Raw genomic sequence first — 50991 nt, forward strand, 5'->3', positions numbered from 1 at the left:
CCTTTCTAGAAAAATGATGATGAGCGAAAACTAAAGTTTACGGATACCGGCAAGTGTACTGGATCATTCAAGTAATACCACGGGGAGTGGATATCGTTTTCACGAGGATTAAAGGATTGAACACACAAATATCGAGTTAAATTTCTAATTAGATCAAATAAAACCTGGATTGATTAATGCTGAAACCATAGAATGCTTGAATGTTGAATGCTAGAAAGAGGACATTATTGAAGTTGATTGAAAGAAAATAATAATGGAGAGGGTCAAGGGCTTCGGAGATGTTTAAGTCTTTAGGAAAATCAAACCTTATTTATCTATTTTGAAGCATGCAAAGGATCTTTTCACGACGAATCTTAATTAACTGATTTTCAATATCTTGGCTCCTCGATTTCTCTTCAATTAACCAACTGCTAATGTCTTGGTCAATCAATTAATTGAAGAGGTTAAGTACAAATCCGATTTAATTTCTCATAAGATTCAAACGTAGTCCTTAGTTCGGATTATATGTCACATATCCAAACTAGTCCTGTATGAGCGAATCTTATGAGAAAACACAATTTTCAAAAATTATTCTAATCCAAATTATATATCACGCATTCAAAACTAGAGTGATTGAAAATCATGTATTGTCGCATGCTAATTGAAACACTATGTCTAGTCAAATTCAAAAAGTCATGTGAAAGAGTTTTCAAGCATAATTCTGATATTAGTTCTTTCTAAGCAATAAACAAATTCAAAACGGGATTAGCATACCTTTCAATACTACTAATCTTTTAAAGAATGAAGAACGAATAACTCAATCATGAAACAGATCAATGTAATACTTCAAAATAAAATAAAACTTAGATTAATAATCTATAAAAAAAATATAAATAGAGCTCCTAACCCTTTGGCATAGGGATTAGTTACTCATAGAGAATTGAAAATAAAACAAAAGAAAAGAAGAAGAAGACATGGAATCGGATTCGAAGATCCTCTTTTGGATGCCCCTTCTAGTGAGCAATGTCCACTTATTTATATCCTAGGTTTACTTAAAATTCAAATTCAAAAACTAAATCTTTATTTTATCTTTTAAAAAGAATAAGATAACTAATAACAATAATTCAAATCCTAAACTAAAATAGAATCAAATCAAATTTAAATCCTAACAGAATCTTCATTAATCTTCAATTGGAATTGTATTTCTGGAAGTAGGCTTTGCTGAGATATCTTGTTGGCGTTGCACTTGGACTAGTGGCATGTAACTTGGGCTTAGAATTGAGCTTGGGAATTTAGTATTAGAATATCATAATTAGGGAACAAAATCAGGAAAATATCAAAGAGGATTAGAAAAAAATCAATGTAATTTATTAGGATATTATTCCATAACGAGTGTACTCTTAGCGTACTCTTGATCTATATATTGGTAAGAACTTTGTAATCACAAAATGAGAAATATGAATAACAAAATAATACTTTTCTAAATAATTCTTCGTTTCTTTCATAAACTCTTTGTACCATGGTAATATGGTATCAGAGCAGAGTTAGGTTCTAGGGACTCAAAATCAACCATTTTTTTACAAATTGCAAATATGTTACGCAATAGTTTTGGAATGCGATCATCACAAACCAATTCCAATAATTTGTCAATTGGTTTCAAACTAAACGGATATGATTATCCATTATGGGCAACTCTGATGAAAAAAGCAATTGGTGTAAGAAGAAAGAAGAAACACACCAAAGAAAACTGCTTTAATATTGTGGGTTACTCAGATTGGTGGAAAAATAATCACAAGTCATCAAGAAATCAGAATAAGGGAGCCGTGAGCATCCCAGAGGTTACCAGCAGCGGTGGCGAGGCCAGAAGAGAGGAAGCAAGTCACTATGGCAAGGCAGCGGCGGTAAGGGCAAGGACTACTGAACTCCATGCCTGCTCAGCCCAAACCGCGACTCAATATTAAGGGGATACCCAAAATCAGAATCCAATTAAAAAGATAAATGATTGGATTTTCGATTGTGGGGCTACCGATACTATGACTCATGACCTCCATGATTTTAATAGCTTGACTATACCCTCAAAAGCTCATATTGAAACAGCTAGTGGAGAATTAATTGATGTTAAAGGAGGAGGTTCCATTAATTTTTCAGAAAAATTGAAATTAAAAATTGCCTCTATGTCCCTGAACTATCATCAAAATTATTGTCTGTTAGCCAAGTAACAAAGGAACTAAATTGTGTGGTACTCATGTACTCTACCTTTTGTCTTTTACAAGACATTCTTACGAAGGAGATCATTGGGCGTGGTACTGAGCGAGAAGGCCTTTACTACGTTGATGAAGTAGCACACCAGGGTCATGCCATGCTTGCTCACGGAACGGTTACTAGGCAACTTTGGTTATGGCATAGGCGTCTCGGACATCCTTCATTTGGGTACCTCAAGTTACTATTTTCTAGTCTTTTTACAAGTAGTATTGAACCCCTCAAATGTGAAACTTGTATTCGTGCAAAAAATCACAGAGTTTCTTTTCCTCCAACCAACACTAGAGTCAATTCTATTTTTTCTCTAATACACTCAGATGTGTGGGGTCCAGCTCCTATTTTCCATAATAATTTTCAATATTTTGTGTTATTTGTGGATGATTTCTCTCGCATGACTTGGGTATATTTTTTAAAACACAAATCTGAAGTGCCTGATAAGTTCTTTGCTTTCTACCAAATGATTCAAACTCAATTCAACAAGAAAATCCAAGTACTTCGCTCAGATAATGGTGGAGAATTTATAAATCAGTCAATGCACGATTTTTTTTATGAAAAATGGTCTTATTCATCAAACTTCCTGCCCAAATATACCCCAACAAAATGGTGTGGCTGAGCGGCGAAATTGTAAGTTACTTGAGATTACCCGAGCCATGCTTTTTGATGCACAAGTACCAAAATTTTTTTGGCCTGAAGCTATAGCGACCTCTGCCTACTTACTAAATCGCCTACCTACCCAAGTTCTCCACCACAAAACACCCTTACAAGTCTTGGCTACTCAAACTGCAATCCCGCCTATTCTAACCTTACCACCTCGAGTATTTGGATGTTCCGTCTTTATCCATATTCCCAAAGCCAATAGAACCAAACTTGATCCTTGTGCAGAAAAATGTGTTTTCGTTGGGTATGCTACACACCAAAAGGGGTATAGGTGCTACAATCCAATCACTCGTCGTATTCATGTGACCATGGATTGTGATTTTTTAGAATCCGAATTTTATTTTAGCCGCCAACATGGCATTCAGGGGGAGAACAATAAAGAATCACTAAGTTGGCTAAATAACCTTTGTTGCCCAGAAACTGTTCAAACAGAGCAAGTAGATGGAGCCACCGAGCATACTTCACTCAACGTAGAAAACAACTCGGTACATACAACCAGTGAGAGTCCTTTTGAGAATGTCAGACAAGAGGTAAGTAATTGTCAATCTGATAATTTACTCCCTGTTTTTAATGAGGCCACTAACAATAACAGTATAGCACCGGAACATGAAGAACCAGAGCCCAATACCTTTATTCTTCCTCCAAGAAGAAACAGAGGGATTCCTCCTGATCGGTACTCACCAGAACATGTTCCCCGTAACTCAAGATACCCAATAAGAGTGGATAGAGAAGGAATGGCAGATGTTGCAAAGGCTTTTTCCGCCAGACTCTTAACAGAAGACATTCCAAGAACTGTCCGAGAAGCCAATACGAAAGCTGAATGGCGAAAAGCCATGAATACAGAAATGGAAGCTCTAGAGAAGAATGGAACTTGGAAAAAGTGTATCCTACCGACAGGAAAAAAGCCAGTCGGGTGCAAATGGGTTTTCACCATTAAACACAAGGCAGATGGCACTATTGAACGGTACAAGGCAAGGTTGGTGGCCAAAGGTTATACACATACCTATGGTATCGACTACACTGATGCTTTTTCACCGGTTGCAAAGATTAATACTATCAGGGTGTTGTTTTCAATAGCAGCAAATGAAGACTGGCCACTCCATCAATTTGACGTCAAGAATGCTTTCTTGCATGGAGAGTTGAAAGAAGAAGTGTACATGGAAGTTCCTCCAGGTTTCTCAACGGGATTTGGAAAACATGAAGTTTGCCGATTAAAGAAGGCTCTTTATGGGCTTAAACAATCTCCACGTGCCTGGTTTGGAAGATTTACAGTTGCCATGAAAAGGTATGGGTACAAGCAAAGCAACTCTGATCATACCCTTTTTTTGAAAAAACGGGGAGATTTAATCACTTGCCTAATAATCTATGTGGATGATATGATCCTAACGGGCAGTGATGCTGAAGAAATTGCAAAATTGAGAAGGAACCTATTTACAGACTTCGAAATGAAGGATTTGGGAGGACTCAAATATTTCTTAGGAATAGAGGTTCTACGATCCAGTAAAGGAATCTTTATCTCCCAAAGAAAGTACATTTTGGACCTTCTGGCAGAAACAGGAATGGTAGATTGCAAACCAATAGATACGCCCATGCAAGTTAATCACAAGTTGAAGATGGTAGAAGGTGCCACCCTAGCAGATAAGGAAAGGTACCAGCGACTGGTTGGAAAACTAATTTACTTATCACATACTCGGCCTGACATAGCTTATGCTGTGGGAATAGTAAGTCAGTTTATGCATAAGCCACAAGAAGATCATATGGAAGCTGTTATGCGGATAGTTCGATATTTGAAGGGAGCTCCAGGAAGTGGAATCATTTTCAAAAGGAATGACCATTTGAAGGTTGAGGCATACACTGACGCAGATTGGGCGGGCAACCCAAATGATAGAAGATCAACAGCGGGTTACTTTACACTTGTTGGAGGCAACCTGGTAACTTGGAAAAGCAAGAAGCAGAAAGTTGTAGCTCTTTCAAGTGCTGAGGCAGAATTTCGAGGGATCGTTAAAGGCATAACTGAAGTATTGTGGATAAGATAATTGATGACTGAGATTGGGTTTCCACCACAATCGCCAAGCCAGTTGAAATGTGACAACAAAGCCGCAATCAGCATTTCAGAGAATCCTGTACAACATGATAGAACAAAACATGTTGTTGAGGTGGATCGACACTTTATCAAAGAAAAAATTGAGAATGAAATTATTGAGCTTCCATTTGTGAGATCAGAAGACCAGTTGGCTGATATTCTTACTAAAGCAGTTTCAAGACAAGCCTTTGCTAAAGTTCTAACCAAGCTGAGTATTGGTGATCCCACTACTCACCTTGAGGGGGAGTATTAGAATATCATAATTAGGGAACAAAATCAGGAAAATATCAAAGAGGATTAGAAAAAAATCAATGTAATTTATTAGGATATTATTCCATAACGAGTGTACTCTTAGCGTACTCTTGATCTATATATTGGTAAGAACTTTGTAATCACAAAATAAGAAATATGAATAACAAAATAATACTTTTCTAAATAATTCTTCGTTTCTTTCCTAAACTCTTTGTACCATGGTAATATTTAGCGCTAAGTGGTGGCATTAAATGTCACTTTGTTGAAGCCTCAGAGGCATTACACGCCCTCAGTGGCGTTAAACGCCACTTCCATTTGCTCTCAGGACGTTACATGCCCTTAAATGGCGTTAAATGCCAAGTCCCTTTGCTCCCAGGGTACTTGAGTGCTTGGCATTTAAAATTGAAGCCAGCCCTTGGGATTTTAACTTGAGAGCTTGGTGTTAAACGCCACTTTTGGGCATTTTAAGGGCGTCTAAGTTACTATTTTTCACGAGCTGAAAGGTGAGGATCCTACATGACTCAAATTAAATGTCCACTATAGACATATGCATATTGTTTCGAAGTTCTGGATGTTAGCTTTTCAAAGCCACTAGAACTGCTTCATTTAAACCTCTATACTTCAAGTTATGATCACTTAAGTATAAAGAGGTCAGAATTAACAGCTTTTGCAAATTCTGCATTGGCGTTGCACACCACTCCTCTTTCTTTCTTGGGCGTTACACGCGAGCTCCATGCTGTCCTTGGGGCGTTACACGCCCTGCCTTGTTTTCTTGGTGGCGTTACACGCCGTTGTTGAAGCAATGAAGGGCGTTGCACGCCCAGTGTATGGTGTTAAAAACCATTAATGCTGCATGGTTGCATGGTTTTGGACGCTACGTACTTGGCTCTACTACATGCAACTCCATATGATCGCCCCTTTGAATATGCTTCTTTTACTACTTGATTTTTCTCTTTTTTACCTAGATTTTTTAAAAGCACTTAAAAAAACACCTTAGTAGCAGATGATACTTAAAAGTGATTAAATTAGAGGAAGAAATTGTGACTAATCCAAAAAAAGCAAGAAAATAATATAAGAAAAATCACTAAAAATACAGACGCATCAACGAACAGTTTTTTCACGCCTTTATTAGTTTTGTGTTTAAACACAGGCAACATACTTCTGAGATGTAATCTCTTTTCTAAGGTAGGTAGTTTATTTCTTAGGTAGTCAAGTATATATAATCTCGTTTTTAAGGTAGTTATTCAGTTTATCTTCTGAATTTGTTTTCATGTGAATTTCAACTTTCTTAAATTCAAATAATACTTATTTTGCTTATATTACTCAAAAGGTATTTTTTTTTTAACATATTGACACATTTTGCAAATATTAATAACACATATATAAAATTGTTAAAATATATTTTTATTTTTTTAATCATCAAAATTCAATTTGAGATATCTTAAAGTTAACAATACATTCAAGTCAAGGAAACATTGTTGGATTGAAATAAAATATTGTTCATTTACTTCTAAATGCTCTTTATTTCTTTTTTTTTTTTTCGTTTTACTCTCTTTATACCTTAGATATAAAATTTAAGTTATTTATAATCTATGCCTTATTTGTTTTAACACATTTTAAATTTACAAATAGAATCTGGGTTAGTTTCTACCTATGATGCACCGATACTGACACGGACACGGGAGATGATACGATACGGGACACGCCGACACGCGAATTTTAAAATCTTACATGACACGGGGACACGCATATATATAAAATATAAAGTATTTTTTAGATAAATTATAATTATATTTTGATATTTTATTGATATTAAAATATAAATTAAAATTTTTAATTATTTTTAATGTCTTATTTTAATTATATCAAGTATTTAAAATATTTTTTGTTTTAATAAATAATAATATATACTATATCTAAATTTATTTTAAGAATATATGTTAAGAATAAGACTGGACACGTGGACACGTGATGGTATTTAGGTGTGTGCAGACGTGTTTGGAGAAGAATTTTTTATTTTTTATTAAGACACGGTTGGACAGAGCAGACACGCGTGTCGGACGAGTATCAGTGAGTGTTGTGTCCGAAATGTGTCCGACACGCGAACACGATAACTCAACAAAGTGTCCGTACTTCATAGATTTCTACACAACTGATATATATATATATATATTATATATATATATATATATATATATATATATATATATATATATATATATATATATGTTCTTTTCGACATGAATAACATCAAAAACCTTATAGGACAATCAAACAAAACATTTTTCCACCATGTTTAAGATCGAAAATCTTCGTATGTTTGACCCACACATGATAAGATATTATGTCATCCGACCAAATAACATTGTACAGAAAAAAAAAAAAAATAATTTATGGTCCATATTAAAGCGACCCTTAACATGAGATGGGTCGAAAATTGCTTTTTCATCTTAAGTATTTGTTTGAATATTATTAAATTAATAAAAAAATAATAATTTTTTAATATTTTTTAGTGTGTTTGACAAATTTTAAATAGTAAAAGTATTAAAAAAATAAAATTCTTTTTGAGAAGTTATAATTTATATATTTTTTTAAAAGTTCTGTTTAAAAAAAAAAAGATGTTTTTCACTTAATAAATGAATATAAAAAATATTTTTATCTTATTTTATTCAAACATAATTGAAAAATGAAAAAAATATTTTTATATGAGATATCTAAACACAATATCACTTTTAGTTTTGTAAAAAATCTTTTAAAAAATATTATTTAAAAAAATATTTTTTAAAAATAGCGCTCAAACAAATCTTAAGTATTATTGGCTCCAATATGCACTAACTTTATCGACAATAAAACTTGCTCTTAAAAAACTTTAAAAAAATATAGATAAATAATTTTTAATCAGTCAACTTTAAATAACTGTAATTAATAATTATTAATTTTATATTTTTAAAAAAATAAAATTTGACATCTATGAAGTGGTCAGTGTATCCAATGAGTACATGAAACTTGGGCACGAATTCGGTACGCTGGCCTTCTTTTGGGCACCGAAATGCCAAAATTGGTTTATTGGTGTGTTTTTTTATTGAGAAGTCATTAGATCTTTTATATTTTTTAATCCAACGGTCAAGATCATTCTAAATATAATTTGATGCGATTGGCTAGCTATAACTTTTTGCAGCTTTTATGTCAGTGGAATTATTTTAAAAATATTATTTTTTATGGTTATTGTTGTTATATCAAAAATATATGTGAGTTTATATCAAAAGATTAGAAATATGTTAGTTTAAATTAATTAGAATTAAATATCTTCTGTGATGTTAATGTCACCTTCAACTCCTTCAAGAAATTACCTGAAATGGTAGTGTCCAAAACCATGGTTAATCCCCCATTTGAACTCCCCAACATACTTGCTCCCATCATCACAAGTATGAACTCCACAACCATGGCTCTGCCCACTCAACCACTCCCCGGCATAAACATCCACTACAACATTTCTTAGTTATTGCAACATATATTACAAATAACACTCAAAACCCAATTTCTTGCGGCCTGCTCCCCAATGTAGAATCTATAAACTCCGAAACCGTGCCTCAATCCCATCTTAAACTGCCCTTTATACCTGCTCCCTCTTGCCCATGTCTCCACCCCAAAACCCTCATACTTCCCATCCACCCAATTCCCTTCATACCTTCCACTCATACTATAATAATAAACCCCACTCCCCCAACACTTCCCCTTCCTTATCTCCCCCTGGTAAACGTCGCCGTTCGAGAATACCTACTCCCGAAAATCCGTGGATTCATTGTAGAAGGAGTCCTGCTATTTCTGTTTCTTCCTCCCCACGGCCCAGAAGACCGGCAACAGCGGCCGCCGCCTGAATCGAACGTGCCAGATAAGACGTTGCCGAAGCCACCATGATTGAGTGGGGGAAAGGAGTTGGCAGCGCGACGACAGAGCGAGTAGGAAAGGCAGTGGGAAGATTTCAGTCGTTGTCGGCAAACGGAGAAATAATGGAAGGGGCGGTGCTTCCGACGACAAAAAAAGGGAGGAAGAGAACTTGAAAGAAGAGAGAAGCGATAGTAATAGTTAATTAAATACTGAGTATAACTAACTTTATTAATTAAGTTAAATATATTCACTTAAAAAATTAAAAAACTGACCCCTTTATTTTATAAAGAATTGCCAAAAAAATTCAAAAAAAACAAATATTTTTATTTGACATTTTATGGCTGACCGATGTGCCAAACAAATTTTTGGCGTTTTGGTACACAAACGTCTCCTGCATACCGAATCTGTGCCCATGAAATTTTAGTCAAATCTAGGAGTTATTGTAGGTGCCGTAACAATGTGTGGTTTATCGGAGGGGCATTTGAGGGATTTCGACATAAAAAATATGAATTTCATATGGGCCAGGGTGTCGGTAATCCAAAAATGATTGGATGTCAAAAAAGTGCATGGACAAAAGATGAAACTCTTTTGGATTGAAAAAAAAAGGGTATGTGGAACCAAGAGGTGATCAGCAAAAAAGTAAACAACTTAATTAATTTATAATTATATTTAATTAATTTTATTTGTTTTTAATTTATAATATTTGATATTAATTGCTTCTCACTTCAAATTAAAATTCTGAATAATACATTGAAGAATTAGGGGCGGGGATCACGGAACTCTGCTTCCAACAATCCCAATTTTTAGTATATAAAAAAACTTATAAAATATATAAAAGAACATCTATTTAGTATGAAAAAGAAACATCCTGATACTTAGTAGAAGAAACATCCTAATGTATAGCATAAACACCATTCACGTAGAGATTTTAAATTCACCCAGAGGCATTTGGCTGGTTTTTAGCTGATACCCTCTTGGTTTCCTAGTATTCTTGAAAATAAAATTACTGGACAACATAATGAAATTTGATTTTAAATTTTAAATTTAATTTTGATGCACGGTGTAAATCATTTTATACAATCATACAATTATATCTATATTTTTAGATGACTATTCACACGGTCAATATAATAATTATTTTTACTAATATAATATTATGCGATTGGATACACATATAAAACAGTTTTACATTGAAAAAATAGAGTAAATGAATGTCTCAGTTTCCTGAAACCCCACTTTTCACCCACAATGCTTCCAGTAATGAATGTCTCATATCCACCGTATTCCTTATTCCATTACATTTGTGCTACACAATCGCTGTTATCGATTTTTTGCTATTACTCTTGTGTGTACTCTTATATCTATTATGTGTACTGTTATTGAAAAAGTAAAAAAGATCTAGTTTTGTTTCAATCAATTATTTGAAAGATACAGAATCAAAAAGAGTTGGTAAAAAAAAATTTGTAGGGTGATTGATTATAGAGATTATTTTAATGTTGAACATTATAACTGTTTTAAATTTTTAGTTGTATTTATTTTTTTTTAGAAATTTACTATGTATGTGCAATTTGTTTGGAACAAAACTAATATATTATATATATGCCTTAACAAAACTGATTGATACAAAATCATCTCAGCAAATTTAGAACAACTGCATATATTTATTTGATTTAGAACAAAAAAAATCACTAAAATTAGAACATACAAAAAGGAGGAATAGGAATAATAGTTCACAAATAAGAACAACAGCAACACATAAGAAGAGAGACGAAAAGGAACACTAGGAGAGGCAGAGAGCCAGCACCAGATGCTAGGATTCAGAGTTTCCAGCCTTGAGAGAGATACACAGAGGGGGAGGGAAGGAGACAGAGGAGAGGCGATAATAGAGCAAAGCCTAGGGTTCCGCTCTTCTCTTCGTATCGCCAGCGAATATGCTAATTCTGCTCTTCCGAATCGCTTGACTCCGGTAATAGGTAGATTCTGATGTTGCGGTCAGGTGAAGTCGCCTTCACCAACAACTCTATCTTTCTCCTAAACCTTCCTCAATAAATCCACTTCCAGAAGCAGGCGTCGAAGATGCCTTCGCCCCACCTCCCGCAACTGATCGCCAAACTTTAGATTGAACCCTAATTTCCCCAAGTGCGTTGCATGTTTGTTCATTCAGCTCATAGATTTGAAAAATTTTTTCACTATGGATAAACTTTTTCATAATATATATATTTTTTCACTATGGATAAACCTCGATCAAAGACCTTGAACTCATCAAAATTGGAATTATCTTGTAATTACTGAAACCAGAAGAGAAAAATAGCTTGGCCCATTCTTTCTCAGTTCTCTCCTTTCCAGTGACAAAGGCCATCATCGCCATATCATAATAAAGTTGTGTCTCCAGTGATCCATTATCTCCATTCTCATTCCCTACCACCATGTCTATTATTATCACTTTTCCTTTTTTGCCCTTCTTCATTGTTGCCTCCTTGCATTTCTTCAGGAGTTTTACACAATCCTCATCACTCCAGTTGTGTAATATGCACTGCATATTGTTCAGCGTAATTAATAATAATAATAATGATGATGAGAATGTAATAGAAAAAGATTAGATGTTAATTTGCTACATATAATATTATAATGTCATAATTTTGGTCATAATAATATTGCCACATGCCCACGTGGCCACGTACATCCCATACATATTATTTTTAATAATAAAAAATATTAGGTGACTAACATTTTCTTTTCGCATTTATCTTTCATTCGAACTAATACTAATTATTAATTAACTTATATTTATTAATTAACTTATATTTTTTATAAGTAGAGAACTTTTGAAATACATCATTTGTCCATACCACTACTGTTGGATAGACTTGGTTTTATAAAATTTTTATTTTTCAAAAATAATTTATAAAGATTAATTTAAAAAAAATAATTTTTAAAAATAATAGTATTTATATTTAGTAAATCAAATTAAAAATTATTTTTAATAATCACAAACAGCAATAAAAATATTTAGTAAAATAATTTTTAAAATTTAAAAATATTGTAATAAATATAAATATAATAGTTAAATTTAAAATTAATTAATATACGAGATTATATTAAAATATTTTATTTTAATAAGTATAAGTCAATTTTAAAAAGGTATATTTTATGTGCTTACAAAAACATTTTTATTTTTTAAAAACTGTAAATATAAGTACATAATTTTTTTTATTTACCAAACACAAAGTAAGAAACTTCTACTCTTAAAAAATATAAGCACATTTTCAAAAAGATTTACCAAATCAAATCTAATTATAATGTAGAATTTTATTTGCATTTTTTCTTTCAAAATAAAATTGCTAAACTTTGTAATGGAACTCTTAATTTAAAATTTTTTAACCTAACGATAATTATTATTAATAGAAAAAATTTCACTCCTGTTCTTTGAGAGATGCTAAAATAATACTTTTTTTCTCTATATTTGTAAAATATATACTTCCTTCCTTTATAACTTTTAAAAAACTCCTCTTTAATTCATTTTAAATTTTTTGTGTTAACTAATGTTAACTTATTCATTTTAAAAAAAAATTATTTTTTATAAAAATATCCTTTAACAAAAATTTTAAAAAGATATATATGGAAATACCTAGCTATTTTAGAAAGGTATTTTAGAAATAAAATATACTCTACCTATTTCCATATATATATATATGATGATATTATGACAGTAATAATACTTGTAATCCAGTATGTATACTATGTAAAATAAAAAGTACACTTAATTATATCATGAATTTATATGATGATACTACTTACCTTCAACAAAACAGAATCTGCAGAAGGAATTGCCTCAAACATGTCCCCTCCAACATATTTGATGTTCTTGTCACTACTTCCTTGAAAGCCAGCAACAACATGTGGAAGATCAAACACAATGCACTCCACATTTGGGAATGATTTAGCTATGGCCTTAGCCATAGTTCCATTGCCCCCACCAACATCAACCAAAGATTCCAACCCTTCAAAAGTATCCTTACACTTCTCAATCACCACACTAGCAATCAATCTAGAGTCGCTTGTCATGGCCTCATGGAAACTATTACTAAGCTTTTGGTCATGACTAGCAAATTCCCAAAATGCCCTCCCATGTTCCATTTCTAATGGTGACTTGTTAGTGTCACATTTCTTGAACCAATTAGAGAGTTGGTACCATGGTTTTACCAAATTTGGATCAAGAAGTACATCCAGGAATGGTGTCATGCAAAAGGGGTGATCCTTTAGCAATAGTCTAGATGAATTAGTTAGAACATACCTCTCTTCTTGTTGATCATCATCATTTTGATTCGAGAAGAAGCCGGAAAGTGTCAAGATTCGCATCAAGCGGGGGACGAAGGCGGCTTTTGACGGTTGGATTGGTAATGAAGCAATGAGTTCTGAGAGTGGCATGGGTTGGCCATAATTGTGAACAACATCAAGTATGTTCAGTTCAATTGCACATTTAAGGGACATAGAATTTATGAAGCTAAAAAAGTGATTCCATATGTGGGTTTGAGCTAAAAGCAATTTTTGAGAATGATCCTCACCATCATTGGATTCCATTTAGTATTTTTTTGGTTGCATGAACTATGTATTTGCTAGTCTTTTTTCTGGTGTGGAGTCTCTGCAATATACTTGGTTTCATTTATAATGTGAGCAGGTATGCAATCAATTTAAATTATTAAAAATATTATTTATACATTAAAATTAATTATTAAAATAATTACTAATATATTTATGTATAAATATATATATAATTTAATTTTTTAATATATATTTATATTCTAATATATATTTTATATTACAAAAATAATTTTAGTGTATATATAACATGGTCTTTAAATTATTGATGAAAAATAGATGGAGAAGATCTATGATAAGGCTCTAAATGTAATAATTGAGCACTAGTACCAATAATAAAAGTTCTAATGGTGGGTCAGACACGTTGCAAATGTGTAATTCAAGGGTTGTTGGCAACATGTTTTCAATGTAACAATAATGGGTTATTAGTTTATCTTGTAATTATTGTATGACAATTATACTGCGTTTATTTATAAGCAAAGACAGTGATATATATATATATAAGCTTAAAATTGTATTTGACAAAGGATTTGTTTGGTTGAAGAAAAGTTTTTTTTTTTTTTGAGTTATATTTTTTAAAAGATCTTATAAAAAAATAAAAATAATTTTATATTTGGGTATTTTATATAAAAAAAATTTTTTATCTATTAATTATGTTTGGATATAATAATATAAAAATATTATTTATTTATTTATTATATGAAAAATATTTTTTTTAAAGAAAAAAAATCTTTTAAAAAAATATAAATTATAACTTCTCAAAAAAGATTTTTTTTATTTTTTAGTGTTTTTATTTTTACAATTATAAATTTACCAAACACATTAAAAAATAAAAAAAATCATTAAAAAAAATCTTTTTTTTATTAAGATAATGATGTCCAAACAAACACAAAACAAATATGAAAAAATATTGTATATTTTTTGTTAGAAAAAGTATAAAGATATTGAACGAAATTACAATTTATTTTTTTCTTTTATTATCACTAATAATTTTAATAATTGTATTTGTTATTATTTAATTTTATTTTATTTTTTAACAATTTTATAAAAAAAATAAAAATAAATTAAATTTTTATTATTTATTTTATTTTATATTTAATTTATTATCACACAAATTAAAATATAAAAATATTAACTTTTATAACTCTATTTTTTGTATTTTATTCTCATTTATCTTATCTTGTTTGATTGTTTAAAATACTATAAGAATTCTGGGTAGTTCTAGTTGCAATAACTGTCGTTATAATGTAATTTGTTTGATGATGCTATTATTTTCATGGCTTATTTGGATTAGTCCTTTTATTTTAAAAAATAAAAATTGTCTTACATTTAGATGTAAGTTTATCTCTTTTAAAGATAAAGTATTTTTTATATGAATGTCACTTAGATAAAGACCTAATTATTTTTTTATATGGGTGTCACTCAGTATTTAGACTAGTCCAATTTAAAATTTAATTCATTATTTTTTTGGTTAAATTAATTTGTCTGACCTAATTATAACAGAAATAATATTGTTTAATTAATTATATATATTAAATTTTAATTATTAAAAAATATTTAAAAAAATATTTTAAGTGTCTTTATATGAATGACTCCTTTTTTATATATCTCTAACGGTGCTACAATATTTCAAAAATAAAAAGATAAACAATTACATCTAATTAAAGTTTGATTTGATTTAATTTTCGACATTTTTACTCTCTTTATGTGTGTGTTTACTTGCCATCTGCTCTTTACCTCATCACTCTCGCCTTTCTCCTTTTGTGTGATTGCATCCGCCTGTCTCCCTTTTCTCTTGTTCATCCATTTATCATTAATCGAGTTAAATATTTAGCAACTACTCTAATTAAAATGCCAAAAATATTTTTTTATAATAATCTTTATTTAAAAAATATAATTTATTTGTTTGACCACATTTTAAATAAAAGTGATATTTTTATAACATATGAAAATCAAATTTTATAACTTATCATCTAATGATTAAAGTAAATATTTTCACATGATGATAATAATAAAATCTTTATTAGAATAGTCATCTAAATATTTTTATATGTTTAATACACAAAAATATAATAAAAAATGATAAAATTACAGAAAGTACAGATATCATGATAAAGAATGATGGACAAAGCAAAAACAATCGATCAAAAAGATAAAATGCATAACAAATAGTCAAATACAATGGAGCAGGTACCACCTAATTCTATCAAAAGAAAAAAAAAATAAATGACAATTAAGCTGAATAATATTTACATGCAGTAATGCATTTTTTCTTTTGTTCCTCAATAAATAGGAGAGAATATAAAAAGCAAGTGACACTGAGAAGAGAATTCTGAAAAACAAAATTAAATACTGTAAAAATTTTAGAGAGAGGATCATCACAAATTTTTTTGAAATACAAATTAAAAGACAAAATGAACATATTTCACATTAGCCACTTTTTTATGTCAAATGTAACTTTTTTATGGTGTAATATTCATGAATTCTAATAAGAAAATCTCAGTTTACTCATACATAAATATATCTTCATATATAAACACTAATTTACATGAAATGGTTTGATTTTTTATATATTAATTCGTTGATAAAGAAAGATAAAGTATAATTAAAAAAACTTAAAAAGAAAAAAAATATAAGAGAATGGAAATTACCCCTGCAAGCCATGAAAATCCATGTTCAATCTTTTCTCTTTATCATATGTTAATGGATTACTTAGCTTTTTGTTCTCCTCAGTCTATCATCATTGTTAATACTTAATATCAGTATATCACAATACTAACATTTCATTTATAGTTTTTGGTCTTTTTCTTAAACTATTGAAAAGAAAAATCTTCCAATTCATATGTGCTCTATGCCAAAGATAGAACTGTATGTATGTGTCTGTGTTTGTATTTATTATGAGCCTATAATTTTATAATTAAGAAGAAGAATGTGTGAAATTTAGAACTTGAACTGAAAAAAAAGGAATATATGAAAGAATGGAACTGAATGTTGTCGTGCTCTTTGATGGCAATAAATAGTGTGTGTCATAAGATTGGTATTTGTTGGGCCAACCGTGGAGAGCTCTCGACAACTGGGGAGAATTCGGAGAGGAATAAAGTGAGAGAACATAAGATGAGAAGACACCACATCCAACTCAAAACCTTAAGGTGTCAAGTTAATGGGTCTCTCATCTTATAAACTCCTCATTCTTCCATGCTTTTTTTGATGTGGGACTAACTTCAACACTCCTCACACTTGCAACACTAACAGTATTATGGAAATGTAGTGAAATATATATATGAAAAGAAGTGGCAAGCATTGTTATTATTCAATTTGGATAGTTGAGTAATAATTATCTGTGCATAATGGTAGTGCATGCATTCCACTTGTTTTTATTCCTATCTTTATAATATTTTAAACAAAATAATAAAAAAGTGGTGAAACTTGAGCTCTGAAAAGTAAGAAAAAATGAACTTAGAAATGTGTGAGCATGAGTTTGGGTGTATAGTGGGTGTTTTATTCTGTAGATTTTTATTAAGTCGTAGATCGGAGTGGGTGTTCTCATCAGGTGGTCTTGTGTGCATGTGTCGTCTCTTGGTTTTTTCGATTTTTTTATATACATAAGGGTTTTTTTGTTAAAAAAAAATTGTTTAGTGTTTCTTATCGTTTGATTTAAGTTATAATGTTCTGAAGTATTAACCGTTGCTTATATTATTATAACGATGAATTTTTTTTTTATATTTTGTATAAAATAATTAAAGAGTAGATATCCTTTTCGATTCCTGTCCTTTTTGAAAATTGACAAGCTGCTCCTTAATCTTTAAAAAATGATAAATTGGCTCCTGTTTATTTCTTTTATTAGACACATCGATTCTTCTGTGGCTAATAGACAGGAATCGATATATCTAACGAAAGAAATAGATAAAAGTCAATTTGTCTAACGAAAAAGTTGATGTATCTAATGAAAGAAATAGACCGAGACCGATTTGTCATTTTTAAATATTAGGAGGCGACTTATCAATTTTAAAAAAAAAGACAGAGACCAAAAAATGTACTTACTCATAATTAAAATTGAGGTAAACGAATAAAAGGGCTTTGATCTTGATGTACTTTTTTTTTCCGAATTTTTTTTTAAATAGAAGATACAAAATTATTTGTTTTTATGTTATAGTCAAAAGTTAACCAGTACATATTTTTAAGAATTATATGTGACTAATTTTTTTTATTTATTTTTTGCATTAGAAGATAAATAAAAATGTTTATCAAATAAAAATTAAGTTTTAAAGATAATATAAATATCATCACTCTTTAATTAAATAATTATATATTATCATTATTTTTTTTTAAATTAGTCTATGAGAGCAGTTAGAAGAAGATTAGAGTACCAATTAAATTAATTCTTTTTAAGATTTTTTAGGATTTTATTCTAAGTTTAATATGAGCGCTTAAATTTGATTTTTATAATAAAATATTAATAATATAAAATAAATGTCTATTTCATAAGACTATCAAAATATAATATATTATTTTTTATCAATTGCATTGACAAAATTTAATTATTAAAATACTAAAATAAATAAAAAATATATATCTCAAAAAAATCAATAAAATCAAATTTACAAATAACTATGGAACAAAAAGTAACCGTTTAAAAAAAGGTGGAAACTCAGTATAATCGACTTTACGTAAAGTTGATAACTAAGAGCCGTTAGATAATTTGACTGATTTGACTAAATTTTCATCTAATGACTCTCAACTATCAACTTTACGTAAAGTCAACTTCGAGTTTTTACCTTAAAAAAAATAAATGGTATAAAAAACTAATATAATTAACTCTCAAACTTAAATTTTAATATCACAGATATTTTTATCTTTGGCATTCAATCAGATATTTCGTTTTTTATGAAAAAAATAGTTGGTAACAACTCTAAATCTCATAATAAAATTTCTCTTAAAAAATAATGGATAATCTTCCTTCATCCTTTCGGTTATCTCTGGGTTGTGTTCCCCTGCGTAGGACGTTGCGACACCTCTCTCACGCCTCTGCCTAATCTCCTGCCGCTAAGATTAGGAAAGATGTACTAATGATATGGTGAAGAGCAATATCCATAGTGGTGAGGGTGAACAGTACACAGTGGACTAGGGGACAAGAGGTAATGGTGTTAAAGCTGATGAGGGTGAGGGACTGAAAAGGTGAAGGCAAAGGTGATAATGTATTGAGGGGTGAGTGTTGTAAGTTGTAACACCCCTTTTTAGAATAGAAATTTATCGTATAAGATTATAATGAGATATAATATTTGATTATAATTGATTATTAAATTAAATACAAAATATTTAGTTTTTGGCCATAAATATAACATATTTTTGTAAAAGTAATTATATAACAATTTATAAGTTATTGATACACGATGTTGTAGAATATATTTTTAAAATAATTTATCTTTCACAAGTTTTTATTGAATTTGATCTAAAATTACACACATGTATATAGATATAGTAAGAATTTAAAATTTTCAGTAGATATAATAATTTTTCATTTCTATTGTGTCGTTTGTCATGAAAAATATCGTGGCTATTATAGTCATATAAAAATAATTGTATTAATGCAATGCAAATATATTTTATATGATATCTTTATTTTTTTTTCATTTTTTTCCATTTATTTGTCTCACACATAAAATATTATTTTAAAAAATTTTACTTTTTTAGTGTGTTTCGTAATATCATGACAACAAAACAGGAATTACGGCGTACCAATCAAAAAGCATCTTACCTTCTTAATAGTTGGCAGCCCGTTTTACATAATAATAATAATAATAATAATAATAATAATAATAATAATAATAATAATAATGTAACGATATTAATAATAATTAATGAAAAAACATAATACCAAAAAGTAATTAATAATAATAATATATAATAGTTTAGCAATATTGATATTAATAAATAATTGTAAAGTATTAATAAAGTAAATAAATGATAAACAACATAAAGATAAATAAATAAAGACATTGAAATGGTAGTAATGTCCACTGGATCGAAAAGAGATAATATTAATAATAGTAATAATATTAATATTTATCATCAAGTAAATGGAATTGTGATAATCTGTACTGGATTGAAAAAATAAAGAACAAATAATAAATCCCATATAATATATCTACTTTAAAATTTTAGTATTACTAGTTCCTCTTTCTTTTTTTTCTCTCTTTCTTCTTTCTCTCTCCCCTCTCTTTTCTGGTCTTTCTTCATCACTTATTTTTCCTCTTTTATTTTTTTCTCTCTTCTCACCCTCTTAATTTCTCCGCATTTTCTACTCTCCCATCATATATATTCGTATATATAAAATGAAGAAGAAAAAGACATAAGCAACACTGTGTTATTATCGATTTATTGTTTTTTTTTTCTATTTTTTGAAACTTTATTTATATTAAAACTCATTACATGAATTATTTTTTAAGCAATGGAAGAAAGATATAATGGATGTTAAGAGAGTGAAAAATCGGATTATATTTATCAAATTTGTGGTGGAAGGAGGTACTTCACATGATTAACGCCGCTTGTGTACCGCAAATGGGTTCGGACGAACAACATAAAATAAGATTTTGGGAGGATCTAGAGAGTTTGATCTAAGACATATCTTCGGGAGATAAGATTTTTTTAAGAGGAGATTTAAATGGCCATGTTGGAAGAGAAGTGACAAGGTGTGAAAGTATTCACGGAGACCATGGTTTCAGGGTGGTCAATACCAAGGATAAAATTATTTTGGACTTTTCCTTAACTTTTGACCTTTTCATTGCAAATATATGTTTTAAAAAGAGAGACGAACATCTTATAGCCATAGGAGTGGCATAACAAATTCTCAAATTGACTTCTTCTTGTTGAGGAGAGTCGACCAGAAATTTTACATTAATTGTAAAATTATTCTTGAAGAAAGTTTAACAACACAACATAGTATGCTCGTTATGAATTTTCGCATTGAGTAAAAGTTGAGAAAAAAAACATCATACAAAGAATCCAAGGATGAGGTGGTGGCGGATGAAAGGTGAGGAATAAGGAAGTTTCCTAAAACAGGTAGGAGAAGAGGCCAAGTGGGAAAGGGATGGAAGCGCGGAGAAGATGTGGAGGGAGATGTCAGAAGTTATTAGAAGAACAACAAAAGAAAGTTTTGGTGAATCTAGAAGGATAGGACCAAGAGACAAGGAATTTTGATGGTGGAACGCTAGTGTATAAAAAAAGATAAAGGCAAAAAGAGAGTGCTTTAAAAAGTGGTCTTTGTGCCGCAATGCAGATAATTGGAAAAATATAAGACGGCTAAAAGAGAGACAAAAGTGGCTGTAAGTGAAGCAAGAATAAGAGCATATGAGGGTCTCTATCAGTCTTTATACACAATGGAAGGAGAAATATATATAATTGCAAAGAGCCGTGAAAGAAGAACGAGAGACTTGGATCAGGTTAAGTGCATAAAGGATAAAGACGGAGAGGTTTTGGCTCAAGATGAGAAGATTAATGAAAGGTGGAAGCACTACTTCTACGAGTTATTTATTGAAGGATAGAAGACTCTTCCGAGTCTTGGTTAGTTATGCACGAGGGAAAAAGATCAAAATTTCGACTACTATCAAAGGATTCGAGACTTCGAGGTAAAAGAGACTCTAAAGTGGATGAAAAATGGCAGGGCAGTAGGACCCGATAATATTCTGATTGAAGTTTGGAAAAGTCTTGGAGAGAAAGACATCAGTTAGTTAACCAAGCTTTTTAATGAGATTTTAAGGTCAAATAAGATACTGAATGAGTGGAAAAAAAGCACATTGGTACCTATCTACAAGAATAAGAGGGATATATAGAATTGCGAAAACTATAGAGAGATTAAACTCATAAGCCATACCATGAAGTTATGAGAAAGGGTGATAAAATGGAGGTTAAGACAAGAGACACAAGTAACAGAGAACCAATTTGATTTTATTCCAAAAAGATCCACCACTGAAGCTACATACCTGTTAGGAAGGATGATAGAGAGGTATCATAGTAATAAAAGGGATCTATATATGGTGTTTATTGATTTAGAAAAAGCGTATGATAGGGTGTCAATGGAGGTCTTATGGAAGGTTTTGGAAAGAAAGAGAGTAAAGATCACATATATTCATGCAATTATAGACATATATGATGGGGCTACAACTAGTGTAAAGACTCAAGGTGGTGTGACAGAGGAATTTTCTATTGGTATAGAATTACACCAGGGATCATCCTTAAGTCCATACCTTTTCACATTAGTTTTAAAAGTACTCATATAGCATATCCAAGACCCTGCGCTATGATGCATGCTTTTTGCCAATGATATCGTCCTTCTGGAAGAGTCAAGGAAAGACCTAAATAAGAAGTTAGATTTATAGAGAGAAGCTCTAGAAGTGTATGGTCTGCGCATAAGCTGTAGCAAGATAGAATATATGAAATGTAAGTTCGGCCACCAAAGAAAAAACCCTAATATAGAGGTGAAGATTAGAGAAAATATCATACAAAAAGTTAAAAATTTTAAGTATCTTAGGTGCATCATACAAGATAATGGAGAGAATGAACAGGATGTAAATTATAGGATCGAAGCAGGTTGGTCAAAATGGCGGAGTGCATCTGGTTTTATATGTGACAAAAAAGTGTCTTTAAAACTTAAAGGTAAATTCTATCGCACTGCTTTCAGACTGGCTATGTTTTATGGTACAGAGTGTTGGGCGGCCAAAGAGAAGCACGAACATAAGTTAAGTGTGGCAGAGATGAAGATATTGAGATGGATGAGTAGTCATACACGATTGGATAGAATAAAGATCAAAGATATAAGAGAGAGAGTTGGAGTAGCACCTATTGTAAAAAAGATGGTAGAATCGCGTCTCAAGTGGTTTGGACATATGAGAAGAAGACCGACAGAGCACCCAGTTAGAAGGGTGGATGAAATGGAAGATGGATAAGGGGTGAAAGACAGAGGAAGACCTAAAAAGATCATCCATGAAGTAGTCAAATGAGATCTACATGTAAAGGTCTTTCTGTAGACATGATACATGATAAAGTTCAATAACGTTATTTGATCCATGTATCCGACTCCACCTAATGGACAAAGCTTTGTTGCTATTGTATAGTTGCTAAAAATAATTACAACTGTATATTATAATTAGTAAAAATTAATATCTATATTATTATCTTATTTTTATATAAAAAGAGAATAAAATTAAATATATTATGTTAAATATTTATTGAAAAAAGAGGTTACATTTCTCTCCATCTTTTATGAATTTTGTCTTTAAAATTTACTGACTTGTTTGATAAAATTTTTTTATCTCATCTTCTAATTTTTATGTTTCTTCTTCTTTTATTAACTCTTTTCATACCACTTTTAACAGAATTTTTTTCTCTTAAATTTTTAACAAATCTATCAATAATTTCTATCAGTATAGTTTCACATGTCAAAGCATTTTTTATTTGCATTGTATCATATTTTATGACATGTGATTGATCAAAACAATACTTTCTGACTTAGAAAATATGAAAGACATTGTGAAAGTTTAAAAGATTTGGAGAAAGTGCAATTTGCTAAGCAACGAGTCAAATCCTCTTAAGAATTTAAAATGGACCAATGAACTTGGGATTTAATTTTTTAGATTTTAGGATTCTACCAATACTAGTAGTAGGAGTGACTTTTAAAAAAAAACATTATCTCTTTCTTTAAACTTTAAAAGCCTTCTTCTTTTATTAGTATAACTTTTTTGTCTACTTTGAGTTGCGAGTATCTTCTTTTTTATTAACCTAATCTTTTGTAGTTTGTTGTACAATATTAGGTTCTAACAAATTTTTTTCACCAACCTCAACCAACACAAAGGTGATCGACACTTTTTACTATATAGAGATTCAAAGGAAGTTATTCCAATGCTAAAATGATAGCTTTGTTGTAGACAAACTCTATCAAAGGAAGATGAGTATCTCAACTTCTTTGTAACTAAAGTATACAAGTACTAAACATGTTTTCTAGAATTTAGATTGTCCTCTCAGTCTGACCATTTGTGTATGGGTAATAAGCTGTATTAAAATGAAATTTAGTACCTAAGACATCTTGTAATCCAAAACTTAAATGTCAATCTAGGATCTTTGTCAAACACAATATTCATTGGTACTCTATGTAACCTTACAATCTCTTGGATATAAAATTGAACCAATCTATACGGTGTCCACCTTATTAGTAGAATATGTGTAGATTTGGTCAACCTATCTTTTATTACCCATGTAACATTGTAGCCTAAAGATGTTTAAGGTAATCCTATAACAAAGTCTATGATATATTATCCCATTTCTATTTTGAAATCTCTAAAAGTGAAGTAATCTTACATATTTTTGGTGTTCTATCTTAATCCTTTAAAAGGTGAGACACTTAAACACAAACCCAACTATGTTTTTTAATTTTCATTCCTTTATTATAATGTCTACAATAAGAATTATAATGTTCTACAATAGCAATATCATATTGTTAAATACTATTACTTGTGTTGTTCTCCTTCTCATTCTCCTACAAATTTTCAAACCACATCAATTGGAGAAATCAATACAAAAACAAAGAATAACAACAAATAAACTAAATATTCATAATCATAAATGATATAAACCAAGAGTTATTATTATTATCCACTTACATTGAAAATTTCACCAACTTTGAAACCAGAAACTTTGACAAACCCAATACAAAAGGACTTGCTTGGAATTTTCAATGCAAAAAAATTTGAAACACCCTTTTCAGCATACTTCAAAGTTCAAAGAAGTGTATAAATTTGAATAAAAAATATATATAAAAGAAATATAATTTGTGCTACTGAAAGATGAGAAAGGATGAAAAATAATTTTACCATACCACCATCAACAATTCAAAATCAGAAAAAATCAGCAACCAAAATTAACAACTCAAAATCAGAAAAACCAACATAAACAACTCAGAATCAGAAAAATTAACGGTCAGCAACTCAAAAATCAAAATAAATAAAATTAACAAAATAACCAAAAATAAATTGAGGCAGTAGTGCTTACTGGCAGTGAGGGAGGAAGGAAGGTGATTGCGCGGCGAATACTCCACAACCGATCAGAGAGAGACGTCGCAATAAGAGACATAGAGAGAGAGAGAGAGAGAGAGAGAGAGATGGGCACCAACAGATCAAGTAGAGACGACGGAGAAGCCTTTCGCAGCGGCGTCGCCAACAGTTCCGAGCAAGCACTTGACGTTGAGGAGGAGAGGATCGAGAAGCGAGCAGACTTTCCAAGAGCGATGACGGCACTTAAGTCTTCTCTGCCGGCGTGACAACACCGTCTATCGGAAGAGAAGAGCTCGGCGATGGGATGGGGCTGGGTTCCTACCATCGTTAGGGTTTGGGTTTTTTGAGAGAGAGAGAGAGAGAGAGAGAGAGAGAGAGAGAGAGAGAGAGAGAGAGAGAGAGAGAGGATGGGTAAGGGGTTCTGAACTTCTAAAAGAGAGAGAGGATGGGTAAGGGGTTCTGAACTTCTAAAAGAGAGAGAGAGAGGATGGGGTGAATTTTTTTAACACATATATATATACACCACTAAACTGGAAAAAATCAAACGGTTCTAATGGTTCACCGGTTAACTGCGGTTTGACCGGTTTTTAAGCCAATTTTTTGCTGGATGATTCTTCACATCAACCGAATCGAACAGATGATCGATTTTCAGTTAATTCGGTCGAACCGACAGATCCGATTCGATTTTCAGAATAATGGCTGCACCCACTTTTTGAATGGGAATTACAAAAAGCCATACATGTTTCAAAGGGGGAGGCCATAAATTTTTTAAGGGGGAGCCACTCTTTTATTTTTTATTATTTTTGTAAATTTTTTTTTGAGGGCCACTGCCTCCCCTCCATAGTAGGTAGCTTCGCCCCTGCACTTATTTATAGATATTATAGAATTAATTTTTTGTTGAATTGTGAACTATTAAGATGTTAATTTCAAATGTGAAACAGTTTAATTTGAAATGTAGAAATCAGATTCTCTGATTTTTTAAAAATACAAAAATCAAATCTTTTAATTTCTGTGATATAAAAATTAGACTCTCTAATGTTTAAAATTAAATCCTTCAATTTCTGTTTAAAAAGTTAAAAAATTTTGAGATACACATACGAGATCCTTCTATTTTTTGATATCTCTTACAATTTTAAAAAAATATAAAAAATTACAAGATTGAGATATATCACCTATCTCACTTTCATGAAAAAAAATTAGACACTACTCTAAGGCTCATTTTTTTTATTATAGAGAATATGTTGGTGTTTGAATGAAAATGGACGTTTTTGATATATATGTATGTTAGTGGACGTATCAGATGTGCAATATCAACACGTGGAGGATGTGCTGACACAACACGTGGAGGGCATGTTGCTGATGTGGCAATGTGTGATTCGAAATGCCCACCCCGTGTTGCTGCAGGCTCTTCGAAAACACACAGAAACCTGCAATGCTTCCTGGATTCGGAGGCAACACGCCCACCGTGTGTTTGCAGGGCACTGCCACGCGTCTGAGCTAGGGCTGACAATGAGTAGGGTAGGGTAGGGTTTGGACTCTGCCCTAACCCTACTCGCGGTTTGAAAATTTCATTAAAACTCTACCCTACCCGCACCCTAAAGTTTTAAACCCTACTCTATCCTACCCTAACCAGTTTTCTCCAGTTCTTATCAGTTCACACCAGTTTTGTTCCTTGTACAGTTCAAAGAATAAACCGAACCGATTTAGGATTTGGTTCACCGATCTTTCGATCGAACCGGCCGGTCCGGTTCGATTTTTATAACTATGCTACCCGCAGAAACATCAATTTTTTTAAGCAAATATAAAATTAAATCATTCCAAATTTCATACATATTAATAAAATAAAAAGAAACTAATGCAAGTCATTACATGAGGGAGGTTGTGAGTTTAACTAAGTAATTTAGTGGTTGCTCGCTTATTGTAAGTCATTACATGAGGGAGGTTGTGAGTTTAACTCTCACCTCCTTCATTATATACCTAATTTTTATAAAATATGTGTTATATATGGGGTGCGGGTCGGGTAGGGTACACCCTAAATCCGTACCTTACTCTATCCGCAGACATATCCGGACCGATTTCTTTCCTACCTGCAGCGGGTTGGGTACCCGCAGGTAGGTTATGTATTGCCAGCCCTAATCTGAACTCGCCACATCACCATGCTCCTTACGTGTTGCCGGGAACTGCCACGCCGCTGATGCACTCTATCACCATGTCTTCCACATGTTGAACCTACATCCACAAACCGGCAAAACACCTTCATTTCTGTACGGTAGGTCGGGTACCGGACGGTTCGGGTTGGTACTTGAATTGATGAGAGGGGGAATCGCCTGGTTCCGAGTGCTGGATTGGAGGAGGGGTAACCGACTTCCCGAGCTCTTCGTGTAGAGAGGGGGGTGTCACCTGCAAAGATACTCCGACGCTCTAGTCAGTCAAGTGTGCAGGCGAAAAGTGAGAGAATGGTATGTGACATACCTTGGGGGAGGGGTAGTTACCCTTCCCCATATATACCGTGTCAGAGGCGGGTCCCACAAAGACAGAACCCACCTTCCTCAAAGCTTTCCCATACAACTATAGTAGAGAGCTGTCTAGGACGCGTGTCCGGATCAGTACTTGAACGCCTTGCACCCGACCGTTCGAGTCGGGTGGTTTGTGGGTCGGTCGACCCATGTGATGTTTAGGCCAGGCTGTAACGATTCCCAATATTGATAAAAAACATCCATGGCTATTCCAAATGAAAAATAAATTCTAGAACTAAAAAATAATAAAATAATAAAATAAAAAGAAGAAGGAAAAAAGTCGCATAAAAAAAGAAGTCTTTTGCGGAACGCACCGTTGTCCATTCCATGTTCTTGTTGTGCAAGAAAAGATACGAAGATGCTTCCCTCATTACCCACACAATTGCTTCAATCTTCCCATTACCATAACTCACTCTTCATATTCCCAGCTTCTGTTGTTGAAATTAATTAATGTTATTTTCATTAATTATAATTACTACTATTACTTTGGGGTTAGTTTTGAATTCAGTGTATTCCGAAAAAGGAAAGAATCAAGGTGAGTGAGTGAGTGAGAGAGAGAGAGTCATGGTGGTGCTGCCAGTGGTGAAGCTCGGAACTCTTCTTTTGAAAACAGCGTGCAAACCCATTGCCACCAGGCTCAAGAAAGAAGCTAGCTACCACCCTCGGTTCCGTAACCTCATCATCAACGTTGCCCAGGTCATCATCGTTCTCTTCCTTTCCCCATTTTCGCATCACTCACTTTGATGTGGCCGTGTTCCAGTGAATTCGGCGTTAGAACGCATTATTAGTATGATATACTATTGATGATTGTGTTTTCTGTGTATTATTTCAGGTGAATCATAGGTTTACGACAACAGTGCAGAGGCGCATTTATGGTCATTCAACTGATGTTGCGATCCGGCCACTGGATGAGGAGAAAGCCGTGCAAGCCGCAGCCGATCTTCTTGGCGAGATCTTCGTCTTCTCTGTAATTGGATCTTTACTTTTTCTTTGTTCATTGAAATGCCCACTACCTGTTTGTGTTTTTTACTCTGTTGATTTTGTGCTATTTGGTGCAAGTTTTGATTTATGGTTGTGATTGTTGTAGTTCATGTTCAGTTCCTTTTAGAATCATTGCATGGTCCAGGAATGTTATCTATGTATCAATGAGGGTTGAGGGATTGAGGATTTGAGGGTTTTCCGTCTTTTTCTTTTTGTCAGATACAAAAGTCAACCCTATGCTAGCTGAATTTTTCGGTTATGATGTTTGTTTAAAAGACACACTTATCTCCTCTCAAGTCTTGTTTGACTCTGCTGAAAAGTCACCACTCATTAATCTCTTATTATTTTCTTTCTTTTCTTTTCTTAGAATTGACATTCACCTTTTTGTGATCGTTAGCTTTGATTGATTTTGTAGGGACTAGAAAGAGGGATACTGTGAGGCATTAGCTATATTATAGACCATTTATAGCCAGGTTCCTGTCAAAGTATGGATGGTTAATTTGTTAACATTTATCTGAACACTTGTTGCAGAGGGAACCATAATGATAAGTTCTTTTGCGCATGGACACAGAGTAGTAAAAGTGTAAAACCGGGAGGGGTTAGTTGACTGAACCAGTACTGAGAGTAAGCTTAATGATTCTGAGATGAGAATGTTTTAATGAGTGGACACATAAGATAGGATTAGCAAAGAAATTTGGGTAGCATTAGTTGTGGAAAGGATGGTCAAATAATTATTAATTCGTTTGGACACGTGGTTAGAAGTGAATAGAGATCATGAAAAATTATAGACTAAACTATTAAAAAGGATCTAGATTCAAAGTGTCTTGTACTCTTGTCTATATATGTGGTTTAAGAAGATTTAAGCATTATCAATAACTGGGAATATGTCTCTTCCTTATATAACTCTTCTATCCATGATTTTATGTTCTGTGGGATTCCACTTTTGGGACACTTTTTGTAACCTAATTGGTAGAATTCTCTGAAGTAGTGATTCTTCTACATCTCTTTGATAATGTTCTTTTGTCCTTTAACCTGATAAAAGGTTGCAGTCTCTTATTCCTTTGATATGTTTAGTTGCAAATCTTACTTTTTTTAGTTCCAAACTTATTCCTCAAATCTAAATCTTTTCACCTAGATAAACACATATGGCCATATCTGGAAAGTCCAAAGCTCCCTTTAAACTCAAATATTTTATTTGGACCAACATCCTTAATAGAAAGTAATATCAATGACATTTACAAGTTTGAGGGACATATAAGGCTATTTCCTGTGATGTATGTGTTATGTGTGGGGTAAACTTGGAGTTAGTATCATATTTGTTTTTACATTGTCTTGTGGCTAACCTCTATAGAATGCTTTCTTTGGTATCTTTTGGCAAGTGTTGGGTGTGCCTTGCAGCCTTAGATTAGTTCTTGTTGACTAGATTAGTTGTTTTGGGAGATGGAAGGAGGCTGAACCTGTGTGGCAATGTGCTATCTGGTTGGACCATGATTTCCACACTTAGATTTTTGACAAGCGAGTTTTATGAGATAGGGTTAGATGGGTGCATCTACACCAAAGCTAATGATCTTTTTAAAGGGATTTTCTCTCTCCAATAAGTGAAGAGATTGGAAATCTACACTTTATTGACAGTTTTTCTATTGTTTGCTTCTGCTCTTATAAGGAGCATCTCTGGTCCTCCCGTCTAGGAAAAAGGAAGAGAAAATAATGTAAAGCACAGCATAAGACTTTTGTACAAGTTCAGGTTGAAAGGAAGTTTTATTTCAACCGAAGTTGTGGGGATTCAAGAAATTATGTGTAGGCTTTATAATTTATGAACCTGGAGTTATCTGCTTGGGGTAACATTATGCTTAGCATGTCTCTCTGTTTTGATGACATATCTGAACTTGATTGGGTGCTTAATCCGATTCTACGATTTTATTATTATAAACAGTTTCTTCTTATTAATGGGAAGAAGTGCTTCCTATAATTTTTAGAATTGCTTGGTCTTCTCTCTGTTTCTTTGCACCCCATGTTTTCTGCCTAGTTTAATGGTTTTCCATGTAGAGTTATTGCACATCATGCATTTTAATTCTCTTCTATTTAGGTTGCTGGAGCTGCTGTAATCTTTGAGGTGCAAAGAAGCTCTAGATCAGAAGCCAGAAAGGAAGAATTACGTAGACAGGAGATAGAGGTTGTCTTTTAAACTTTCCTCTCACTTGTAATTTATCCATTCAAAGAAGCAATAAAAAGCTGGTTTCTTGCAATCCATTTATTTTTGGGTAAATTACACTGGGCTATGAGATTCAATGTAATTACATTCAATCCCTTCTCTTCTTTTTAATTTTTTTTATCTCCCTGGTGATTGTCTAAAGTAAGGATTTCACTTTAGAGGAAGAAGTGAAGGGTTTTACCCATGGATCCATAAAATGAAAATGATTTCCATTTTTAATTTTAGTAACCCAGTGGTAAAATCCCTTACTTTTTTACATTCTAAAGTAAAATCTTCAAAAGATTCAGATTTGACGAGTAAAAAGGGTGAGTATAATTACACTGACACTTAGGAGAGGTCAATGACCGATGTTGTGAATTAATCTGGATGCATCTTCACCCAGTTTGGTAGATGCAGTTGTAGGGGCCAGAAATATTTTAATCTCAGAGGTTGTGCTCTGGTTTTGTTACTTTCAGGCAATAAAAACAAAGAATGAAGAGTTGGCTAGAGAAGTTGAACAACTTGGACACAAGCTTGAAGAGCTAGAACATCTTGCTAGAGGACGAGGTCTTTCTGGCATTCTGCACTTCAGGAACACTCAATCCGGTGCCAGTGCAGACAAAAAACCAAAATCCGATTGATTGTTGCTAATTTGCAAAATGCCAATAGATCTTGATGAAGTATTACTTGAATTCATTAGAGCCATTGCTCTTGAAAATTGTGTAGTTGATCTTGAAAAGTTCGAAAATATGGAGCTTCCAAACACTGAAGAAAGACAAGGACATAAAGCAATTTTTTTAGCACAACACTTTCTGAAGACATGCTTACTCTTCATACAATTACAGGCGAATTCTTTAGTTTTATTTACATGTAATTTGTGTAATAATTGCGTGTCATTCTGTGAAACAAATCAGATACAAGTTACTTCACGCTTCCTTATGTAGAGCCAATTGGTGCATATAAACATTTTTGTAATAAATGTCTTCCCATATCTTGATTTTTCATTGACATTGAGATCGTGTCAACATTAGGAAAAAAGTTTTTATGTATAAAATGTGAGATTCAAGCTAGTTTGTCCAACATTTTATTCAATGAGGTAAAATTTATCGACAAAATGGACGACAGAAAAGGAGTTCAAATACCATAATTCAATTTCCAATCAGGGGAAAGGCATTGCATGTCAACACTTGTTAGGTCTCGTACTCTTATATTTCTCATCATAAAAGCAGCTTCCTCTAAAAACTACATTCTTTGTAAAGGATCAAATTTAAATTGCGGAAATTTCCTTCACACTGTATAATCTAAAAATGGAACGTTTTTCCATTTGAGTTGTAAATTAAATACTACGTTGAAGCTCACCTCTGTATGAACTCTTGAGTTATTACTCAAGTTGACCCAAAAAATTTAAAATTTGATTCAATTTGACCCTTAACATTTTAATGGATTCAAATTGGACCTTGAAATTTATAATTGTAACTCACATTAACTCTTGGGCTAATTTCCGTTAATGACATGTTGATTTGGTACATTAACTTGTTGTGATTTAGATTTCTCACCTAGGTTTCATATGATCAAAATTTATTAGAGCTCCAGTAGCTTGATTGTTGCTCCCAAAGCAACAAAAGTTCAATTCTAGTAGCTTGATTGTTGCTCCCAGAGCAACAAAATTTTCAAATTGAACTTTTTATTGTCATCCTCGGAGGATGTTGGAGAGTCAATCAAGCTTTTAGAAGTCTAGTAAGGCCCGTTTAGGTAAACAGCTTAATTAAACTCCTTTTGATAAAATAGTTTAAACAATAAATGACTATATTAAAAGTAACTTATAAATAAGTTATTTCGTGTTTGAATTTTTAGCTCTAAAAGTACTTATTTTATAGAAATGTAATAAAAAATAATAGTATTATGAGAGAAATTATTTTTTTTAATTTCTTTATAAATTCCTAAATAGCTTCTTAGAAAGCTGCAATTTAGTTTTGAAAATTGTACTAGACATTAATACTACTACTTTACATAAGTCAAAAGATCAAAAAAGTTACTTTTGAACCTTTCCAAACGGACCCTAAGTCTTAGTCACATAGAATCTAGGTGAGAAGTTCAAATCTTAGTAAATTAACGTGCAAAATCAACACGCCATTTACAGAAATCAGCTTAGAAGCTAACGTGAATTACTATTGTAAATTTTAGGGCCGAATTAAGTCAATTGTAATTTTAATTGTCAATTTAATTCCAACCTCAAATTTCACGAACTAAATTGAGTATTATTTCAAACTTTCTTTCTTTCATTCATTTGATATGACTTTTCATTGTTCAATTACACATTTCCAAATTTTGGTATACTGTTTTGCATGAGATAAGCCTCAATGTAGTCCCTGAAGTTGCACTCGAGCCTCATAGTAGTCCCTGAACTTAAAAGTTCCTCAAAGTCATCCCCGAACTTGCACTCCGGAACTCAAAGTTGTCCTTCCGGCAATTTCTGGACACCTGGTGCAACCGGAAAGCTTAGCTGGCAGCGTTGGTGACACGTGGGACTCACAACGGCTAGCTGATGTGGCAGAGTAAACTCTTCCGACTCAATTTGGTCCCTCAGGTGAAGTTAAAACCCTAATCCCCAAATTTGAAGGCCACTTTGTTCACTCTGCTCTCTTCTCGTCGGTGCTGTGTTCTTCTCTTCTCCCTCTCTGAAGCCTGACGGTTATGGCTAGCACGAGCATTGCAGCTGGGAGCTCGAACAACCCACGATCATTTGGAAGCATCATGAGGAGAATGAACAGAAACAGAGAAGCTCGTTTGCCAGAATGGTGTGCCTGCGGGTTGAGACCGGTGCTGCGGTGGTCAGGGACAGATTCTAATCCAAGGAGACCGTTCCTGAGTTGCCCAAACTACAATGTAAGTATTATTGTTGTTAATTGCTGTATTTATGGATATAAATTTTGCTGATTGAATTTTCTTTGATGTGCAGACTGTGGGTAAGAAATGGTGTGGATTGTTTTTGTGGGTTGATAAAGTTTTGGAAGATGCCATGCCATGTGATGATAGAACAAGACATTCTGTTGATGATGAAGAATGGAAGATGAAGATGGCTTGGAAATTTGGTAAATTAGAAGCTGAAATTAGGGTTCTAAAAATGGGAAAAATTTTGATGTTTGTGTTCATGCTACTGATTGTAATTGGTGTTCTTGTATTAAAGCTGGATAGACAGTAGGGTCAACTGTATCTAGCAAAAAACAAATGACATGCATGTTATATGCATTCCTTGTTCATGTACTTGTTCCTATCCTTTTGTTTGAAAGAAATGGAAATTAAAGTGTTTGATTATATGCATACTTCTGTTTTTGGACTTCTTTTCAATCAAATAGAAATGGACAAGATTTGAACTACTCTTAAGTCTGTAATAGAGGATAATATATAAACAAAAGGTTGAGAAAACTCAATTCAATAAAGTCATAATTCATAATTCATATTGGTAATGTTTGATTCAAAAAAGGCATTATAGAGCCAAAACACCAAGTATATCAAAGTTGTTGACATATTGACCTGATAAAATTCAAATACTAAAATCCCCAACATTGGGACAATGTTTTAGGTATTGTAAACAACATCAGCAAAATAGATACAAAAAAACAGCCTGCTTTCCCTAAACATAATCATCCTAATCTTCATTTTTTGTGCCTTGAATCCAGGGTTGGGCACAAACTTCATGAAATTTGCAAGTCTTGTAGCAGTTTCCTGTGTTGCACCTTGCATAGGGTTAGGTGGAGGATTCCTTGCTGTATGACTACTTCTTGGTGGGATGGCAGCAGGTGGGGTGGTTACTGGTGGATTGCTACTTCCTGAAGCTGGTTTTTCACAATGCTTGGCTAACTTTATTTTTAGAGGGAGCTTTGGCGGCCTAACAGGTAAGGGTAGAACCTATCAGCCAAAAAATGTAACATAGTTAGTAAACTAGGTTAGGATGTTAGTATGATAAATTTAAAATCATATAAGCTCGTGAACTTGTTGAGAGTCATCAGTTGCTTCCAAGGGTGGTTGACTTTGGTCAAGATTGATTTAGGTTGGGGCTTCTGGGACAGGGGCAGCAAAGTTGGCCTGACCTTCACCACCATTAGCAGCAGTGGGTTGTGCAGCGGCAGCAGCCTCTTCGGCAGCAGTTCTCTTTGGACAGTTCCTTCTGGTGTGTTCTGCTTTGCCACAACAACGACATCGACCTTTTTTTATATATTCTTTTCATCTTTGTCTTCAACTTCTTACTCCCACTTGGCTCCTCATCTGCATATTTTCTTCTTTTTTCTTAAGTGGTCCGGGCTTGTTTCTAAATTTTGGTGCTTGTGGTCTGTTATATGGTGACTTTTCTCATAGTGCTTGACCTGGAATTGGATTGATATGGAAGGCATATGTGTTATTATATGCTTCCATGGTCAACCACTGATGACAATAGTCCTCCGGTCTCTTACCAGCCCTTGCCAGTGCAGCACACGCATGCACACATGGCATCCCTAAACAGCATTCACACAACAACGAAGACAACAACAGTAAGCCTACAACAAAGGTTGATAATGATAATAAGACTAAAACAATGAATTTAAAAAATATTACCACTCAATTGCTAGAAACCACATGTGCAAAGCCTCTTTCCCAAGTCCACAACCATGTTGGTTGGTCAGCCATGTACTTCGAACTTCTCATAATCTGCGTCACCAGACCACATCGGGACCCAATTTTTTTATTCCTTCCGTATCTTTTCTAACCTGCTGTGCTGTATAGGAGATAGAACTCCAGTGTTCGAATTCAGCTTCACCTTGTTCCTAGCTATGGACCTCATTGCATACATTCTGACTTCTTCCAAGAGTGTGATAATAGGCTTAGCTCTAGCATCTTTGATCCTGGAGTTGAAGACTTCACAGGTATTGTTGCAGATGTTATCTATTTTAGGTGCATTACTGAAGAATGTCCGGCTCCAAGAGTCTCTAGGCTACTTGTTCAAATACTCCCAGGCTTCCTTATTAACCCTTTCAATCTTTTTGATGATATCAAGGAAGCCATCTTGGCTAGTACACCTTGCACAATCCCAAAGTAGCCCTCTAAGCTGGAGATCCTTCCATTGCTTATTGAAGTTATTCCACAGATGCCAAACACAGAATCTGTGATGGACATCTGGAAAAACCTCCTTAACTGCATTTATAAGGCCCTGTTTCAGATACCAAAGAAGGGGTCAGATAGTTGTTTTCGGGTAGCAAAATTGTCCCTACACTTATATAAGTGACATCAAAATAGTCCCTAGACTTGTTCAAGTGACATCAAACTAGTCCCTACACTTATGTAAGTGACATCAAACTAGTCCCTACACAGAACTGTTACAGAACATTATGCAGAACAGGATAAATGAGTAACAATAGATTGACAGAATATTATACAGCATATAATCAGTCCAGGATTAATTTTGCATATATAGACAGCAGCCCAGTGTATTAACATCATATAGGTAACTACAATAGATAGATTGACACTAATTAACTTAGAACTCTTAAGGCACAACCACTGTATAAATAAGTCACAATAGATTAATTCAGCATATATAGAAAGCAGCCCAGTGTATAATCATCATGTTGAAACACACCCAATATGTAACTAATAAGTAACAACCAGTGACTTGTTATAACTAAGAACTATTAAGTCACAACCAGTGTATAAACATCATTTTAAGTCACAATAGATTAATTCAACATATATAATCAGTAGCCCAGTGTATAAACATCATTTTAAGTGACAACCTATAAATATTGCATACCTTCTGCATATTTGAGATAAAACACAGCTTGTTCTTCTTATAATCCCCCAGGTCTTGATGAAGTAATTCCAAGAACCATCTCCAGTTTTCAGTGTTCTCAACAGGGACAATTGCATAGGCAATAACATATATATGGTTGTTTGCATCTTGGCCAATTGCAGACAATATCTAACCACCATGCCGTGTCTTCAGAAAAGCTCCATCCAAGACTATGAGGGGTTTGCAACCAGCCAGAAATCCTTTTTTACATCCCTCCAAACAAACATACATCTTCTCGAAAATTGGATCATCATCAGGGTTGGGCTGAGGTATAACCCTAACTGTGACAGTGGATCCTGGATTGCTCTTTAGCAGTATCAGCCCATAATCCCTCATCATGCCATATTGGGCAGCTGCATCACCGTACACAACAGATCTAGCATCTCCTAAGGCCCTGGTCAGTGAAGACTTGTTTAGTTCCAGATCACATTCGGTCTTAAAATATTGTGCAGCCTCGGAGTGTCTCAGATTTGGATATTTTCTTAGCTTCTTCACCAATTTGTAGGCTAGCCACTTCCTATTAGCTAGTCTATTTTTGGTCTCTCTTGCACAGGTGTGGTCATCCATGAATATCTTTATCTACCAGCAATTGTTCTCAGTATTATTAGAGGTATACACAAGCCAGCCACAGCTCTCATCCTTACACACAGCTCTCATCCTCACGTTATCGTTCTTCTTAAACCAAATCCTTCTACCCTCTTGTATGCAATACTCACGCACAGCCTCTTTGAACTCCATTTTTGTAGTGAAAGTCATTCCAACCTCTAGCCTAAGCTCTCCAAACCTCCCTCCTTCTCTAAATGCAGGGAATATGTCATCTGAATCAACTTCCTCCAACTCATCCTCAGAGTTTGGAGGAGTCTTCATTTCTTCCGAGTGCCATGAGTCTCCACCATCAGAATCATTATAAGCATCATCCTGCACATCATGATAAGGAGCAACTGATGATCCAAACTTAGGAATCGGTCCAAAAATGATTTCATCATCCTCAGAATCTGAGTCTGCACAAACAGGACCAGCATCTTCAACCATAACAGACTTCTTTCCTTTTGTAAGTTTCTTTCCTGGCCTACTTCTCAATTTCATATTACTCTTTGCTGCTGACCTATCCGGAGGCAAGTCTTCTTCACTGGACACTTCATCACCACCAGGCCTATATGCTTCATCCTCTGCACTATCATCACTGTCATGGATGTCTGAGGATCCCTCTGAACTAGACAAAGTAACAAAGGCTGTCTTGGGTTGTTTTCCTTTACCAGTTGTTCTTGCAATATTTCCAGTAGCAGCAGCTCTTGTCAGTGGCCTCCTTCTACATGCTGCTGCTATTTTTACATTCTTACAGTCTCTCTTTATTTTAGCCTTCTTGATTTCTTTTCCTTTGGACCAAGGTTTTGGAATTGCAGTGGGTTGGAGCATTTTTTTTGTGGGATTTTGGGCTTGCTTATACTGGGTTGGGCCATTGTTTTTGGTGGTGGATTGGGCTTAGGTCCAAGACTTGCAGTGGGTTGGAGGGGAAGTTTTTTCTGCTTTGTTTCAGTTACCAGCAGCCAATGAGGTAGGTGGCTCCTTTGGTTTTGTGGATTCAGTAGTATTATTTGGTTCAGAAGTTGGATTGCATGGTGTTGTGCTGGGAATTGGTTCAGATGTGGCATTGGTGGTGGGTTTTGGGGTGGGAATAATGGTTGGTATCAGCATCAGCTCCTTGTCAGAAACCACTTGTTCTGCTTCTTCAATATACACAGGCTCAGATACTCCATGTTCGTAGTACACATGAATAACCCCCTTGTTCTGCTGAGCCAGGTAACACGATGCGCAGAAATCGTGACGGTTCTATTCCTTGGTAACGGCGCTGAAAACTTTATACGCACGTTCATAATCTTAATTCTTTGTCACAACTTCGTACAACTGACCAGCAAGTGCACTGGGCCGTCCAAGTAATAAACCTTACGTGAGTAAGGGTCGATCCCACGGAGATTGTCGGCTTGAAGCAAGCTATAGTCACCTTGTAAATCTCAGTCAGGCGAATTCAAATGGTTATGGAGATAAAAAGATAAATAAAACGTAAAATAAAGATAGAGGTACTTATGTAATTCATTGGTGAGAATTTCAGATAAGCGTATAGAGATGCTTTCGTTCCTCTGAACCTCTGCTTTCCTGCTGTCTTCATCCAACCATTTCTACTCCTTTCCATGGCAAGCTTTATGTAGGGCATCACCGTTGTCAATGGCTACATCCCATCCTCTTTGTGAAAATGGTCCAATGCGCTGTCACTGCATGGCTAATCATCTGTAGGTTCTCGATCATACTGGAATAGGATTTACTATCCTTTTGCGTCTGTCACTACGTCCAGCACTCGCGAGTTTGAAGCTCGTCACAGCCATCCCTTCCTAGATCCTACTCGGAATACCACAGACAAGGTTTAGACTTTCTGGATCTCAAGAATGGCCATCCATGGGTTCTAACTTATACCACGAAGATTCTAATATCTCGGACTCGATCCTCTGTATTAGATATCTAAGAGATATTCATTCTAGCTTGTTTGCATGTAGAACGGAAGTGTTTGTCAGGCACGCGTTCATGAGTGAGAATGATGATGAGCGTCACATAATCATCACATTCATCATGTTCTTGGGTGCGAATGGATATCTTAGAATAGGAATAAGCTTGAATTGAATAGAAAAACAGTAGTACTTTGTATTAATTCATGAGGAACAGCAGAGCTCCACACCTTAATCTATGGTGTGTAGAAACTCTACCGTTTGAAAATACATAAGTGATAATGGTCCAGGCATGGCCGAATGGCCAGACCCCATGAAAGTCTAAGATAGCATAAAAACTAATCAAAGATCCCTTACAAAGATAGTAAAAAGTCCTATTTATATTAAACTAGTTACTAGGGTTTACAGAAATGAGTAAATGATGCAGAAATCTACTTCCGGGGCCCACTTGGTGTGTGCTTGGGCTGAGCATTGAACTTTACACGTGTAGAGGTCTTTCCTGGAGTTGAACGCCAGTTTGTAACCTGTTTCTGGCGTTTAACTCCACTTTGCTACCTGTTTCTGGCGTTTGACTCCAGAATGCAGCATGAAACTGGAGTTCAACGCCAGTTTACGTCATCTATCCTTAATCAAAGTATGGACTATTATATATTGCTGGAAAGCTCTGAATGTCTACTTTCCAACACAATTGAGAGCGCGCCATTTGAAGTTCTGTAGCTCCAGAAAATCTACTTTGAGTACAGGGAGGTCAGAATCCAATAGCATCTGCAGTCCTTCTTCAACCTCTGAATCTGATTTTTGCTCAAGTCCCTCAATTTCAGCCAGAAATTACCTGAAATCATAGAAAAATACACAAACTCATAGTAAAGTCTAGAAATGTGATTTTTATTTAAAAAATAATAAAAATATACTTAAAAACTAACTAAATCATACTGAAAACTATGTAAAAACAATGCCAAAAAGCGTATAAATTATCCGCTCATCACAACACCAAACTTAAATTGTTGCTTGTCCCCAAGCAACTGAAAATAAAATAGGATAAAAAGAAGAGAATATACTATAAATTCCAAAATATCAATGAAACTTAGCTCCAATCAGATGAGCGGGACTTGTAGCTTTTTGCCTCTTGAATAGTTTTGGCATCTCACTTTATCCATTGAGGTTCAGAATGATTGGCATCTATAGGAACTTAGAATTCAGATATTGTTATTGATTCTCCTAGTTCAGTATGTTGATTCTTGAACACAGCTACTTTATGAGTCTTGGCCGTGACCCTAAGCACTTTGTTTTCCAGTATTACCACCGGATACATAAATGCCACAGACACATAACTGGGTGAACCTTTTCAGATTATGACTCAGCTTTGCTAAAGTGTCCAATTAGAGGTGTCCAGGGTTCTTAAGCACACTCTATTTTTGCTTTGGACCTTGACTTTAACTGCTCAGTCTCAAGTTTTCACTTGACACCTTCACGCCACAAGCACATGGTTAGGGACAGCTTGGTTTAGCCGCTTAGGCCAGGATTTTATTCCTTTAGGCCCTCCTATCCACTGATGCTCAAAGCCTTGGATCCTTTTTATTTACCCTTGCCTTTTGGTTTTAAGGGCTATTGGCTTTTTGCTCTTGCCTTTTGGTTTAAAGAGCTTTTGGCTTTTTCTTTTTCTATTTCTTTTTACCATTTTTTTTTCTTTTTTTTTTCTGCAAGCTTTTGTATTCACTGCTTTTTCTTGCTTCAAGAATCATTTTTATGATTTTTCAGATTATCAAATAACATTTCTCCTTTTCATCATTCTTTCAAGAGCCAACATATTTAGCATTCATAAACAACAACTTCAAAACACATATGCACTGTTCAAGCATACATTCAGAAAACAAAAAGTGTTGCCACCACATCAAAATAATTAAACTAGTTTCAAGGATGAATTCGAAACCATGTACTTCTTGTTCTTTTGTAATTAAAATATTTTTCATTCAAGAGAGGTGATGGATTCATATTCATAACTTTAAGGCATAGACACTTAGACACTAATGATCATGTAATAAGACACAAATATAAATAAACATAAAGCTCAAAAATCGAAAAACAAGAAAATAAATAAACAAGGAGATTAAGAAATGAGTCCACCTTAGTGAGGGTGGCGTCTTCCTCTTCTTGAAGAACCAATGGTGCTCTTGAGCTCCTCTATGTCTCTTCCTTGTCTTTCTTGCTCCTCCCTCATAGCTCTTTGATCTTCTCTAATTTCATGAAGGATGATGGAGTGCTCTTGGTGCTCCACCCTTAGTTGTCCCATGTTGGAACTTAATTCTCCTAGGAAAGTGTTAATTTGTTCCCAATAGTTTTGTGGAGGGAAGTGCATCCCTTGAGGCATCTCAGGGATTTCATGGTGAGAAATCTCCTCATGCTCATGTGGAGGTCCATGATCTCTTGTTTGCTCCATCCTTTTCTTAGTGATGGGCTTATCCTCTTCAATGAGGATATCTTCCTCTATGTTAATTCCAACTGAATTGTAGAGGTGGCATATGAGGTGAGGAAAGGCTAACCTTGCCCAAGTGGAGGACTTGTCAGCCACCTTGTAAAGTTCTTGAGGTATAATCTCATGAACTTCTACCTCCTCTCCAATCATGATACTATGGATCATGATGGCCCGGTCTATAGTAACTTCAGACCGGTTACTAGTAGGAATGATTGAGCGTTAAATGAACTCTAGCCATCCCCTAGCCACTGGTTTGAGGTCATGCCTTCTTAGTTGAACCGGCTTGCCTCTTGAGTCAATTTTTCATTGAGCTCCTTCCTCACATATGTCTATGAGGACTTGGTCCAACCTTTGATCAAAGTTGACCCTTCTTGTGAAGGGACGTGCATTTTCTTCAATCATTGGCAAGTTGAACGCCAGCCTTACATTTTCTGGACTAAAATCTAAGTATTTTCTCCGAACCATAGTAAGCCAATGCTTTGGATTTGGGTTCACACGTTGATCATGGTTCCTTGTGATCCATGCGTTTGCATAGAACTCTTGAACTATTAGGATCCCGACTTGTTGAATGGGGTTGGTGAGAACTTCCCAACCTCTTCTTTGAATCTCAAGTCGGATCTCCGGATACTCATTCCTTTTGAGCTTGAAAGGAACCTCAGGGATCACTTTCTTCTTGGCCACAACTTCATAGAAGTGGTCTTGATGGACCTTTGAGATGAATCTCTCCATCTCCCATGACTCAGAGGTGGAAGCAATTGCCTTCTCTTTCCTCTTTCTAGAGGTTTCTCTGGCCTTAGGTGCCATAAATGGTTATGAAAAAACAAAAAGCAATGCTTTTACCACACGAAACTTAAAATGTTTGCTCGTCCCCGAGCAAAAGAAGAAAGAAAGAAGTAGAAGAAGAAGAGAAATGGAGGAGAGGGAGAGAGAGTATGTTTCGGCCAAGTGGAAAAAGAGAGGGTTGTGTTGTATGAAATAGAAGAAGGAATGAGGGGTTTATATAGAAGTGGGGAGGGGTTTAGGGTTCGGCCATTTAGGGTTGGGTTTGGGAGGGAAAATATTTTGAATTTGAAGGTAGGTGGGGTTTATGGAGAAGAGAAGATGGATGTGAGTGGTGAGGGGGTGATGGAAAAGAGTAGTTGAAGTGATTGGTGAAGGGCATTTGGGGAAGAGAGTTATGAAAAGGTGTGAAGAGGAGAGAATAGGGTTAGGTGGGGATCCTGTGGGGTCCACAGATCCTGAGGTGTCAAGGATTTTTTATCCCTGTACCCTTTAGACATGTAAAACGCCCTATACATGCAATCCTGGCGTTTAACGCCAGATTGCTGCCTGTTTCTGGCGTTAAATGCCACTTCCATGCTCTGTTCTGGTGTTTAACGCCAGGTAGATGCTTGTTTCTGGCGTTAAACGCCAGCTTGGTGCCTGTTTCTGGCGTTAAACGCCAGACAGATGCTTGTTTCTGGCGTTTAAACGCCAAACTGTTCTCCTCCAGGGTGTGCTATTTTTCATTCTATTTTTCACTCTATTTTTTATTTTTCAGTAGTTTTTGTGACTTCACATGATCATCAACCTAAAGAAAACATAAAATAACAATAGAAAATAAATAAATATAATTAGATAACATTGGGTTGCCTCCTAACAAGCGCTTCTTTATTGTCAATAGCTTGATAGTGAGCTCTCATGGAGCCTCACATATGTTCAGAGCAAGGTTGGAACCTCCCAACACCAAACTTAGAGTTTGAATGTGGGGGTTCAACACCAAACTTAGAGTTTGACTGTGGGGACTTTGGTTGACTCTGCAGTGAGAGAAGCTTTTCATGCTTCCTCTCTATGGTTACAGAAGGAGATCCTTGAGTTTTAAACACAAGGTTGTCCTCATTCAGTTGAAGGATCAATTCTCCTCTGTCCACATCAATCACAGCTCTTGCTGTGGCTAGGAAGGGTCTTCCAAGGATGATGGATTCATTCTCATCCTTCCCAGTGTCTAGGATTATGAAATCAGCAGGGATGTAAAGGCCTTTAACCTTTACTAGCACGTCCTCTACTTGTCCATAAGCCTGTTTTCTTGAGTTGTCTGCCATCTCTAATGAGATTCTGGCAGCTTGCACCTCAAAGATTCCCAGTTTCTCCATTACAGAGAGTGGCATGAGGTTTATCCCTGACCCAAGGTCACATAGAGCCTTCTCAAAGGTCATGGTGCCTATGGTACAAGGTATTAAGAACTTTCCAGGATCCTGTTTCTTCTGAGGCAATGTCAGTTGATCCAGATCACTCAGTTCATTGGTGAGCAAGGGAGGTTCATCTTCCCAAGTCTCATTACCAAATAATTTGGCATTCAGCTTCATGATTGCACCAAGGTACTTGGCAACTTGCTCTTCAGTAACATCTTCATTCTCTTCAGAAGAAGAATACTCATCAGAGCTCATGAATGGTATAAGGAGGTTCAATGGAATCTCTATGGTCTCTAGATGAGTCTCAGATTCCTTTAGTTCCTCAGAGAGAAACTCCTTGTTGATCACTGGACGTCCCAGGAGGTCTTCCTCACTGGGATTCACGTCCTCTCCCTCCCTTGTAGGTTCGGCCATGATGGTTAATTCAACGACCTTGCATTCTCTTTTTGGATTCTCTTCTGTATTGCTTGGGAGAGTACTAGGAAGGGTTTCAGTGACCCTTTTACTCAGCTGGCCCACTTGTGCCTCCAGATTTCTAATGGAGGACCTTGTTTCATTCATAAAACTTAAAGTGGCCTTAGATAGATCAGAGACTATATTTGCTAAGCTAGATGGATCCTGCTCAGGACTCTCTGTCTTTTGCTGAGTGGATGATGGAAAAGACTTGCTATTGCTAAACCTGTTTTTTCCACCATTGTTAAAGCCTTGTTGAGGCTTTTGTTGATCCTTCCATGAGAAATTTGGATGATTTCTCCATGAGGGATTATAGGTGTTTCCATAGGGTTCACCCATGTAATTCACTTCTGCTATTGCAGGGTTCTCAGGATCATAAGCTTCTTCTTCTGAAGATGCCTTTTTAGTACTGTTGGTTGATTCCTTCAATCCATTCAGACTCTGAGAGATCATATTGACTTGCTGAGTCAATATTTTATTCTGAGCCAATATGGCATTCAGAGTATCTATTTCAATAACTCCCTTCCTCATAGGCGTTCCATTATTCACAGGATTCCTTTCAGAAATGTACATGAATTGGTTATTTGCAACCATGTCAATGAGTTCTTGAGCTTCTGCAGGCGTCTTCTTTAGGTGAATGGATCCACCTGCAGAATGATCCAGTGACATCTTTGATAGCTCAGACAGACCATCATAGAATATATCCAGGATGGTCCATTCTGAAAGCATGTCAGAAGGACACTTTTTGGTCAGTTCCTTGTATCTCTCCCAAGCTTCATAGAGGGATTCACCTTCTTTCTGTTTGAAGGTTTGAACATCCACTCTAAGCTTACTAAGCTTTTGAGGAGGAAAGAACTTGGCTAAGAAAGCTGTGACCAGCTTATCCCAAGAGTTCAGGCTATCCTTAGGTTGAGAGTCCAACCATATTCTAGCTTTGTCTCTTACAGCAAATGGGAAAAGCATAAGCCTGTAGACCTCGGGATCAACCCCATTGGTCTTAACAGTATCACAGATCTGCAAGAATTCAGTTAAGAACTGAAAAGGATCTTCGGATGGAAGTCCATGAAACTTGCAGTTCTGTTGCATCAGAGAAACTAATTGAGGTTTAAGCTTAAAAATGTTTGCTCCAATGGCAGGAATTGAGATGCTTCTTCCATGTAAATTGGAATTTGGTGCAGTGAAGTCACCAAGCATCTTCCTTGCATTGTTATTATTTTTGGCCATGTCTCATTCTTTTTCGAAAATATTTGTCAGATTTTCTCCAGAGAGTCGTGCTTTGGCTTCGCTTAGCTTCCTCTTCAGAGTCATTTCAGGTTCAGGATTAGCTTCAACAAGAATGTTCTTATCCTTGTTCCTGCTCATATGAAAAAGAAGAAAACAGAAAAGAAAATATGGAATCCTCTATGTTACAGTATAGAGATTCCTGTATGTGAGTAGAAGAAGATAAGAATAAAAGAAGAGAAATTCGAACACCAAGAGGAAAAGAGGGTTCGAATTTTGAGATGAAGAGAATTGTTAGTAATTAAATAAATAATTAGAAGGAGATGAGAGAGAGGGAATTTCGAAAATTAATTAAATTAAAAATAAAATTTAAAGTTAAATTTTGAAAATTAAAATTGAAATCAAATTAAATTAAAAATTAAAAATAATTAGTTAAAAAAAAGGAATTTTGAAAAAGAGGGAAGGGATTTTCGAAAATTAGAGAGAGAATTAGTTAGGTAGTTTTGAAAAAGATTTGAAAATTAATTTTGAAAAGATAAGAAGTTAGAAAAGATTTTGAAAAAGATGTGATTGAAACTTATTTTGAAAAAAAAGATTTGAAAAAGAAATTTAAAAAGATTTGATTTTAAAAATTAAAGTTGATTACTTGACTAACAAGAAACTAAAAAGATATGATTTAAAAATTAAAGATTGAACCTTTCTTAAGAGGCAAGTAACAAACTTTTAAAATTTTTGAATCAATCACATTAATTGTTAGCATTAACTTTGATAATATGAAATAGAAATAAGAAAAAGATTTTGAAAATCAAATTAAAATTTTCGAAATTATGAAAGAAAAAGTGAAAAAGATTTGATTTTTTGAAAAAGATTTGAAAAAGATAGAATTTTTAAATTGAAAATTTGATTTGATTCATAAGAAACAACTTAATTTTAAAATTTTTTGAAAAAGTCAACTCAAATTTTCGAATTTTATGAGTGAAAAAGGGAAAGATATTTTTTTTATTTTTGAATTTTTAATGATGAACGAGAAAAACATCAAAAAGACTCAATGCATGAAAATTTTGGATCAAAACATGTGATGCATGCAAGAACACTATGAATGTCAAGATGAACACCAAGAACACTGTTCCGAGGGTTACCTGAAACTGGAGGTCGATCTCGGTTGAGATCCTCTGTACGGATCGGTACCGACGTGTCCGGCTGGTAGGAGACGACCGGAGCTGTCGTGTCCGACTTGTTGGACTGGTTGTACTGCTGATCCTTCGTCACCGGAGGGTGGGGGGTACCTGCAAGAGACTCCGATGCTTAAGTTAGCATGGGTATTAAACAGGTGTTATGTAGAATCAGAGTATGAGTTATACTTGGGTGTTCTAGTGTATTTATAATGGTGAGATGTGACCTTTGGATAAGATAAGTTAGTTATCTTATCTTATCTTTATCTTTTGGGTTGAGGTCAGCGTATCTTCAACGGAACCGCCCTTCTCTCTGTAGGCCTGAACGACCTTTGGATTTGGGTCGTATTCCTTGAATTGGGCCCTTTTTGGGCTTTCCTGTCGATTTGGCCGAGTTCTTCGTAAAGAAGTCGGTCCGCTTGACCTAAAGAGGTCGGTCGCTTTATCGTCGATCACCCCAGGTCGGATATCTCGACCCAGGGTATGAACAGTGCCCCTGCTTGAGCTCGGTCTTCTTTGTTGAGGTCGAGTCCTTGACTTCGGTCTTTCTTGTAGCGAAGCCGAACTCAAGCATCTTGTCGACTCCTTTTTGTAGCAGCTTTTGAATGTAGAACGTTTTTCCTCTACAAGCGCGTGCTTTTGTATTAGCGCTTTTTTGGGAATGCAAGTTATTTTTAATATCCGCATTTAATTGGCATTTAATTGCCCCGTTTCCCCTAACTTCTCTATTTTTGAATTCTGCATTCAAGAAACGGTTTCTCTCCTTTGCCCTTTTTGTAACTTCTTCGCACTTATTCATTTTCTGCCTTTCACCCACATTTCAACTTTTCTTGCGACGTCGCTTGGTGATTTTTCTGAAGCTTCTGTTTTTGCCTGGAGTTTTGTGGTTTCGCGTTTCTCTCTGTGATACTGCTTTTGTTCGTGCTTTTTTGCTCGTGAGAGGGCAATTCCAGATTTCGTCTTCCATCCTCAATTTCCCTGAAGCTTGCTACTTTTTCCAGGTTGGTATTGGCTTTCTTGCTTCTTTCATAGCTTCGTCTTCAGTTTTTTAGTGAAGCTTTGATTTTGCATGTTTGAAAGTTTGAATCTTTTTTGAGGTCTTGTATTTGCTTGTCACTGTAATGTGTTTTCCCTGACTTTCTTTTACGCATTCTCTTGGCATTTCTGTCGAGGCTTTCTAGGGTTTTGTTGTTGCTTCTGGTTGTTTCTTGTCTGATATCGATAGAGAATCTGCATCTGTTCCTCGCTTTGTTTGGAGATTTTTTTTTATTCTGACAAAGTTTGCACCTTTGATGATTTCTACTTGGCGTGTTTGATGTTAGTGCTTGCTCTTTGCTGGTGATTTTTTGCTTGATTTCGAAAAAGTTTGTGCCTTTGCTGTTTTTCTGCTGATAAACTGTAGGAGGGTGGACCTTTTGCATTTTTTGCTTCCTTTGTTTTCTTTCTGGATTTTATTTTGATGAGTGCCGAGATGTAGGTTTTAGAAATAACTTAAAGACCTTGCTTTGTTTACTGCCTCCAAGGGATGCCCCAAGACCTTTGTCTTGAGTCTTGGGGTTTTCCCTTTTTGTTTATCCGCCCGTCGAGATGTTTTGCCCTCTATCCGAGATGTTTTTAAGTAATCCATTCTTCTTTTCTTTTTTTAGGATTTAGTTGACCTTATGTCTTCCCGAAATAACGTTGTAGAGATGCCTTCCCAGGTTCCCGCGGGTATGGCCGATTGGGTGGACTCCATGGTTCTCATGTGTGTCTCGCTGGTTGATTCTGAATTTTGTGCTCAGCTTAGGCAGTTTCATAGTGTCTGTAGTAATTCTGGTGATGAGAAGAACTATGAACTTGTCTCTCCCTCTTCTGACGAGAGAGTCTGCTTTCCAACTCGGGTTGTTGATGGTCGCCCTTTCTTTTATGCTTATGATTTTTTCTTTGGTCAGCTGGGTATCACCCTTCCTTTTATCAAATTTGAAACCGACCTGTTATGGTCTTGTAATGTTGCCCCTTCTCAACTTCACCCCAATTCCTGGGGTTTTATTTAAAAATTTTCCAATTGTTGTGCAATGGTTTTGGTATTCCTGCTTTCTAATCTCTCTTTTTCTATCTTTTTGTCTTGACTAAGCCCGGTGTGGTAAAAAAGAAGTCAGCTTGGGTCTCCTTTCGTTCTACCCAGGGAAAGAAAGTTTTTTCCATGTTTGACGAGTCGTTCCGTGATTTTAAAAACTACTTTTTCAAGGTCCGAGCTGTTGAAAGAGCTCGGCCCTTTTTTCTGGATGAAAATAACAAACCTGCTTTTCCCTTGGAATGACAAAAAGACGTGAGGGTCTCCAGGTATTCGTGGGAGATGTTGGATGATGCTGAGCGAGCCTTTGTGACTATCTTGGAAGAACGCTGGGGTCAACCTCCCCATCTCGACACAAAGAAATTTCTAACCAATCATTCTCTTCTCCAAACTGAACTGGGTATCTTTGTGTTTTCTTTATTATCCGTGTATGTTGCTTGTAGTTGTCTTTCCGACTTGTCCGACTTGTAACTGATTTTCTGTTTTATTTGCAGAGGCAATGAAGAATAGTGAATCCATGAAAGCTTTTAAGAGGGCGCAGAGGGCAACTGCTGCCAGAAATGTTGCTGCCAAGGCGGCTGGGGAGGGATCCTCCCAAGTGCGCGAGAAGCCATCAGTGCAGAGTTCCGCCGGGGTGAAGAAAGTGATCCCTACACCCCAAGTTCATTTGGTAGATCCTCACGTCACCTCTGCTGCTCCTTCTATTGCTCCTCCCAATAAAAAACAAAAGACTGCTGAGCCCTTTGACCTCGATGCTCCTGATTTTAATGCTATTGAATTCGTGGATCAACAAATCGGTCCCTACGGCGCTCTCTCCATGGACGATGTGTCCATCCTCCATCACTTGGAGTTTATGGCTCGAAATCATGTGAAGATGGCGTATATGTCGGCTGCCATATATCGGACTGCTCAGAATCTCCCTCTCCACGCTACTAAGGCGTTTATGGAGGAGGCGAAACAAGAGTTTGATCGGATGAAGGAGTTAAAGGAGGAGCTTGAGACGAAGGTAGCCAAGCTGGAGAAGGACTTGAAGAATGAGGAGGCGAGTTCTCAGTCGTTGGTGGCTTCTTTGAGGTTGGCTGAGGACGCAGTCCTGATGCACAAGGAGAGTTACCTTTCATCTTATCGGGAGGTGATGCGCCTGAGGGGAGAGCTTGACAGTGTTCGGGAAGATTATGCTGAGCTCTAAAGTCATCTCGTTGGCAGCGTGACTGCTGCTTATGAGAACTTGAGGGAGCAAGTTCAGGTCATTGCTCCCGAGGCCGACCTCACCCTTTTTAGCCTGGATAATATAGTCAGGGATGGAAAGATTGTCCCTGATGATGAGGGTGATGATGATGATGTTGTTGCTCCCCCTGTGTCCTCTACCAAAGTGCCGACCTCTTCGGTTCCTCCTGCTGTGCCCGACTCGGATTGCCAGATCCTGAATCGGGAGGATAGAACTGTGGATGCTGTGCCGATCCAGACTCGCCCTCCTTCTCCTTGTCCTGATGCTGCCAAGAAGGCTCCTGACGCTTGCTGATCTCTTCTTGAAAATTTGTGTAGTTGGCCCGGCTTGTGGGCTCTTTTAGAACTTTTTTATTTATTTGCTGACGCTTCTTAGAAACTTTTTATGAGGAACAAAAAGTAACTTGTTATCTCTTCGTGGTAGGTTTTGGTGGCCTTCCAGGCCTTATAACTTTATAGAGTAAAAGTAGTTGTTTGACTTGACATCTTTTTTGTTTTTCTATTGATGTTCGAAATCTTGCTGCTCGATCTCCTTGGATTACTTTGCTTTATTTGCTTGTATCTTGGATCCTTTGAGGCTGTGATTGTATAAATCCAACTTGTTTCTCGGTTTTCTGTATTTGTGACCGATTCCTTTGCGTTGGTCCCCTTCTAAGTTATTTTGGTAATCCTCTTTTTTGGACCTTTGTTAGGTCTCTTTCAGGGATTACTTTGATAACTTTTTCGATAGTAGGAGTCCGACTTGGTTATATCGGTCTCCTTTAAGTTATTTTTTGTAGTCCTCTTTCTTGGATCTTTGTCAGATCTCTTTTAGGGACTACTTTGATAACTTTTTAGTAGTAGGAGTCTGACTTGGTTATATCGGTCTCCTTTAAGTTATTTTTTTGTAGTCCTCTTTCTTGGATCTTTGTCAGATCTCTTTTAGGGACTACTTTGATAACTTTTCATTTTGGGCTGACTTTGTTATGTCGGGCCCTTCTACGTTAAAGTAATTCTCTTTAATAGGGTTGGCCAGACCTCTTTCCAGGGTTTACTTATAACTTGGGTTGACTTGGTTCGACATCTTAACGTTCGACCAGTCTTTAAGTTATTATTTTAGCGATCCGTAAGACCTCGTCAGGTTCTTTTTTAGATCACTTTCGATAACTTCTTACATTATTCTGTGTTCATCTTTGCCGATTTATAGAAAGTGGTTGTCGTCTCTAGATCGTCCTTTGGGTGAATCGCGTTTTCACCTTTATCGGACGGTTTGTCTTTATCGTGATCGTGCAGTGAAATTGTTTTTCACTTTCTGCCGATCTGTTGCTTTATAATCGGACGATGAATGCTTCAGATTAATGTGTCTTGAAATCTTTGTAGAATATCTAAAATGTATTTTATTTAAAGGAAAAGTGCAAATATATACATATGGGATTGTCTGAGTCTCAACTTGGTGCCTCATTAAAAAACCTT

General features: G+C 35.0%; 2 protein-coding genes and 1 non-coding gene across 3 annotated transcripts; 2 read left to right on the plus strand and 1 right to left on the minus strand.

Annotated features, from left to right (window-relative positions):
- Positions 1-10685: 10685 nt before the first annotated feature.
- LOC107629808 (putative O-methyltransferase 3) lies at positions 10686-13749 on the minus strand. Its single transcript, XM_016332701.3, has 2 exons — positions 12917-13749; positions 10686-11651 (listed from the first exon to the last, which is right to left on the minus strand). Exons 1-2 carry the CDS (start codon positions 13697-13699, stop codon positions 11346-11348), a joined length of 1089 nt encoding a protein of 362 aa, XP_016188187.1. The 5' UTR covers positions 13700-13749; the 3' UTR covers positions 10686-11345.
- Positions 13750-27490: 13741 nt separating this feature from the next.
- LOC107629807 (Optic atrophy 3 protein (OPA3)) lies at positions 27491-31457 on the plus strand. Its single transcript, XM_016332700.3, has 4 exons — positions 27491-27971; positions 28108-28242; positions 30343-30429; positions 30924-31457. Exons 1-4 carry the CDS (start codon positions 27840-27842, stop codon positions 31086-31088), a joined length of 519 nt encoding a protein of 172 aa, XP_016188186.1. The 5' UTR covers positions 27491-27839; the 3' UTR covers positions 31089-31457.
- Positions 31458-44589: 13132 nt separating this feature from the next.
- On the plus strand, positions 44590-44697 carry LOC148570067 (small nucleolar RNA R71). Its single transcript, XR_015908632.1, has one exon. It is a non-coding gene; the product is annotated as a small nucleolar RNA R71 (small nucleolar RNA).
- Positions 44698-50991: the final 6294 nt, after the last annotated feature.

Source organism: Arachis ipaensis, chromosome B3 (genome assembly GCF_059453495.1).
Source record: "Arachis ipaensis isolate K30076 ecotype BB chromosome B3, ASM5945349v1, whole genome shotgun sequence".
Classification (NCBI taxonomy): Eukaryota; Viridiplantae; Streptophyta; class Magnoliopsida; order Fabales; family Fabaceae; genus Arachis; species Arachis ipaensis.

Coding starts and splice junctions, on each gene's coding strand:
- LOC107629808 (XM_016332701.3), bottom strand. CDS start 13,699: ATGGAATCCAATGATGGTGAGGATCATTCTCAAAAATTGCTTTTAGCT. Junction 11,652..12,916: donor CAGATTCTGTTTTGTTGAAG/GTAAGTAGTATC, acceptor AACAATATGCAG/TGCATATTACACAACTGGAG.
- LOC107629807 (XM_016332700.3), top strand. CDS start 27,840: ATGGTGGTGCTGCCAGTGGTGAAGCTCGGAACTCTTCTTTTGAAAACA. Junction 27,972..28,107: donor TCATCATCAACGTTGCCCAG/GTCATCATCGTT, acceptor GTATTATTTCAG/GTGAATCATAGGTTTACGAC. Junction 28,243..30,342: donor GCGAGATCTTCGTCTTCTCT/GTAATTGGATCT, acceptor TCTTCTATTTAG/GTTGCTGGAGCTGCTGTAAT.